Source organism: Bradysia coprophila, unplaced genomic scaffold (genome assembly GCF_014529535.1).
Source record: "Bradysia coprophila strain Holo2 unplaced genomic scaffold, BU_Bcop_v1 contig_333, whole genome shotgun sequence".
NCBI classification, from domain to species: domain Eukaryota; kingdom Metazoa; phylum Arthropoda; class Insecta; order Diptera; family Sciaridae; genus Bradysia; species Bradysia coprophila.
Window position 1 is genome coordinate 1,078,673 of NW_023503592.1, and position 72,089 is coordinate 1,150,761.

The 72,089-nt window shown below is 36.9% G+C and overlaps 1 protein-coding gene across 1 annotated transcript; it reads left to right on the top strand.

Moving 5' to 3' along the window:
- Positions 1-33,901: 33,901 nt before the first annotated feature.
- LOC119079765 lies at positions 33,902-35,095 on the top strand. The gene is made up of 2 exons (XM_037187848.1): positions 33,902-34,197; positions 34,603-35,095. The coding sequence occupies exons 1-2, from the start codon at positions 33,960-33,962 to the stop codon at positions 34,971-34,973; spliced, it is 609 nt and encodes a 202-aa protein (XP_037043743.1). The 5' UTR covers positions 33,902-33,959; the 3' UTR covers positions 34,974-35,095.
- Positions 35,096-72,089: the final 36,994 nt, after the last annotated feature.

Consider the following 72,089-nt stretch of genomic DNA (forward strand, 5'->3'; position numbering starts at 1 on the left):
TCGAAGGAGAACTGAATTCCTCAGGTCAAGTTTTTAAATGGGCGTTATCAGCTCAATGGTCTGGGAGTAGTTCTCGAAAAACCGATATGCTCATTGTTTCTTTTCCTATGGAACACGATAACTAACTCAGCTAATTCAGCTAATTTTCTAGACCTGGTTTTCATTCAAAGAAGCATTTCCTCAAAAAAAAATTTTTTCCTGTTTTTCTGATTATGGTACTCGGGGGCATAATGTTACAATTCTTCCTTCGAGTGAAAATCAATAAATCAATATTAAAATAATAATATAACGAGTGAGCACATCTTTGCTGACTCCAATATCTTTTTTAAGCATTTTTTCAGTAAAGTCGACATTAAAAAATTTCGAATAGAAGGGAGAATATGATCGAATTTTTGAAGTAATAGTAGGAAAAGTAGACAAAAATTCCAACAGGTTGAATGGAAACTAATTACAAGATTCGCCTGTGGCGCATCGAAATTCTGGAAAAAGAATCAAAACTTTAACCTTGCTTGTGATCATTATTTCTTCCATCCTTCGATGAAATACATGCAAATGATGTAGGTCGACGAAGGAAGTGTATTGACTAAAAACCACATATTTGAGGAAATTATTCTATGCGAGGAAAATGTATTTCTCAGCATTTGTCCAAAATTTGAGGAACGTATTCAACCTGGTTTTATTTAAACATACAGTCTCGCTAGGTTGAAATACGACATGTTTCTGATTAGGGAGTTGTGGTTTGTAATTGAATTCACAAGAATTTCGTTTGACAAATGAAGATCTGGATTTCTGTTTTCTGAATTTTTATACTTAAATACCAAATCTAGATTTTCGTTTGTTAGACGAAATTTATATGGGATCTATTACAAACCCTTACCTCAGAAACATGTCAGATCAGCGACTGTATTCAGCCTTTCACCTTTCCGGTGAGATGCATTAGTTAACCTACATCTTTAACACTATCTTTTCGTGAAGGTTTCAAGTCCTCTATTCAGGTGTATGATCAGTACAGCTACAGGTCATGTCAAAGTATACTTTAAAAAAAATCTCATCTCATATAAAGCCTTAGAATTTGTTGGTGGAATGGACTTAAATGACTTACAGACTTTTTCTAATGCGTAACTTTAGTGGAAATTAGAAAAAAAATGTCCGAAATTTTTGCAGAAAATGTCCGAAATTTTTATGAATTGTCCGAAATGTTCGAATTTCGGACAAGGCAAAATTTAGTGGGACGCCTGCTTTGGACATTTACAGTATGGTAAAACAAAGTCAATCTCGAGGTTGACACAGGTGCATTGACGGCAATGAAAGAGCCGACAATTTAACACGTGTAGGCAGCGAAACCACCTTTTGTGGCCCATCACCAGTCTTAGGACTCACCTAAACAAAGAGGCGCCATCAGAAAATTCTATAAAGAAAAACATGAAGAACAATGGGAAAATCTCACTAACTGTAAACATAGCATAACCATAATCGATGGCCCAAAGCTTAAAAACAATAAGTGGTCACTGTAAAATGAACAAACATCTGCACAGAATGGGACTCACAAAATCGGAGTTTTGCAGGAGATGCGGCGAAGAGGAAGAAACTCCATTATACGTCATTATTGACCAGCTACCACGAGCACAAGGATTGCTATTTTTGGATACCACACTCTCAGTTTTGAGGCGGATTAATTATTATGAGACTTATATCTTCTTATTATATAATTGTAATTAACCACAAAAGAGGCTCAACATGAGGCCAAATTGTAATATATGTAATTACTTAGTAATAAACGTAACTAACTAACTACAGTATGGTAAAGGAATGTATGAATGACAGGATTGTGTAGTGTATAGGCTTATAACTCGTTAAACAAACACACGTATAATTTTGCTTGCTGAGATCGACAATTATGCTGAGTATGCAACGCATGCAACAAATCTGATTAAAATGTAACCCACCAACCTAATAGGAACCAATATCTTAACACCTTAACATCCCCAAAATTACCGCAAAATCCTTTAAATTCCTGGAATTCTACATAGGTGTTTGTGTAATTTAGGAATTAACACAATGCCACCTCAACAATTAAAAAAGTCCAGAAAATGACCCAAGAAAAACCTTAAAAATCAATGAAATTCTAGAACTGGGAAGATTTTAGATCATGAGGAGTGCAAGTATTTTGGAAACCAACCAGCTACCAACTCAATAATAATAAAAACTCACAGATCCTTCAAATTGAATTTTAGAACTGGGAAAATGGAAGACCATGGAGTGGAACATGAGAGCCACGTGTACGCTCGATACTTCCATATAGAAAAACTTTGACCACTCCTCAAAAATAACACCACCATATGTCCGCCCCAATTTTTTTGTTTGTGAATTCGTCATCTATAACGATAGGCATAGACATATTCTTTCCCTTGACGGCTGATTTGAGTTACACAGTTACACATTTTGCAAACAGCACATTGGTCCTAATAGACCAGGTACTTCGTTATTTCGAAATTTATACATTTCCCATTGGTATTACAAAATGTTTAATTTGTGTCCACAAACAATATAACAGATTCCATATGAGACGAGATTTATTTCCCCACTTTCTTCTTCTTCTTCTTCTTTTTCAGCCTGTTTCTATCCACTGCTGGATGTAGGCCTCTCCAACTTCTTTCCATTTCGTACGATCCATTGCCATTTGCTGCCAGTTTGTACCTGCAATATTCTTAATTCCGTTTGTCCATCTCTCTGGTGGTCTACCTATAGCTCGTCTTTTATATGGTCGCCAGTTCATGATCTTTTTGGTCCAACGTTCGTCTGTCCTTCTTGCAATATGTCCCGCCCAGCTCCATTTCAGAGATGCTATTCTTTCCATGACATCAACGACCCTGGTTTGTTGTCGAATCCATTGATTCGTCATTCTGTCTCTGAGTGTTATTCCAAGCATACTCCGTTCCATGGCTCTTTGTGTCACTCTCAATTTATCTTCGGATGCTTTTGTTAAAGTTAACGTTTCCGCTCCATAAGTGAGCACTGGAAGGACACAAGTGTCGAAAACTTTGCGTTTCAGACTATTATTCATTTTGCTTTTGAAAATTAGTCTGAGTTTTCCGAACGCTGCCCATGCAAGACCAATCCTACGTCTTATTTCTGCAGTTTGGTTGTCCAGACCTAACTTCAGTTTATGTCCTAGATATACATAGCTGTCGACTCGTTCAATGACAGTGTCACCAATTTTGATTTCTCTATCGTCCCCGATGTTGGTCATGACTTTTGTTTTCTATAAGTTCATCTTGAGGCCAACTTTGCTCGCCTCTTCACTTAACTGTTGTAGCATAAGCTGAGCCTGACCTAGATTCGCTGCTATCGGTACAATGTCATCAGCGAAGCGGAGATTGCTCAGGTACTCTCCATTTATCTTTATTCCCATTTTACTCCAGTTTAACTTCCTAAAAATACTCTGCAGAATCGCCGTGAATAATTTCGGTGAAATGGTGTCACCCTGCCTTACACCTCGGCCAATTCTGAATTTCTCCGTGCTCTTATGAAGTTTTATACATGAAGTAGCATTTTTGTACACATATCGAATTGTGTTGGAGTACCTTGAGTCTACTCTACATTCGTCTAATGCGTCCAATATCGACCATGTTTCCACTGAATCGAAAGCTTTTTCGAAGTCTATGAATAGCAAGACTATGTCGATGTTGTATTCACGACACTTCTCAATAAGCGTTCTCATCACCTGCAAATGGTCGTTTGTGCTGAAACCAGATCTGAAAGCAGCTTGTTCAACAGGTTGGTAGAAGTCGAACTTGTTAGTGTTCCTCTTCGTAATGATTTTCATAAACAACTTGTAGAGTGTTGACAATAGGCTTATGGGTCGGTAATTTTCCAGCTTTGTTATGTCTCCTTTTTTATGCAGCAATGTAATTACCGCATTTTCCCAGGCTTCTGGTACTTCTTCCCATTGGAGACATTGATTAAACAAAGCCGTGATTGCCTTTAATAATGAGTCTCCACCTAGTTTAATGGCTTCCACTGGAACACCATCTTCTCCGGGAGACTTTTTGTTTTTCATCTCGGCTACTGCAGCTTTGACTTCATCAACAGTTATGTCGGGCATATCCTCCGATCCCACGTTTCTTATTATTGGTCTATCTTCGGTTTCTTCCGTTGGGCTCTGTCTTGCTGAAGAAAACAAATTCTCATAAAATTCTGTTGCAATGTTTAATATCGCATTTCGATCCGTTTGGATCGTTCCTGTTTTGTCTCGTAATTTGAAGATTTCTTTTTTGGCGTTTGTCATTTTTCTCCGTAGGACTTTCATATTGCAGTTAGCTTCAATTATGTTTTGAGCCAATTGGACATTATATTTTCTTTCATCTGATCTCCTTGCTTTGTTGATACTTTTAGACAGGTTCCGGTATTCCACCGAATCTCGTCCTCCGTTTTTTACCAACTCTGCTCTGCTTGCGATCAGGTCTAATGTTTCTCTGCTGAGTTTTGATTCTTTCCCTTGGACGGATTTGCATTTGGATTTCATGAATCCCATTATTGTATCGACGATTTTGGTATTCAATTCGTCCAATGTTTCACATTGATTGTTGACGTTATCTAATCCGGCAGTCATTTTCGTAGCAAATTCTTCATTTTGTGTGTAAAGCCGTTGTACGTCAATCCTTTCACTTTTCTGAACTAGTTGTGATCTTTGAAATCTGGTATTTAACGTGACTCTTGCACGAACCATTCGGTGATCACTACCGGTTGAAAAATTGTTTAGGACCGTAACGTTCTTAACGGTTGACTTACAGCCAGTTATGATGTAATCGATCTCATTTTTCGTTACACCATCTGCACTAGCCCAAGTCCATTTCCGTTGAGGCTTTCCTGCAAAAAATGAATTCATTGCGTACAAATTGTGTTGCTGTAAGAAGTTGAGTAAAGTATTTCCACGCTCATTTCTTTGGTCGTTGCTAAAACTACCAACAGAAACTTCGGAGTCTTCTTCTCGTTTTCCCAGCTTCGCATTGAAATCACCGATTAGATATTGGTAATGTGAAGGGTTTTCGTCCAGAGCTTTCTCGACATCTTCATAGAATCTTTCTACTTCTTCGTCATCATGGGTGGACGTGGGTGCGTAAACCTGAATTAATTTGACACTGTATCTGTTATTTATCTTCAGGCTTACGTATATCACTCGATCGGATATGCTTTTCGTGTGAATTATGCGATCCGACCACCGCTTGTTTATGAACAATCCGACACCGTGCATCAGCATCTGACTGTCACTTCCTCGGTAGAAGAATGTATGCCCTGATTGTAATTTCAGGCATTCCTCTCCAGGTTTTCTCACTTCGCTCACTCCCACAACATCCCATTTTATCTTTTCTAGCTCTTCTTCCATTTCTTGCATTTTTTGTCTTGACGACAATGTTCTGGCATTATATGTGGCAATGTATAATTCGTTATGGCTTCGTTTGAAGGTTTTTAGCATTAAAACACCACGCTTGCTACTGCGGGTTGGTGAGTATGAAAGCTTTACTTTGCTCGCCCCCGGTAATCCTCGAGCTCTGACCCGCACATTTCTGCACGTTCCGGGACCACCGTGCCTATCAAAGTGCACAGTGCCCGACGGGGTAGTGTTACTCTTTTTGAACATTCTTTTCCATAAAGCTTTGCCCATTCTTTTGAACCTATCTGAGCAAAAGGTTATTCGTCCTTTAAAAGCTTAACCTAGTAGCTAATAAGAATTCTGGGATCGTTCTATCCTTTGGCTTCCTGATCGTGTTGTTTCACCTCAACGTTGGTCCCTTAACCCCAATTCTTTCGGCTTCCAGCTCACGATTCATTCAACCTTAAGATTGATCTATCTAATCCTATCTTATCTACTGCTACGTCCTCGTTAAACTTCATTCCCTCCACTCTTTTTCAAACTGGCTTGGGACAGTCTTTGGCGGTGTTCCCACTTTCAGTATCTCGTAAAAATGTATGGAAAATGTATTGATGAAACACACCTAATTTTTTACATTATTTCGAAAAGCGCCCGCTGCGCCACTCTACCCTTCGAAAAAAGGAAATACGAAGAGAAATCAGAGGTGCAAAATTTTTTCAGACACACCGTGTACCTTACATGTTTACCTAGGCTGAAATGGTCTTGTAGAAAAGCCGAATGATTGGCTAATTCAATTATGCTATTTTTAAATCCGACTATTTGATTGCTATGAATAATGCAACATTATGGCAGTGTTCAAATTATGTTAACATAATAATAAAGTATTTCATTCCCGGGAACATAATATACGTGTTTTTTAATAACATGCTGTAAAATTGAGATAAATTAGCTTTTAATCGTTAGGTATGCGTTTCTTTTTATGTATAAAATAGTTTGATGTATTCATTAAAATTTTAGTAAAAGAAAAAGGAACTTTGCGCTTTGCGCGCTTAATCAAATTCAGATTGAACCTGAACAACAGTTCGATGCAACAGTCAGACTCAATGCACCTTAATTTGAGTACAACATTCCTTTGAATAAGGAGTGAAACGCACCAGATTTTAAAAATTCTTTTTTTCGTAAATTGACGGTTTTGAGATCCCTTCCAAATTCGTAAATTGAAACGCTGCACTTGCAAATGACTTACTGTACCACACTAATCCTCAAAAAGATTATAGAAATCGGATGACCAACTATTGAGTCAGAGCCATTAGCGTGAATCAGGTATATAAACGAGGGTAAAGAAGATCATGAGCCCTTGGAGTGAGTGCTGTTGAAGGTGGTGTTTGTTACATATAGTTTAGCTTGAGTAAATTTTATCAGATTTTAATCACTGTTCTTTTTCTTTTTTTATCGTGGATTTAAGTAAAAACGATGCAATTTGGTATACTTGTAAAGTTGATGTTGTGAGGGATTCGTAAACGCAAAGTTATGGCCAAATAGCAGTTTTGTTACCTAAACCCTTGCTCTGATATGAGTCGATATGAGGATTGCCCCGGATGACAGTACAAGAAGAATGGGGCCTCCAAGCTCACAACAACAATTAGGGCGCGGAAACCCTGTTGGCGATATCCACGCGTTTAACGCGACATCGGCTTATGTCAAACTTTATGACGTCCTGCAAAGCCTGTTGAGCATGTTATTATGTTTTGCTTTATAAAATATGAGTAGTCATGGAATTCAGCGCACTGTGGCATAAGTTGATGTCGCAATAGCGTGGAACACACTAAGACCATATAGGTATAGACTAGTCAATTACTATTTAGTCCACCCCCTAGCACCACCTAAACAGTTCGACAAAAAACATATGTGAATAGAGTGAATAACGTGATTTAGTCTAATGTGTAATGCTTGACCCTTGACCCAGGCAAAAGAAATCCATTCTGCTGAGTCGATAAGGTGTCATTCTCTGGGTCGATCATTTTTTTATTTTGAAGAATGTTTCAGGGCAGGGCCTATTATTTGCAAAATTTACCTACATTTGCAAAATTTGCGAAATTTTTTGCAAAATTTGTTGCATTTAATGAAATTGGTAAAAATTAACAAAATTTTGAAAATTAACGAAATGAGAAATTACTTTTTTTATTTACTCAATTTACATTAATAATAATTTGTTCGGGATTATAAATAAAAAAATTCATTTAACTTTTTCGATGGCGGTATCGTCCCCAATATAGATGCAACATTTCCCTTTTGTATCGCTATGCTAATGCGTTGAATCAGGTACGATGTAGACCGTTTTTCGTTTGTCACATCTGCGATTTTACTGCCTATCTTCTTGATTAAATCTAACCCATGTTTACCAATAACTCCCGAAGTTTCCGAGCCGATGGGCACAAAGCAGAATTGATTGGACAAATCAGAATAATGGCGAAATTTCTTATCTTCGGCCTGTTTTGCAGCATATCCTACATGTCTTGAAATTACTTGAATTTGGTGAAACTTGGCGAAATTGCGAATTTTAAGTAGATTTTCCGAAATCCTACTTCCATAAAGTGTACAAGTCAATTTTAGATATTTCCAAATGAGTCGAATGGACCATTTTTCGTTTCCGTAACAATAAGTGGCCCATTTGGCGTGACCATGAACAATTTACTTTGAAACTGCCAAATGGCCAGAAACAGTACCATGTATAGTACTACTCAATAGTAGTCCTTGTAAACCGTTCGCAGAAGATGATTGATATAATTCGACACACACTGAGGAAAAAGTAGCTACCTGCTACAGCTGCGATCTGTCTCCAGCTGTAGTTTTTGAGAAAATACAGCTGTCACAGAAAATATTTCGGCCCGTAGTTGTCACAGCTGTATTTTTCTACTTGCTATCAGAGCTGTAGTTGTGATTACCTACAATAGCTGTGTGATTGCCTACAATCAAAATATTGTGATCGATAGGCACGGGTTCGAATCATGTCGGATCCTGTTTTTTTTAAATAATATTATTAAAAATAATTTTGGCTTCATTTCTGATAAAAGTCAGTTCAAAATTAACTCAATAATTTAAAAAGAAAATATTTCTGGCCTTTCAGAGTTACATTTCACAGTACTGGGGAGTATTTTGATATTCTGCTGTATTACATCCGACGAGGTAATTTTGAACGAAATTTTAGCTAAAATGAAACGAAATTGATTTTTTATTAATGATTATTTGAAATAAAAAATTGCCTTGTTGGGTCGCAAACCCGGGACCTCTTGGTCTCCAGTCCAGAATAATCCACCTGAGCTACGGAACATGTATGATACAAAGGCCTTATGTTAATGTAAGCTACACAACGCATATTCCCGTTGATAGGTAATATACATCCCTGTAGTAGCTGTATTGTGGGTGTAACATTACGTACATGAGACACATATGAAAACTGTGTATACAACACGTAATGTGTCATTAATAATTGAAAGATATTATTGCGACAATATTGATTCACGTAAAAATGAAAATCACTTTGAAAATCAAAATATTAAGACTAAAGTCTGGAAAAATGGTTCAACGAGCACAGGCTAGAGACCCGCCGACACTTTTTCACCCAACCGAGTCGCCGGTTGTTCTTAGGGGTCATTCATAAATGACGTCCGGTACTGAGGGGGAAGGGGGGGGGGTCTACGATTTCGGACACTCCATACAAAATTGGGTCACATTTGACCACTTTTGCGTGACGAGGGGGGAGGGGGGGTCTAAAACTGACCAAAAGTAGTAGACGTCATTTATGAATGACCCCTTAGATTGCCTCAGCCGGAAGACAAAGTTTTTTTATCCCAAATATTCCCAAATAAAGTCGGAGCATTATAATTTGATCGATTCTACTCATTTAATTCATTTTTAAATAATTGTAGTTTTCGAAGAAATCATTTCGAAAACATTACAGTATAAAAGCTTAAACACATGCTTTTGAACGGATTACCCGCAGGTATACCGCGAGTAAACAGCTCTAATGCGCATGTGTAAGCTTTTATACTGGAATGTTTTCGAAATGATTTCTTCGAAAACTACAATTATTTAAAAATGAATAGAATCGATCAAATTATAATGCTTCGACTTTATTTGGGAATTTTGGAAATATTTGGGAATTTTGGAAATATTTGGGAATTTAGGTAATATTTGGGAATTTTGGGAATATTTGGGAATTTTGAAAATATTTGGGAATATTTGGGAATTTTGGAAATATTTAGGAATATTTGGGAATTTTTGGAATATTTGAGAATATTTGGGAATATTTGAGGATATTTGGGAATATTTGGGAATATTTGGAAATATTTGGGAATATTATGGATTTTTGGAAATATTTGGGAATTTTGGGATTATTTGGGAATTTTGGGAATATTTAGGAATTTTTTGGAAATATTTAGGAATATTTGGAAATCTTGGGAATATTTGAAAATTTTGGAAATAATTAGGAATATTTGGGGATTTGGAAATATTTGGGAATATTTGGGAATTTTGGGATTATTTGGGAATTTTGGGAATATTTAGGAATTTTTTGGTAATATTTAGGAATATTTGGCAATTTTGGGAATATTTAAAATTTTTTTGGAAATATTTAGGAATATTTGGGAATATTTGGGAATTTGAGGAATATTTGGGAATTTTTTGAAATATTTGGGAATATTTGGGAATTTAGGTAATATTTGGGAATTCTTGGAAATACTTGGATCTTTTTGAATCTTTTATTTCCCAAATATTCTCAAATATTTCTAAAATCGATAACCAAATTATAAGCCATGAACGACATCTATTCGTGAAGTAGCAAAGCGTATTTATATCGGAAGACTTGAAGAAGCGAATACGAAGAAAATAATTGCCGTTCTACGGACTCATCTCTACTGGATCATCTCTTTTCTAGAATCACGGCCGACTAAAACCAGATTAATTTATCAGAAATCAATTTAGGGACTTAGATGACAAGGTTTTTGAAGTCAAAGCAAAAATTTGGAACCTCGGACGTAATGTGCTTGACATGATTAGGCAATGTCAATGCATATTCCTTAGGGGTCATTCATAAATGACGTCCGGTACTGAGGGGGAAGGGGGGTCTACGATTTCGGACACTCCATACAAAATTGGGTCAAATTTGACCACTTTTGCGTGACGAGGGGGGAGGGGGGGGGGGTCTAAAACTGACCAAAAGTAGTGGACGTCATTTATGAATGACCCCTTATGAGCAAAGTGTTATTTTCATTGCACTGAACACTTAAATCTTTTGGGGTTCCTCCATCGGCTTAAAACAGGTCATTTTGTGTATTAAAAAGTTTATAAGGATAATATCCACTGATCGTTCAAATATTTAAAGGGTAGTTCCTGAGTGAAAAGACGTCTGCGTCTCTACAGACGACTTCTTCAATTCAGTTCAATATTTGGGAATTTTTGGGAATATTTGGGAATTTTTGGGAATATTTAGGAATTTTTGGGAATTTTTGGGAATTTTTGAGAATATTTGGGAATTTTTGGGAATATTTGGAAATTTTTGGTAATATTTGGAAATATTTGGGAATATTTGTGAATTTTAAGAATTAATTCCCAAATAATAGGCCATGCCAGGGCCTATTATTTGGGAATTACTTCCCAAAATTCCCAAATATTCTCAAATATTGAACTGAATTGAAGAAGTCGTCTGTAGAGACGCAGACGTCTTTTCACTCAGGAACTACCCTTTAAATATTTGAACGATCAGTGGATATTATCCTTATAAACTTTAAAATGACCAGTTTTAAGTCGATGGAGGAACCCCAAAAGATTTAAGTGTTAAGTGCAATGAAAATAACACTTTGTTCATAAGGAATATGCATTGACATTGCCTAATCACGTCAAGCACATTACGTCCGAGGTTCCAAATTTTTGCTTTGACTTCAAAAACCTTGTCATCTAAGTCCCTGATAAATTAATTTGGTTTTAGTCGGCCGTGATTCTAGAAAAGAGATGATCCAGTAGAGATGAGTCCGTAGAACGGCAATTATTTTCTATCGTATTCTCTTCTTCAAGTCTTCCGATATAAATACGCTTTGCTGCTTCGCGAATAGATGTCGTTCATGGCTTATAATTTGTTTATCGATTTTGGAAATATTTGAGAATATTTGGAAATATTTGGGAATTTTTGGGAATATTTGGGAATATTTGGGAATTTTTGGGAATATTTGGGAAGTAGAAGATTGAAGAAATGTATACGATAGAAAATACCTGCTGTAATGTCGCTGGATATTCCTAAGTCACTCGTGAACAGCTACTCTTAGCTTTCTTTTGAATTTCGACTGACAGAAATCAGCGCTATTTTTTCCGGGACTTTCTTATATACTTTCTTATATACCACCACTACATATAAGAAAGTTCCGAAAAAAATGGGGCTGATTTCGGTCAGTCGAAATTCAAAAGAATACCCTCTAAAACAAACTTCTGATGGATGTCAGTGGCATTTAGACACGATTCATAAAGCCTGGTTGATAACATAACAAAAAGAAGAAACCTAACATTTTGGCAGAATATATTCAAAAGAATCAATTTTTTGGAATTAATTCCTAAATATTCCCAAAAATACCCAAATATTTCCAAAAATTCCCAAAATTCCCAAATATTCTCAAATATTCCCAAAATTCCCAAATATGACTGAATTTTTTCTATACGTTATTTTAATGGTTGACCTTCCATTCCACATTACATCAACTGTTAAATTGGGATAATTGAAAATTATATCAAGAAAAAAATATTACCCTAAAAATTACAACCAAACATTTTGTGATACCTAACTATTATATTTGTAGAGAAAATTTCATTTACATTTACAACGTCAGATGTTGGTTTTTTTGTCAATTGAAAACTTGTTTCCTATTTGCCCCCTTTATGTGTTTTTTTAGTCATTATCAGAACTTCAATGAAATAAAACGAAGAACTAAGTGAAAAAAAAAATCGTTGTTTCCTATTCAATACCATAACATTATTGATAAAAATGTGAACCATCATGTCAATATAATATTGTAGGGTTGCAAACTACAATGAAATAACGAACTTTTTGAACTTTTATGTCGAACCTTTAACACATCTCAGATTTTACAAAAATTGGCGAAAACGGATAAATTTGGTTGACGGTAGCGTGAGCTAGGTCTCTTGGAGTGAGCTCATATCCAGCTACTCGGTCGTACAGTGAACGTGGTGTTTTTTGCCAATATCTTCAGTAAACTTTGACCGAATTTCATGATTTTTTTTTTGTTTGAATGGTATTGACGAATGCAAAGCGCTACTACTATTTCCAGTTACCTAACAAAATGGCTGCCGACGGCCATATTGGATTTTATTAAAAACAATATAAATCACGGTGCGCTTAAACGATGGCTAATTAAAAATGTAATGTAACTCAACTTTTATTGTAGATAAATGTTAGTCGATGTCCACTGATCATAAATCAGGGCAAGTGGTCTGAAAGTGGACGGTAACTTTTTGAAATATTTTGGAAAAACCATATTGTAACGGGTAAATCGTATCTCCTGCACAACAGTGTCACCATGCAGGTCGTCCCATACAGTTTATATTAAAGGCTGTTCAATTACCTTTCGAACGATACCACACTTTCTATATTTGTGTTTATAAGCATGATGTTAGAAGAATATTTTCATATGAGTAGCTACTTTAGTGCATTTATTCAATGTTGAGAGCTAAGATGGATATAAGTCGTGACTCTTTGATGTTAATTTCGTATTATAGGAACTATTCTTGACTTAAAATGGCCAAATATCACGAATTTAATTTAGTTTGGTTGATTGATTCAATGTTTGTCAATAATTTGCTTACCACAGCGAACACTTTTGAGCATCTAGGCAACCTCATGATGCTTAGAAGTGTCTTATTTTGTATCAGGTGAATTGTCCTGGATCTCAGCTTTACGACGACACCAGATTTGCTATGTGTTGTGCCACACCTGTGCTGTACAACTCGTTTTATATGCGAAAGTCGGTCTACTCGAAAGTACAGAGATCGTACACGTAGTTAAAGTAAAATTATTATGAAATGTGTGCATCTTAGAAATTGCGCAAAACTCGAAGTTTATGCAAAATACACTTAGGGCCGAGTAGCCTTTCACTTCTAGGGCCCTAACTCACGGCTCGATATTAATAAAAAACATAGCTAACGCCGACCCGTACGAAACACCTATTCGTATCAAAAGCCTTTAATGTGAAACTCTTCATTTCTCTTACTTCATTTTCTTCTCTGCTATATACAAATAAATTGCCGGAGGCAATATAGACAGCCCCGTACGAAGTCAACTTTCATAAATTCCTATTTTAACAGCTATATACCGCTATTTACCTCTATTTACCTATATTTCACTATAAATAAACATTTCACAGAGGAATATGCTATTGTATAGCTCTATATACCTGTATATAGCTCAATATAGTTATATATAGATGTCCACATATGTGATACCTGAAACCCCACACACATAACCAATTACCTCTCTGTTAACAAGAACTTTCTTAGTACCATTTTCCCCAATATATTTCACTTTTACTAAAATCCAATATGGCCGCCGGCAGCCATTTTGTTAGGAGACCGGAAATAGTACCGAGGCTTTACATTCGTTAATACCTTTCAAACAAAAAAAAATCATGAAATTCGGTCAAAATTTACTCGAGATATTGACAAAATACTCCACGTTCACTGTACGGCCGAGTAGCCAGATAAGAGCTCACTCCAAGAGACCTAGCTCACGCTCAGGAGAACATAATTTCATACCCTTTTTTTTCCCTGATTGGTACGGTCAATACCTATCTAATAAAGCTAAAACAGACGAAATATGTTCAAATGTGGCCGACCTACAAGCTAAAACTGCTTGCCGCCTGTGCCTGTTTCACACCAAGGGGTCTAACTCACGAGTCGGTCATCCGATTTCCATAAACTTTTGTCAATTGGTATTGTAAATACCTTTTATTTGACGTATCACTGACAAGTGTAGTGCTTAACACGTAGGGGATAATGCTCGAGCAGGCACTTTAGGCCCACCGGAAAGTGCTAACGGAGTCGAGGAATACCTCCAAATAAATTTCTAAAAATCAAAAGTCTCCGGTCTGGAGATATCGTCGAAAAACACTTAGGCACTTATTGGGCCCCAGCTCCGGAGAGATCGTTCCGAAATCACCCATCTTCGAACTTAGCCTGTCTTTTGACATTACCAAACGAGGAAAAAAATAATTTTAGAAATCGGATGTGTTTTACTCAAGTTAGAGAACGGACAGACAGACAGACAGACAGACAGACAGACGGACATTTTTTTTCACTGATTTGGCATCTGTAGACAACCACAATAGGTTTCCCCTTACTCAGGGTGTCCAATTCGACGTGTTACAAACGTATGCGTAAACCTATAAGACCCCAGTACTTCGTACGGGTCTAAAAATTCCTGGATCGGTATCGACGGTACCTTATCTTTTACCGTTTCATTTACATTTCCATCGTTTATTTTTTCCCCTTAAAACATCCCCTTAAAACACTTAGGCGGCCCTAACTCACGAAGGGCCGATCCGAATATGCCCATCGAAGATCCCGAAGCAATCAGAGAAGTTCTCCATTTCCCTTCTCAGTACTCACTTTATACAATCCAAGACAAAGTCCTATCTTCTTCTAAAATATTTACACAATAATATCACATTTCTATTAAATCACCAAACACTTGGTCTGGCAGTTGCATTACCTCCTGTTTAAAGCGTGGAAATGGTAAAATGGGATCGACATGTCAGTGCAGCTTGATTGAACGCTCGACAAGCATTGTTGAATTTCATCCATATTCGGTTAATGAATATTTTATTCTAATAAAATACGGATTCCTCAGCGTACTCAATCCCGTGTTAATGTTCAATTGATTGAATAAATATGACCAGTCGATCCGACCTGATATAAGCTGATGCATCCACAGCACCGCTGAATCCTGATGCATCCTTAGTTCAGCGCATCGTTCTTGATACGGGCGTAACACGTAATTGTTTTCCTGTCTGTTTATGTTGTCTTTATCTCCCCCCAAAGGTTTACAAATGCCCCATAGACTGTAAATTAAACCTAATAGCCTAACTTCGTACAGGGCTAACAACATTTCTTAAACAGGTAAAACTCTCACTGTTAATAGAGCGGGCACTTTCATTTAACCCTTATTATAATCTCTCCGGAAATAGGAAAGGAAATTTCTATTGACTTCAGGTTATATTTCTCTAGTATAACACCACGTAAAGAAATTGTAAAACAAAAATTTGCATAATCATTCATGGACACATTTTATAATTGAATTAATAAAAGACGAAGGAAACGAATAAATCACTCCTATGATGTGTACATAGAGTCAAAGGAATCACTTTTATTCCGAACAAGCCGTGTCGTCGTTTAAAGCCCACATACAGATTTATTCTCGTTCCCTTCATTCTAAACTCAATGTTTTTCGAAACGAAAATTAAAATAATTTTTAGCCCAGTACGAAGTTCGAGGCTCATAGAACGGCTATGTCGTTTGAAACATGTGGAGCTCGAAGCAGATGGTAAGGACAAAAGTAGTCTGTCTATCCATCCGTTGCACACGATACTTGAGAACTGATAGATGTTGACAGCCGTGAGATCCCAGTTGAAAATGAGAAAAATCGGTGGAGTATGTTCGGAGATATGGTGGAAACATTTTGGTCAAGGTTTTTCGCATTTGGAATCATTGAGGTGGTACGTTGATTCCCAATGTTGCACCACTCCTCAATGAGGAGTCCTCATAGTCCACCATCTTCCCAGTTCGAGATCTTTCGGATTTTGAAGGATTTCTGAGTGTTTCTGAGTGTTTCTGAGTGTCTCAAAATTCTACATGTTCCACCACTCACCCAGTTCTAGAATTCTTGGAATTTGAACGATTTGTGAGGGTTTTTTTTGGGTTCTCTTCTGAATTTTTGAGATTGTTGAGGTGATGGGATGTTGCATCCCAAAATTCCAGCACCCCACATGTTCCATCATTTACCAAGTTCAAAAACTCGACAGATTTAAATGATTTTGGGTTCCTTTATATAACTTTAGGATTATTGAAGTGGCACTGAATTAACTCTTAAAATACTACCACCACACAAGATCCACCAGTTCTAGAATTCGAGGAATTTGAAAGACATGTAAGACATGATAGGATGTTACTTCCCAAAATTCCAGCACCCCACATATTCCACCATTTAATCAGTTCTAGAATTCTCGGAATTTGAAAGATATGTGAGGTTTTTTTGGGTTACCTTCTAGACTTTCGAGATTGTTGACGTGGTATTATGTTGATTCTCAAAATGCAAGCAGTCATAATAACCCATTATCACAAATATGTGGTCGTGAGAAGTTTTCGCTAAATTTGGTTTTATACGAAACGTACTTCGTACGGGCGTTAGCGGCTCTAAGCATTTCTTTCGCACTTGGGCTACGAGGGCAGTAGAGTCAAGTACGCTACAGAGATACGGACGCACTACGTAAGCAATAGGTATACGGGGTCGTACGGGGGCTAACGTCACTGCATCTGCTGCGTTCTCTAATTATTACTTTTTTTCAATTTCTTTACCGTTCCAAATACCTATCCATTCACTTCGAAGCAAAGAAAAAAAAATTTTGGGTAACATGTAATTTCAACACCGCACGTTCGAATCCATCAGCCTCAGTGTGTACACAATTGTTGTACACATTATAAATAATAAATTGTATTCGCTTCTCAATACAAGGTGCGTGGCCAATAATCGATTGATATGCAAATTATTTTTTGGATATTTGCGAGAAACAAGCCCGGAAGAAATAAAAGAATTTATTAAGAGAATTGAATAACGAGCGCTCGCGCATAATATTCGAAGAAACGAAGAGAAAAAATAAAATAAAAAAAAACAAAAATTCAGCCGCGTTTATTAGTCAGTATGACATTACCTGCTGGTTTTCTGGGGACACATGTAAATATTAATTAATGTTTTCGTTCCATTCTCTGTGTGTATGTATGCAACAATTTCGATCTGACGATCGACAGCAGTTCAACAGAAATAAATTCACCGGAAATTTATTGGTAGATAATTAAATTCCATTCAATTCTTATTTTTTCTGTTCTAATTGGCAGGAAGACTGTGTCGGTTTGTGTAATTGGAAATACGTTTTTCATGAATCGTGCGTTTCACAACACTAATGTCAAAGTGGGAATGTGCAGTTTCATACTCTCTCGTGTGAAACATTTCAAAGGTTATCACATCTGAATGTAAATAGCAGTGTAAACGGTGATCAAATCGGACGACTGAGATTTAAACAATAATTTCATTCATTACATCCTTAGAGTAATCATACCACTCAGACTAGTGACCTCCGTTAGTTCTCGAGGTCGAAACAGCTTTTCTTTCTTCTTTTTTGTCACTTTACGTGATGTGCGGGCAATGGAAGAGCTATAGCTCTGTTTTTCGTTCCGAAGGATAGTTCTTTATGATTTAATAAATGTGAAAAGGAGTCCTGTTTTCGTTTGTATACAGATGTCCGGTTCTTGCAATTTGCGCCCCTGAGCTTTTCGTCTCAGGTTAAGGAAAATTGGTATACAAGAATACATAAAGGCGTTCGAAGTAAATATTATTTTGTCTGAACCCGTGGCTTTGGCGCTGGAGCTCTCGACTCATAATCGAGGGGTCCCGTGTCCAAATCCGTGGCTGGGAAAGATGATTTCTCCTTCATTCGCTTTCTATGTAATGCTTACTCGTAGATATCCTAATAGTCCATTGCCAATTCGCAACGTTAAAAATGTCGAAAGTCCTATACCACTGGTCAGAGTATGATTACTCTAAGATTACATCAAATAATGACCTGTCAATTTCGCATCGGCAAATTTTCAATTTTGCTAACGTGAAATTCCAATAAAGCACCAGACCAAAATTTGAAATTTGAAGTGAAAGCCTCGCATACTGGACCTTTAGTAAAGGTCCTTTGCATATATGCGAGATTTCAAGCATTGAATCGCAAGATTTGATAAATTTTTATTCATAAATTCTTACTGTCACACAAGCTACATCACAATATTTACACTACTTCGGAAGTGTTTACATCAAATTCTTGTTAGCTTATAACATTGTACAACACAACGCATCGTTCATTATCTATTAGTTTTTGTACACACATGGTGAAACAAGAATTTTCACAAAATTTCTGTCATTAGCTTTCGATTTCCGTTTCGATTTTTTTCCTCTTCCTAGAATCACTTCTTCTTCTTTTTCAGCCTGTTTCTATCCACTGCTGGATGTAGGCCTCTCCAACTTCTTTCCATTTCGTACGATCCATTGCCATTTGCTGCCAGTTTGTACCTGCAATATTCTTAATTCCGTTTGTCCATCTCTCTGGTGGTCTACCTATAGCTCGTCTTTTATATGGTCGCCAGTTCATGATCTTTTTGGTCCAACGTTCGTCTGTCCTTCTTGCAATATGTCCCGCCCAGCTCCATTTCAGAGATGCTATTCTTTCCATGACATCAACGACCCTGGTTTGTTGTCGAATTCATTGATTCGTCATTTTGTCTCTGAGTGTTATTCCAAGCATACTCCGTTCCATGGCTCTTTGTGTCACTCTCAATTTATCTTCGGATGCTTTCGTTAAAGTTAACGTTTCCGCTCCATAAGTGAGCACTGGAAGGACACAAATGTCGAAAACTTTGCGTTTCAGACTATTATTCATTTTGCTTTTGAAAATTAGTCTGAGTTTTCCGAACGCTGCCCATGCAAGACCAATCCTACGTCTTATTTCTGCAGTTTGGTTGTCCAGACCTAACTTCAGTTTATGTCCTAGATATACGTAGCTGCCGATTCGTTCAATGACAGTGTCACCAATTTTGATTTCTCTATCGCCCCCGATGTTGGTCATGACTTTTGTTTTCGATAAGTTCATCTTGAGGCCAACTTTGCTTGCCTCTTCACTTAACTGTTGTAGCATAAGCTGAGCCTGACCTAGATTCGCTGCTATCGGTACAATGTCATCAGCGAAGCGGAGATTGCTCAGGTACTCTCCATTTATCTTTATTCCCATTTTACTCCAGTTTAACTTCTTAAAAACACTCTGCAGAATCGCCGTGAATAATTTCGGTGAAATGGTGTCACCCTGCCTTACACGTCCGAATTTTTTCTATATTTATCCTACTCACAACACACCTATAACACTCAAGTTGCATTTTTGTACTTGTGCTTTGAAATGACGTCCACTTTTAGGGCGAAGGAAGATGTAATGTTCTATGCTAGTAAGAGAATATAATAGGACAGTAGTGAATAAGTGTAAAAGCCCTAAAATTTCGAAAAAAAAGTCGACGTCATTCATGGATGGCCCCAAACCATATTGTTATGGAAACCTATTGACTAACCCTTTCAATTACTCTTAATGTGCCACATTTAATCCGCAGGTATCCCGGTTATTCCGCTGAAAAACCCGACAAATCGTCCATATAATTCAGAAGCAAAAAAATTCTGTTCGCACTGAAAGACATGCAAATTTTCCGTAAATCGACTTGAAGGAAATATAATTTTGTTCTCTCATAAAATTACATTTTGTTGTAAATCCCTGAAAATTCAATTTTCATTTTTATAATTTCCACCACGATCAGAATACGATTATAAATTTTTTTTGTGAAATACAAATTTACATTTGCAATTTGAAAATGATTTCGCTGCCAAATCAAAATCAGTCCAGTGTTTGGAAAGCGCGAAGACGAAAATTGAAAAATAAGAAGGAAGAAGAAGGAAAAAAATATCCAGTAGGTGAAGGTGTATAATTTGGAATTCTTTATCCATATTTCTTTGTATGTTCGTTATAAAAAAAAAAAATTCTCAAATAAAAAAAGATATTAAGAAGAAGCTGGTAAAGACGTGTGACCCGTACATAAACGTTTAATTTTTATACGTCAACTAAGCTCATACGCACGCGTAGGGTCTTAGTGTCATAAGTATGCACAGCTGCTGTGGAGCGTTTACCTACTACGTAAATTCTTTACAACCTTTTTTTTGACTAATGGTTAGTTATAGTAACTAGAACTGGTACAATAATTATCAGAAACCGTAAACCGTATTGGAATTAAATTAAATTTGAAAATAAAAAATTGGTTCACGAGTGGGGACCGAACCCACAATCTTCAACTTGCCGGGCTGATGCTCTAACCATTGAGCTACCGTGGTCATCTTCTTCTTCAAACCTAATTTTGAACCGTTCTTTCAAATACTATGTCACAGCTCATATCGTGTGTTACATGAAAGCTGATCAATTGTCGAACTTTCTTCAACACAACACATACCAACATGTAACGCTGTCGTTTTCCGTGTAGGAGACAGTAAATACAGGGATATGAATTCATCGAAACGACACGACAAGAATAACGGAAAAACATAAAAAATTTGGACAATTTTGTGAAAATTTCACGTTCATGATAACCGGAAATCAGCAGACGTTACTTAAAACAGACAAGGTATTGAAAACGTTTTTGGTCGAAATTCTCTTTGTTATAGTTTCGTTAAGCTTCAAAGAACAATGAAAAATTTTGGTCGAAACACGTTTGCGAGCCTAGTGTGCTTCCAGCATAACATGTTTTTGAAAAGAGTTAACGTCGCTAAAAAAAGACATTTTCCAGTTGTAAACGGAACATTTCCTAGCTAATAGAACTCAGTACTTCGTACGGGGCAAAAATGGAGAAGGAAAAAACGACATAAAAACTTTTTTTTTCTATATATTTATACATACACGATGAACTTACACAAATTTTAAATCCACACACAAAAAAATTTAATGTGAGAGGGTGTTGAATCCGGGATTTCACTTCCACCCTCTCTTTGTATTATTTTTTTCACCCTCTGATTTATACACGAAAATGTATTTTTCGAGGTGGGATTCGAGAGAATATTCTTTTTTTTAAGTTATGTTCAATGGCAGATATACCGAAAAAAAAGTATAAAAAATGGCGTCGTCAAGTGTATTGGGAAATATACATCAAATCTACCACGCCACGATACATATAAAAGGAAGAAAGAAATAAGGTAGAGGATTTTACGGGTGAATAGCATCTCATCCACATTTTAGTCATCTCCTTACTCAGTCTTTGATATATATCTCTATAAATACCACGTTCATATATCTATGCTATATCGCGGCAAAGGAATGAACTGAATGACATAAATAATCTATAATTTAGAATTGAGTTATGTGATCAATGTCATTGATAATAAACTTCGTTAAAAGTTTTTAGTTCTTGTTTGCTACAAATATAATATTTGGAAAAAAAAAGATGTTAATCGCATATACACTTTCATCGTCAAGTTTTGATGTTTTACGCATTACTCAAAATTAGTTATATAAGTTTGCAAAGTCTTTGCGATAATAATGAAAGGCTCGCACGCATCCTGATATTAAGGCGAGTACACAGTTCCTTAAAAATGACTAAAAGAAACATACAGTCGACTGCTAGTGGATAGAAACAGGCTGAAAAAGAAGAAGAAGAGAAGACTGCTAGTGGTACTTGAAAAAGGTGTGGAATTACAGATTTTCAGTTTTGAGTCTTAAATCATGCTTCTCCATAGGTATTAGGGGAACCTCACCAACGAAAAAAAAACGTCGATTTTTAAGTATTTTTCTTTTTAAGAGATGGGCTGATGGTAGACTAAATACCCTAGCGTCCGCAGCGCTTTGCGGTGGAATGAAGAATGTCTAAGAAATCATCAGAGAGTCGTTTTTAACAATGTTATGTGAGAGAAGAGTAGGTTGTCTCATTCACGTAGTGCCTCTCTTCGTTCATGTAGACGTAACTGGGGGAGTCTTCTATTACCTTCAGTGTATTTCATTATACTACTTTACATGGTTATTACAAATAACCCATGGAACACTGAACGGCGAAAATTTCTCAAGCACCTCAAAGGTTTGTTAAAATTTCTAAGAAGGATTCTCAAAAATAGCAAAGTATATAAACACTGAAGGTACCGCAAACCCTCAGGGAATAGCAAGAAATACGGATCCCGACTTTCGGGTGAATAGAAGATTTATAATGTTGCATCTGTGATATTTGGTGTAATAATGTTGTCAGAACTGAGTTGATCAGTATAGAATTTTCTGTGTTGATTATTGAGATGCAGCCTAACAAAGTGAATTTTACTCCATTTTACTTGTGTCCAACGTTATGAAAATTATTTTCACCCGAAAGTAGGGATTCGCTTGTTTTTGCGGATCTGCGCTACATTCAGTGTTTATATACTTTGAAAAATAGTCCCTGTCGTTGATTCGTATTTAGTTCTCATAGTTGGCATACATCCAATAGACTCTCGCGTTTGCTTTGGTTCGTGCGAGTCGAATAAATAGATCGATTATTATCACAACCAGGGTAAATGTCTGTCTAAATATTCCTTTTTTTCATGTCTACTTTAAAATACAAACCTTGGTAGTACTCCATCATTATTAGATTATCTTGTTACAAGTAAAAAACTTTATCAAATTCATAAATTATTTCCGCTAATTGATCCCAAAAAAACCAACTACGAAACAACAACTTTCGTCAGTTATACAATAAAAAAAGTACAAATTCCATAAATTAAACCCGCAATTAACGCATTCATTTGTCATTTCAACAAGTTTTCCTGTTTATGTTATTTTCATCGACAATGGATAAAACAACGGAATTAACTTTATGTAAACGATACTTGAAAACCAGTTTTACAATAGATTTGTATCGCTGTTACCTTCTTTGAACGGACACGCAATGATTATTATACAATGATAGACATGTCTGTAGACAATTCTATTATTTTAATGTTTGTCCCACGCGAAAATTGATTCTTACATATCAATTAGGCCCCTGCGAAAATGGTCGACGGGCCTTGTGAAAAATGTCTTCAAACAGCGGCCGAAGGGCTTTTTTGAGCCAGTTCGGCACTGTAGGATATAGATGTCAGACGTTGGAATACACATATCCGAAGTAAGGCAGAAATGAAGCTGGTTCATACATACTGGACGTATGTCGACGAAATTTTTTTATCAGTGTTAAAAGAGCGAAGAAACAGGGGGAAACCAGTTAATTTAAATGATCGCGATGGGTGATGTCAAATGTACCACACGGTGGGGCTGAACGAACTTTAAATAAAAGTGTAAGTTAACACGTTGCCGGTTATTGTGACTTGTCAACTTTAGGCGCACCGGAAAGTGCTAAGGGAGTCGAGGAATACCTCCAAATAAATTTCTAAAAATTAAAAATTTGAGTTTTGATTTTTAGAAATTTATTTGGAGGTATTCCTCGACTCCCTTAGCACTTTCCGGAGTGCCTAAAGTGCCTGCTCGAGCATTTTCCCCTACGTGTTAACATCACGGGTTTTTTCATAAGTGAGTTGGGGGAGGGAAGTGCTATTCAAGTAAACAAGTTTTAGCAAAATCCCGTGAGTTGTTTCTGAGAACCACCATCGGCGCCAGCCAGGGCTTGTGAAACACTGAGGACTTAAGACTGACATTGGAATTGATAGAGGGACAAATTCTAAGACTTACAGTGTAAAAATTATTATTGCTCTCGACATTTTCTTCATAGAGCAACAGCAGCTGAAAGTCAAAATTTCATCATATTGAAAGACTGCTGTTGCTCTATGAAGAAAATGTCGAGAGCAATAATTTTTACAATATAAATCTTAGAATTTGTCCCTCTATCAATTCCAATGTCAGTCTTAATTCCTGAGTGTTTCACAAGCCCTGGCTGTCTCTGATGCTGGTTCTCAGAAACAGCTCAGGGGATTTTACTAAAACTTGTTTACTTGAATATCACTTCCCCGCCCCAACTCACTTATGAAAAAACCCGGGATGTTAACTTACATTTTTATTTAAAGTTAGTTCAGCCCCACCGTGCCACTCTCTTTTAACACTGTATAGCCAATATCAGTTGAATATAACTGGTGTCGGTGTTACTGTCGAAAATTCATGAATTAAAACCAAAATTCAATGACACTCAAAAAGGTCTCTCCGTTTTCATTCCTTTTACTTGATATATGCGAATAAATAATAGTGAGAGCCACCTTGTTATATAGTGTAAAAAGAGAGAAAAAACAGGGGAAAAATCTGTCATTTTAACTGAGCTCGATGGGTAATACGTCAATTTTTCAATTTTTCAATTTTCATTTATTTCTACTCTAATTTTGACGTGTGTCAGCTGTCTAAGATTCACGAATGAATAAAAAACATTGAGTGTTTTGTTGAGCAACATTGAGCACGCACTTGAAGCATGAGTGAAACTCTAAATACAAATAGAGTACTAAAACTGAACAGTGTATCATGCAAATGTAAAAAAAACGTGAAGACATTTTCGCATAAAATAGAGTACTTTCTGCAGCTGACCACTATGATCACTCATGATTGAAGTGCATTGGTGTAAGTGCAGTTTGAACTTTAGACACAAAATAGTTATTCATGGATTTGCTTTTGGCGGTAGATTTCAGGCAATTTCGCGGGTTGTAGGCCGAACGAAGCGAGAAAGTGCCTGCAATCAACCGTCCACAACAGATACGTATACAACTTTTCATGTAAGAAAATTTCTACAGAACCCCCGTTTTCGGTCCCGATACATGAAAAATCTATGTTTTCAGTTTTTGATCGCCTCCTTAGTAGCCATCCAAGCGACGAAAAATCTTTTTGAAAGTGGTCAACTGAAAGTGCGTTCGATTTCGGTAGGCTGTTTTTCAAAAGAGTCCTTCAGTAGTAGAAAATTCTATGCTTGGCACGGTTGGTGCTTTGGGGATGTGCATAAAAAAGCTTAAATTTTGTACACACAAAAGTTAATTAGATTAAAACAGTCGGTGCTTCATAATATGCAATGCTAATGAGGATTACGAATTTTTTAATTAATTTTTTTTTGTACAATTTAAAATTGCACATACCATCATTCAAATTTAACTTTTGTTTTCATATTTAATTAAAATGAGTAATGGCATGGCAGCAAAAACGTAAGTGGGATTTCATTTCGTGTTAAATAAAATTGCCATCGAAATATTTCTCTCTCTTTTTTTTTGTTAACTTTTATTAATTCAGGTGGATTATTAAAACAAACATGCATCGTTAACTACATAAGTGGACAAAAATAAAATAAATAAAATGAAACGAAAAGGCAAATTCGTTAGAGGGATAATTATATAATGTTGAAATTAAAAAGATGGAAAGAATGGAAATAAATGACAAGATTTCTTGCTGTAGCAAAATCCAATTTTTTAGCCCTAAAGGAAAAATGTCATTCCACAACACTTCGCAATTGTTTTGCATTTTCCCTTAGTACACACAGAAATTATCTTGTTTTGCATTGTACTTTTTCCATCCCAGCGAGAGAAAAAAAACGGGAATGGAAAGAAATTCTTCAACAAAAACATTCCTGATCTCAAAACAAGTTTTTGGCAGTGATGTACGCCGATTGCGCCACCTGATTTTCGGCAGAAATGTAGAGCTGTTATCTCACATACTCCGTTTAGGGGCCATTCAGATCTGAGTTTTGCAGATGACTTGGATCTCACCAGTCATACATATGTTGGCGTAGAAGCCACTTTCCCAAATCTGAGAATCCAAGCGGAAAGAATGGGTTTGATGATCAACAAATCAAAAACCAAGTACATGAAAGCCGAGCTCATTACGGTTGCCAATCAAAAAGGGGACGTGACAGGCATTGAAGAGTAAAACAATCGAGGTAGTTAATGAATTCATCTATCTTGGAGCGCTGATTCGTTCGGATGGCAATAATACACCTGAAGACGAATCATGGCAGGAAGTAGCTGCTTTTATGGTCAAATCAAACATCTACGCTCAAAGTTGATATCGAAGAAAACGAAGTGACAAGCTTTCAAAACGCTCAATCGTCCAGCTCCGAGGAGACGATACGACTTTGAATCGAAAATTGATTTTGGCGAACTGGATATAGTGGCAGTGGTGAAAGTCCAACTGTTGAGGGGGCAGGAGAGGTTGGCGAAGCTCAGCGAACGACCGGACATGCTGGAACCGGACGCTATGCCGCCGGTAAAATAAGTAAAGTGCATTTGTTTTCTGGCTCAACCGGCCCCAAAGACGTCAATATTCATGTCAATTTTTCGTTTTGTTGTTGGCGTATCAGTTTTCTTTGGATTGTCATTTACATTGACGAGAAGAATTCGTAACGATAGGTTTTTGCCTTATCGATTGGCAACTCGCCTCTCGTTTTTTTTAAGAAGAATAGGCGATGTGAGAACAAAATTCATTGGTTTCTTGCGTAGAATAGAGTTACGGGCTTAGTTTTCTGAGTTACGGGCTTCGTGCGAACTTTGCGTGGACACACTTAGCCGCCTAACGGTGTGCAACGGCATACAGTTCTCAGAAAAAAATTCGTGGCAACATTTCCACTTCATGCCAAAAGCACAGGAGATAAAAAAAACAGACGAAAAATTCTTAAAATATTTTCGTATTTTTTCAAGCGAAATGTAATAATATTGTTTGACGTCTTCGTTTCAGCTGTACATAATATGACTCTGAATATATCCTTTGGAGTTTTACCATTGTAATTTTTGATCAAAGGAGTCGCATTCTTTCTATTTTTTCTGTTTTTAATATTGTATGCAAAAAGGCAGATGATTTTTTTCCTTCTTTTATTTTTGAAAGGAATGGATTCATCTAACGCACTTTTGTCTTAGGAAAAATCATTTTCATTATTATACAATACAAATGTGTATACGAGTTTTGGGCACCAAAACGATGCGGACGCACAAACAATATATATAGAGAAATAAAATTAAAATTCGAGAGAGAAACGGAATCGTCAAAAGTTTAAACATCAAAGAAAAACACATATAGATAAACTTGTGCAGACGATATATTTGTCTGGATTTGATTATTTTTTTATTTAAATTAAATAAGGTACAATAAGACGAATAAGGCCTATAATGTGTTAGCTTTCCTTTTTCAATTGTTTTCATTGTAATTTTTAGTCCCGTATGAAATTAGTGCTATTAAGACCGTTACATTTGAATACTGATTTCTGATAAAAGTTATGAATAAGTGCCTTTCTTATATTCGAAATTTTTTTCGGAGATGCTCGATTCATAAACCAAATCTTTTGGTCTTATTTGGTGAATACCTCCTAGATAACTAACCATTCTCCACATCACAACATCATGGAATTTCTCATATAGGAAGGATGCATATAAAATACGTGAATACAATGTATCTCTACGAGAAAAGTGTGACGTAGTACAATTTCTAAAATGAATGATATCGCTAGAGTTGACGCTTTCAGCTTCGTTACTAGAGATGAGCGGGCCGACGTTTCGTTACGCAAAAATTAAATTTTACACCCAATTAGTTCAAACAAGCTGGCTTAGTTTTCCTCATCATCTGCCAAATGATTTTTACCAAAAACAAATTGACTGAAAAAAAAAAATACCAAAAAAATCTGCGTCGCAAAGTGGCAGATGTTCAGGAACAGATCTACAAGAAAATTTATCTGCCACATGCACTTTGCCAACCTCTTATTCCCAGCGCCCGAAGATCTGATTCGACGCCATCTATCCAGCACATTTTAGGGCGTCCTACTCCTCTTCGATCGGGTTATGGAAGCATTTTGGTAACAGACGCATTAGAGTGTTGTAGACGTATTAGGGTTGCGGGCGTATCAGGGCTACGGAATTATGAATTGTTCGTCATCAATATGTATCAACTTTGTATGTTAACATTAATCAGACCCCTGGCGCACGGTTTGTTCAATATTGATCGAAGTAAACATCTTGACAAGATTTGTCTTTCGCATTACATTTTTGCATTCGGCGCGGGCAGCAACTCCCGCACAGGGTTGAATTTCTTTACTTTCGTCCCTTGTGATCCAAATAACTATTGCAAATCAATTGAGATTTACTCAAGTTATCAAAAGCGACAAAAGCGTTACGTACATACATTTAACATTTTTTTATAACATTTCCATACATTTTCAATCATAGTACTTATAAAGAACTTATAGAAACGTGCCTTCCTAACAAGCATTAAAAACTACCTAGAAAAACCGTTCGCCAACGATATCAACTTTAATGTTTCTATCAGTCAGAGAGTATGGTTTCAATTTTACATGCGACCGGACGAAAATGAGGGTAATTTTTCTCGTTTTTCCTTACCACTAGAACTACGATAATGATAATTTTTGTTCGTGGTTGGTATAAAAAAATGAGCTCGCACACTCGCGATATTTTTCATAAAACAATAAAATTTTACAATTAGGGCTTGAACCCCTCCTGAAATAGGGGTCTGGCTACGGTCCTGAGCCAAGGATTTAGACTGTTAGCGAGGTCATGCAGATCACCCACAAAATTTAACACAGTGCCGTAGCCAGACTCTAAAGTCAGGAGTGGCGTTAAGGGGGGCGCTAGAACAAAAAATAACACAAAAATAAGTTTTGTTTACGAAAAATTAAAAAAATGAAGCCTCCAGGGGGGCGTCGCCCCTACTGCTCCCCAACTGGATACGGCCCTGATTTAACATTTACATAATAAGGATTCTCAAATTTCACAACTTCATAGTAGGTAAATTCTGTTTTGTGTGTTCCCGCGTATTTGCGTGACCTCCTTAAGAGTCTATAGCCTTGACATTAGCTAGCAATTCTCTGATGATCACTCGTAAATTGAACTAATAAATTTAAAGGTGACTAATTGTTCGAGTTTACATCGATTGGCCCACACCAACTCTTATAATGTCTACCAGATTCGAAAATGATAATTACCTCATCCGCTTTAAGAAGTTTTCCTATTCTCAATTTGCCGAAATTCCAAGAAAAGAAAACCCAAAACGATAGCAAATTTATTTTGATGACAGCCACCCCGCACAAATATTACTGGGTACTTAAAAAGGCATTCTTCTAATAAAAGATTTATATTTCTTCGGGGGTGGGTCGAAGATTATGTTGAGAGCGAGGTGTATCTCTGACTCTTATTATTATTATTTTTTATTTCTAATAATACGAATAAATGAAATGTGTTTGGTGTTATATAAAGACAACATTTTTCGGAGTCTGACGAATAAAGAAAAACCGCACAGCACAGACATAATATACAACCGATTTTTAGACCCGTACGAAGTACTGTGGTCTTTTATAAACTTACTCCTACATTTGTAACTCGGGGAACCTAAGTCTAATTTTTATGTTGTTCTTCAGTTACGTTTGACGCTTAAACGCTACAAAAGAAACATTTGAAGTGGGTAGCACGATACTATGTGTAAGACGAGTTCGAAATCGTGAGACAGTACATACAACTATTTTCAGATTTTGTACAGTTTTTCGTTACAGGTGGAGTAGGGTTGCTGAAAATCGTAAATTTTAACAGGACATACTTTATGAACAACTTCTTATGGTGGCTCAGAGATGCCAAATCAGTGAAAAAAATGTCTGTTTGTGGATCTGTGAACACTGTAACTTGAGTAACTAAACACATCTAAGTTAAAAAATGTGAGATTTTGGGTCTCGACACCTCTCTCTTTATGTTGGCCCCTAAGAGCCTCTTCCGAAGATATCTCCAGACATTTAAACGCTACACTTGTAAATGACACATCAAATAAAATTAATTCTATTAATGGAATTCTCTCTCTCAGTAACCAGGTGTCATTCATATGTTCATTCTATCTCGCCAACTTGTTATTTCTTTGGATACTTACGAAGTTGGTGTTAATAGGGAAGTGGAAGTGATGGGTATATTGAGGCGTTCCAGTAATGTAGCTTCAAAATTTATTACTTTTATGGTCTACTAGCATACACCGTTCGTACGGGTCTCTTTTAATGTTTGTTGTTGCTGTCGCTTCTTCTGTGTACTTATATTTTTCTACTACCATACTCAAGATTAATGACGTGTTCTCGTTCACCATTTATTCAGGATTTCTATAAATTTTTCACATTTATTTTTGTTTGTATACTTAGGCCTGTGAGCCGGCTATAGCCGCGCCGGAGTTACCAAGGTCTTTTTAGTCAAAGTCCTGACCAACACATGTTTCTAGTTTCTTGGATATGTATTGTGGACATCATACTGGACGAGTGTTTTGATCATTGTGATGTATTTATATCTTGTTATGATCAGAGCGAGAATACCAAAGACCGGTTCATTATAATTTGCGTACATGAGCTATGTACTTCTAACCAGGTTAGATAACCTCCTCATATAAAACTTTGATCTCGACAGCGTTTTGTCCGTGAACCTCAAGTCGCAGTGAACATACATAAAACTACCGAGAGAAGCCATTGGTGTATGGCGGATTTAAAGAAAAAAAAATCTTTGTCCGCCGCCTCCAAGAAAATTTTGAACGACATACACGTGTCCACAACTCCTCGTTCGCGTAAAATGACATTTTTCGTATAATTCATTCATTTTCAATAAAACTGACAAGCAGAAGAAGACGACATCATTAAGATTTCTCTTTTTCTTTTGTGAAAATTTTCTACAATTTTTTCCCTATTTCATCTTCTGCTATATATCACTGAAAAGACGAATTTATACCATACTCTTCCTTTCGACGTCCTTAAAATTCTTTGTTCGACTAAAATCCCAGCAAATGAATATAAATTTTAGTCCAATTAAAATTAGTGAATATTCCGCAAATTTAAACATCCGTTTTTGTGGATTTCGGTTTGTCATATTTCTATAATTTTATTTGAAAAGATGAAGAAAAGGTAAAAAAAAAGATTTTTCATTTTGGTCGGGCTGAGGGAGAAATGTTGAAGAGTTAGTAACGTTGTTTTTCTCTTTAAGAAACATTTAGTGGCATATCCGGGCATAAATAAGCGTACAATAAACTCGCAATTAAATTTAAGACAAGTGTTTTGAGAGCTGACTGGGCAATGAAGGTATACAATCTTTTTATTGTAATTACTAGGAAAGATAAAGATTGGGTAGCAGATGAAGTAGCCTGTCAAAATTCTTTGTTATCTCCTGACGTGGGCGCTGATAGGTGTAATATTATGTTGTTTGCAACCTTATAGAATTCATTTCTCTGGTTTATAGTCTTTAGTGATAAGAACTACTGTGACATCATCACCCTCTAAATTTTTTTTATGTTAATGCTTGTAGCAGGTGGCTTTTAACACTAGGGGCTGTTCATAAATGACTTCCATTGTCAGTGGTAGAGAGGGGGAGATAGTATGCTAAAAGTGGATGGTGTTGAGCGGGAGGGGGGATGGGATCGGACATCGTACAAAAAACAATTTGATTTCAACAAAAAATAAATTACTTACATATCTCTGTGTTATCGATAATGAGATATATTCAGATGGAAATGGATCATTGAACAAGAAAATATGAAACGCTATTTTTTTATTATTGCATTTATTTTATCATTCCTTGAATGTTACACTGTGTGGAATACAATTAAGGACAATGAAGGACAAAATCTAATTTGAAATTTATTTCCTTATACAGATCTAAGTAAATAAGTAGCTGAATGTTGTTTCAGGAAATTTGTGTTTTGTCGGTATCGGGGAATCGGTACACAACGCACTCTTCAACTGTGTAAAAGGTCAACTCGCACACGTAACTTTAATATTGTGCCCTGTGATCGACTTAATGACTCCTTTTACAAAATTTTGGAATTGAAAAATCGTGTGCGAGTTCACTTTTTCCGTAGTTGAAAAATGCGTTGTTTTAGTACCGTGTGCCTTTTTGTCTATGTCCAGGATGTGTTTGTCGTTGGTATGTTAGATCAGTGTCACGAATGCTTGTGGATCTGATGTTCTAAAGAACTTATGGATCATACTTGTTATGTTTTTTCAGAGTGGACATTATAGATCTGTACACTAAATTGATCAAGTCGTATTGCATTGCACATGTAGCAAAATTTGTGAATGTTCGTTTTTCTTGTACGAAAACGCTAGTCATATTATATGGTAGGGGTAACTGAAACAGATGGAATTGGACGGAAGGTTAGGGGTGTCTAAAATCGACCAAAAGTAGATGACGTCATTTATGAACGGCCCCCTAAAGTCTCACCAATTTGACAATTATTAATCCGGTGTTAATTTTAGAGCTGTGCTACTTTTTGAGTTCGAATCTTGTGTGCTTGAAGTGTGAATAAAAATTCCTCGAATTTCTTACTTATTCAATGAGCATGAGCAAAAATTAAAAAGAAGCGGCCATCAGCCAATTCAGACTTTTATCGGTGCAACATCTAGCGGGTTCTCTTATTTTCCATTGACGAAATGAATTTATTCCTTACAAATTAGCACAACAATCTTTACATTATTAACAATATAATGGACTCCCTATATGCTATGCATGCATGCATTTCCGTTGAGCAATGGCAGACACATTGTTTTGTTCCACATTATATAAGAATTAAGAGACGGCGCGGGGTTTTTATTTAGCATAATTAATGGTACGTAAGATTTTAATGTCAAGAAAATGATGGAAACCAAACGAACCATAACGCTAACAATATATTATTGTACATTCAATATCAATGTGTGCAGAATGAGCGGATAATTCATTTTAATACGGTGCATCAAAGTCAATTACATGTTGCAATAAATTTAATATCTCTTTAACGAAGAAATTAACATGAAATTGGTTTCAATTAAAAATGGACAAGTAATTTTTAACTTCAAGTCATAATGGATGTTGTATCATGTCCGACCAACGACAGTTTTTTTACTGTCTTTTCAAAAGACTCTTTTGTGTTGTAACGAATAACGTTTTACACTGACCGGAAGGTAGCGATGATTGAATTAAATATAAAACACGGATCACGATGTAATAAAGTAAGCAAAGACATGTGTGGCCGGATTTATGACCGGAGAAATACAATGAAAGCGTGATGGCGTTGCAAGTCTGTAAGTTCTCACTTTCAACAATACGCTTCTTTGGATAAATTATTTATCAAATTCGAATTCGAATTCCAAACAGCATTACGGTTCTCTAAGCCTCCAGTGGCAATGTTGTCATTCAGCGAGTACTTTATTAATTCTGAAGTCAAACATTTCGATACAATCCAATGCTAATATTTGAGAACGGATTCACAAAGATTGCTTTAAATTCTCGAAGATTCGGTTTTCGGTCATGTTAGGGATTCTTTTGAGAATCATTTAAGTACTTTACATATACGGGTTCGTACATGGCTAACTTCGCAGCGTCTGCTACATTCTCAACTAATGTAATTTATCTTCCAAATGAACGAAAGCCGTTAGTGTTTCATTTTATTGCTATGTCCCTCCATGCTGGATTTATAGACTGAAATAATGAGCAATATGAACCGTGAAAAAAAGCAGATTAAAATCGATTATTTATTGAAGTCTAAACATTTTCGAGGTGGTTTTGATACTTTTCATAGTTATCACAAGTACAAAGTGAAATTTAATAAGCCAACGTTTATAGGCTAATAAAAGAACAAAGTTGCTTTTGCAATTAAATTTCCATGAATAATTTCAATGCGAAATCCCGTTCAGTGCTAGGTATAAAAGACAAATGTTCGTTTTTCGAAAATTGATTTGTTTCATAGAATTTCTACAAGTTAAAGCTAAATCTTCATTTGAAGTGACCAAAATGCACAATTTTAAACTGATATTCGCTGTTGTGTTGTTTGTTGGTGGAGTATTCGCCGAACGATGTCAAGTGAATGTTATACCTGCTCGAGCATGTGGAGAATGTGATTCATCTTCATTTGCATATGAGGAAAGACCTTCTAAAACAACTGTTGCGACAACTAATGGCAGAGTGTTAACTCCAGTGGTTGCTATGCCTCCCGAATTAATTGTTGTTAAAGAGCCAGCAACACCAAAATGTAAATGTAGAACTGGCGCTGCTGTATATAGTGTTGACGGAGAGCGATTGCGGACCAGTTAATTTTGAACTAACCTGTGAATCCATGCAAATTTTAACTGATCTTAACCCTCAAATCACTTCTTTCATTAGTTTTTGACAGCTGATTAGCTACATTTGATTGGCTATCGCTCTCTATGAAAATAAGTCAATAGATAATTAATAGAGAGCGAAAAGCCGTTAAACTTAACTGAGCTCTGCCAAAAAATATCGAAACAAAAATAAATTGAAAGCTAGGTGTGACACCGAGATCAGTTAAAATAAACTAGTCTGAGATCAACCTCCTTTAGCACTCCACTGCTAATAAATCGTTTCCAGTTCGTGAACTGATCCAGCTATTTTTATAATCCTCTTTTCCACATTTTAGTCACCTGTGACGGAAAAACCAACTACGAAATAACAAAACCAACACCGAACGAACAGCTCCAAATCGACGAACTCATTTACCAGGCCAACTTTGGATCGACCATCTTGAATTTCTTCTCGAATGCAATCGGTGCTGTTACAGGCATCGTACGCGGAATATTTGCTAAGCCAGTGGCGAAAACATTGCTTACTTTCCACCGTTACTTGCTGAATGTTGAGGTGAATGGCAGTGATGCAAACTTTCGCATCCAAAGTGCCACTAAGACGTACAGTCATGTGGTCGTCGGGGTTGGCAAAGTTGTTACTACAACGGAAATACGTGAAGCGTTCATCAAAAGTTGTAACTGTGGTCAAACGGTTTATTTGAATTGAACTGATTTCGGGATAAATGATATGGGTGTTTTAATAGATGTACAACCTTTTCAAACTGTCTAACATTATGGGTTACGAGATAAAATCTAAATAAATCTTCCAAATATCGCAAAACGTTGACATGAAAATTGATTTTTTTTCTTCGTTCAAACTGGCTCACCCAAACGTTGTGGCTGTTCTCTTAGATGTCCAGAAATGGATTTGAAGAACATACCCTAGGGACTGTTCATAAATGAAATGACGTCCGCAGTTTGGGGGGAGGGGGACTCAAGAAAACGTGACGGCCATTTTTGCGTGACGATGGGGTAGGGGGAGTCTAAAACCAGCCAAAAGTAGTGGACGTCATTTATGAATGGCCCCCTAATCCAGAAGACAGTAAAAAACATAGCTAACGCCGACCCGTACGAAACACCTATTTGTATAAAAAGCCTTTACTGTGAAACTCTTCATTTCTTTTAGGGGTCATTCATAAATGACGTCCACTACTTTTGGTCAGTTTTAGACCCCCCCCTCCCCCATCGTCACGCAAAAGTGGTCAAATTTGACAAAATTTTGTATGTAGTGTCCGAAATCGTAGACCCCCCCTCCCCCCTCAGTACCGGACGTCATTTATGAATGACCCCTTACTTCATTCTCTACTGAAAAACTATTCTCCCTTTAAAATCACTTACATTATCCACTCTTTGCCTTGTTATGATATACAAATAAATTGCCGGAGGCAATATAGACAGCCCCGTACGAAGTCAAATTTCATAAATTCTTATTTAAACAGCTATATACATATATATCAATATTTCACTATAAATAAACATTTCACAGAGGAATATGCTACACTGAACGACATCTCAAATGTCTCACTGTCATTTTTTTCAGAGACTGTCATTGTGAATTTGCAATGACACAATAAAATTCTCAGAAAAATTTGACAGTGAGACATTTGAGATGTCGTTCACTGTATTATATAGCTCTATATGTATATAGCTCAACATAGCTGTATATAGGTATATATAGATGTCCATATATGTAATCCCTGAAACCCCACACATATAACCAATTACTTCTCTGTTAACAGAAACTCTTTTAGTACCATTTTCCCCAAGATATTTTAATTTTACTAAAATCCAATATGGCCGCTGGCAGCCATTTTATTAGGAGACCGGAAATAGTACCGACGCTTTACATTCGTTAATACCTTTCAAACAAAAAAAAATTCATGAAATTCGGTCAAAATTTACTCGAGATATTGACAAAATACTCCACGTTCACTGTACGGCCGAGTAGCCAGATAAGAGCTCGCTCCAAGAGACCTAGCTCACGCTCCGGAGAACATAATTTCTTTTTTTTTTTTTCTTTGATTGGTACGGTCAATACCTATCTAATAAAGCTAAAACAAACGAAATATATTCAAATGTGGCCGACCTACAAGCAAAAACTGCTTGCCGTCCTGTGCCTGTTTCACACCAAGGGGTCTAACTCACGAGTCGAACTTAGCCTGTCTTTTGACATTACCAAACGAGGAAAAAAAAGAATTTTCAAAATCGGATGCGTTTTACTCAAGTTAGAGAACCCACAGACGGACAGACAGACAGACGGACTTTTTTTACGCGGATTTGGCATCTCTAGACAACCACAATAGGTTTCCCCTTACTCAGGGAGTCCAATTCGACGTGTTACAAACGTATGCGTAAACCTATAAGACCCCAGTACTTCGTACGGGTCTAAAAACTATAGTAATCGCTTGGAATTCACGAGTTCTGGCAATGGGAAAAAGGTGAACCTTCACGACGGATGGCATTTGAGGAACTGTCGACCATAGACAACTATCCTCAAATCCATGTTTTTTTTTAAATCCGATTAATTCCTTGTCATCCTTGATTTCTCGATTCGGAACGCATGTTGGAGGATTTCAGAGTCCTAATTTGATGAGGTAAAATGATGGAAATAAATCAAATTTTCATTAATTCTCACGTGTTTTCAAAAAAAGTGTGATGAATGTATTGTTGTTCAGAACTCGGTCAGATAGCGTGCAATGTAGATGACTTCAGATTTCCAAAAAACCCGATTTGTCAAAACTTAATAAGAAATGGCTAGGGAAAAAATTATCAGAGTTAGCGGTTATTTTGGGACAACTTTTCGAGAATATTCCAATATCTAATCGAATCCGGTACAAAAAAAATTCTTCCTTCGATTTCGAATCAATCTTTCAGAATCTGGTCTAATCATCAAAAAATATTTTTTACAGGTTCGACTTTACTATAATTTGGACATTGCTATATTATAGTAGAAACGAATTCTTTTATTTTCATTTTTTTAACTGTGAAAATTTTGTAAATAATCACATACGATAAATAAATAAATAATCAAAAAATATTCATTTGGCTTTGAAGTTTTACATATGAACTGGTATTTTCAAGTTTGAGAATTTCGTGGAAAATTTTCGGGTTACAAAAAACGTGAACATCCCTCATTCATAAGCAATAGATGGTAGGCTCCTTCAAAATACTTACAACTCACCGTTACTTTTTCGATGCCATTATTTTGGTCACAATATTTCGAATATAAAAATAAATTGTTGGGCATCTACAAGAACCCCAGAAAAAAAAGAGAAAATGAGCATAACTTATGTGTAAAATCTTCCACCCTCAATATTTTTCACTTTCTTTTTTTTCCTGTGTGCTCCTGATGTGTTTAGTTTTTCCGTCATATTCTTAACGATGCGATGCTGTTATTTTATTATGTATAATGGCTATGTCGTACATAATGTATTTGAAACGAAAAAAAAAATGAACATAAGGAACACCAGATGTATAAAGGATATGTAATATAGATTAAAGTCGTTGGTGAACAATTTTTCCCCCGTGATATTTATTTTTTATGCCTCTGAGCATTGTGTAATGACTCCGTGTATAGAGAATGGAACAGTATATCGATTGAATTTTTGTGTTTTTCGTTTTTTGTTTTAAAACGAAGAAAACAAAATAAAACAATGAACGGGGGGGGGGTTGAGGGATTGGAAATGTGGGAGGCTCAGACAAACAAAAACACACATCGGTGCACGAAGCAATCGGAGAGAAGGATATAAATAATCTGTTCAAGAATTAAGCTGCTTCAAAACTTTATTGAACATAAAGCTAGACACTTTTGATGAGCGTAAATGTACGTTAACTAGAAGAGTCTATTGGCACATGAGTTGCACTGTAGAGGGCACCACTTTTTTTTGGAAAAATTAGTATGAGTAAAGATCACTAGTTGTCATATATTTTTGACGTATCGTGATCTTTGCTAAATGGTGTTAACAGCTTGCACCTCAAGTGCCAATAGATTGTTCACGGAGCGAGCCAGCCTGTGGGCCAATCGTCAAAATCTGAGGAATTAACATACAAGCTTAATAGATTTTGTCATTAAAGGGTCAGGCAAGAATGATGTCCGCCTGATTTTCGGATTTTTTGATCCCCTTGCCAGCTGAAAGCTCTTATTGCAAGTCACAGATGTTCGCAACGTGTTTTGATGTCCGTATTTTCTCTGATAAACATTGAAGGTAATGCAAACCCTCAGCTGATCAGAGAAATTAGGGATTCTGACTTTCAGGTGAATTCATTTTTGTAATTTTACCATTGTCAATTTTTCTTGTTTTTAATGTTGTTGCACCTGCTAAATTTGTGTGTAACTGATTACACCACACTACAAGCCACAACTTGACTTTTTTTTGCCGCAGTGATCTGCGTAACCTTTTTATATAGATCCTTAGTTTGTACTGTGTTCAATAGGTTGTTCCAAGTAACTGTAAACACGAATTTTGACAACCCGAACAATGACAATTTCATCCACAGCAACGTCGCTTAAGTGATATTACATACAAATCGAGCAACGTCGCCTACGCGATTTACACAGAAATATTATTGAGGTTATGGTTCTGTGTATGAAATTTGACAATTCCTATGGCCTTGGAACAAACCTATAACGCTCAAACTAAAAGACGTCAAAATGTTACTTTCGGTAAAAGTGAACGCATGAAACCTGAGGACACGAGTACGGGTTTAAATTATAACGACAAAAAATTCGTTAACAAACTGAAATCATTGTAAAACCACACCGTAAAACATCTTTTTTTGTTATATGCATTCCAGCGATTTCCTTAACCGTCTGGATGAAATTCAATCAGTGAAAATAACAGAAAATGTTATGTGTGACAAACGGGAAATCGGATTATTGTACATGGAAACCAGGAAATTAAATTTTCTAATTCTCAAAAGACATACAGGAAACTTTATGCTGTCATTTCGATCCAGAGATATTTTTTGTAAGTCAACAAACAGTTTTTTAATTTTATGTGAGCATAGTGGAATCCGATTTTAGCTCTTTTTTGCAGTGTATGTAATTTTGTGGATTAAACGGTGTTTGGGTTTGAGATTGAGCCTGGAACGGAGTACTGTGGCTGAATATTAAGGTTAATATGACGTTTCGTAAAGTCTAGTATCTTGCAGCAAAGTGAAGAAGTGACTGAGCTTTCTGTCATTTTCTCGGTTCAACGTACTAGATCAGCGAAAAACTGCTCTCACTTGAAGTGAGTCACTTCCATATCGCAAAAATCGATTGAACTTTCCTGTAATTTTTACACTGAAATGAAGGTATAGCTATACAACCTCGGTATCAGCGTTGCACTTATTCTTCCAGGATTGAAGCTATGGATTAAACCAAAATTTGCATTCAATTTTTCTAGTACAGTGACGCGAAAATATGACAGAAGACTCATACACTTTCTGTCACTTCTAGACTTAAAGAATGTGCAATAATCACAGTATCAAGCCTCCGTAGTCATTGCTAAAGCTTGGTTTATGCAACGAGCGGTCAATGCCTGAAAAATAAGCGTTTGCATCAGATCATACATCTTATGATTTTATGCCAATATTTTTCAGTCATTTAAGGGGCCATTCACAATTTACGCACGCTCTTAAGGAGGGAGGGGGGGGGGGGGGGGGGGGGGGGTTGACAAAAGCGTACGCTTCATACATTTTTGAAATTTTCTCCATACATTTTCGCGTGCAAGAAGGGAGGGGGGTTCGAAATTTAGAATTTGGTGCGTGCGTAATTTGTGAATGGCCCCTTACATGGGTCAATTTTTCAAACATCTTAAAGAACAAATAAAACGAACGTCTCACTTTCTTCACGACCAAAATAAATCGTTAAGAAAAGTCCGACAAAGTTAAATTAGATAAACAATTCCAGTGAAAGAATTTTGGATTCCGAACGAGCTCTCACAGTGGCTTCACAGTCATGCGTTTTGTTTCCGCAGTTGACACTTGACATTTCAAATAATTGCTTTACCCACGTGCTTAATTGTTTCAAATGTCAACTATCACAAAGGCATAACGTAGTGACAACGAAGACAAAGCGGATGACTATGAATTCAGACTTAGAAACATAGATATGAGCAGTTGACTCCATGAAATAAAAAGTAAGAGGCAATTCGTCTCATACATGTTAATTGTACGCTGCAAGTATAGTAGGTAAATTGTAGGGTATGTACTGTTGTGATGTATAGACAATGTACACTCCACTTGTAAAGAAACTATTTTTGTTTCGGTACAACCGTGTAATCTGTGTCTGATTGGGGGCCCTTCACAAATGACGTTTGACGTCACTTTATTTTACGGATGTGTCGACACCATCATCACACCCGTGTCATGCAAATTTTGGAAGACCCTGTCAATTTCACGAACACCCTCAACCTCAACAAATTGTAATTGATGAACAGTCACTTAATTCCATACGTAAAAATGAATGATAATTGCATCACATACAGTAAGTTATGTCATTGAAGCATATCCTAAATTTAAAGAAGATCTTAGAACTAAACGCGATTCATTTCCACCTGTCTAAAAAAAGGTCAAGAAAACGATTCATCTAACAAATATTTTACAAGTCTGTAACACCACAAAACAACCACTTCTATTCGATTACCATAATTTATCCGCATAATTATCCCATGAAAATCAAATGTACGGCAAAAAAAACAATAAATTAAAAATCTCTCTCTTCCGTTCGAGAATAATTAGAAATGTCGTTGTTAACATCGAATAAATTGTAAGCTAAAAAGTTGACTGTTCTCCGAGTCGAACGATAAAATCGCTTCCCGTAATCCTCCAGAATTAATTAGGGATTACGGTCTCTGAGAAAAATAATAATAATAAAAAAAATCCGAAGAAAATTTTTATTTAAATGAGACGAGGAAAAGTTTAAGCCTACGAAAATTTATTAATTCCTTTGTGGAATGGGATTTAAAACGTCTATACACCCATCGCGGATACACACCCACACACACACACTCGCCTATATTCATGTCGAAAACAATGTCAGTGCGGCATTTCCTTCATAGAGAAAAATATAATGCGAAACCAAAGGAAATATGTAGTCAAGCAACAAAAAATTAAATTCGTAAAGAAAGTACGTAACTCGCAATTTGCACGTAATGTTGGTGACACTAGTTTCTAAGTCGAAAAATTTTAATTCCAGTTCTTCGATAGAGTAACGGGCCTGGAAAGAAAAATCAGTTTGTGTCCGCAGCCGAGAATTGCTGATATTATATATTATACTTGCTGTATATATATTACAGTACTGCAGTATTATATTATATAGTTTGTGTGTCCGCACCCCAGCCCTGGTCCAGGAGAGTTTGTGTGTCCGCACCCACAGCCCTGGCACCGACGAGTTTGTGTGTCCGCATAGAATTGCTGATGCTATATATTTACTTGATGTGTACATATTGCAGTACTACAGTATTGTATACTCTTTATGTTATAATATATAGTTTGTGTGTCCGCACCCCCCAGCCCTGGGCCCGGCGAGTTTGTGCGTCAGCAGCATAAAATGTCTGTTTCTGATAATATACTTGCAGATTTGTGGCACGATTTTAATAGCACATTACTAATAGTCGGGAATTTTCGATGGCTGATGCGTGAAATATGGAATGCCTGAAATACCCCACACACATAACCAATTACTTCTAGGTTAACAGAACCTCTCTATGTATCATTTTTCCCAAGATACATAACTTTTACTAAAATCCAATTTGGCCGCCGGCAGCCATTTTGTTAAAAATTAGGAAATAGTACTGACGCTTTACATCAATAATACCTTTCAAACAAAAAAAAAATCATGAAATTCGGTCAAAATTAACTCGAGATATTGACAAAATACTCCACGTTCACTGTACTGCCGAATAGCCAGATATGAGCTCACTCCAAGAACCTAACTTACGCTCCGGTAAACCAAATTTCAAAAACGTTTTTCCCTGATTGATATGGTCAATACTTAACTTATCTAATAAAGCACAATAAGTCGAAATCCGTTCAAATTTGGCCGACTTATGGAGTCTCACCATTGTCATTACCTATCAGGGATTTTTTTTTTTAAATCGGTTGCGTTATCGTGTACTCAAGTTATCGTGTACACGGACATACATGCGGACAGACAGACAGACAGACATTTTTTCATTGTTTGTTCGTCATCTATAATCATAGGCAAATGCTTTGCCTTTACCGTCTGCCAACCACGATTTAGGGCCGTCATGTTGCACAAGTCTAAGTTAGGCAACATACGAAAATGAACTCACCTAAAAGTTTGGATCTGTAATTTCTCTGATCCGCTGAGGGTCTGCATTACCTTCAGTGTTTACATACTATGGAGGAATCAAAGTCCAATTTTATGGTTTTGTCAATGAGATTTTTCAACCGATTTTTCATTTTTTTGACCTTGCGTGTAAGCTTCATTAAATGAGTCCATAGCCACCTTATTTGACATAATTTGTAACTTTATTTCGGTTAAAATTGGAAATAAAAAACTGACTCAAAAATCTTTCGAGTAGGTCGACTTGACTCGATATGTGGGTAATTTGACATCGTAAAGAATACAAGCCAGATAGCGAATAGGGCAAGTTTGGTATTTTTGGAAAGGTGCGGTCTCAGGCTATGAGATGTAGTAGCGACTGAAGCTATACCTAGCAGTGGATGAGCTAGACATGACCAGAAAGCTTCCCGATGGTGAAAAAATCAGTGAAACTTGTTCACATTCACAAAGAAAAAATGTTAAATTTCTTGTTAGGGCATATAATTGTTTGGTAGACCAGAGAGAACCAGTACACAGCAATTAATTTCATTTTTAGTCGAACTTTCCATACATTTTCATTAAAAAATCTCAGGAATGTGGGCACCAATAGAAAAGTTTTTTTAGATTTTTTGAAAAAATTGAAAAACCTTCTCCCAATTTTTTGATATGTTAAATGGGATGTGCTAGCTGTCATTTTAAGTCAATAAAATGAAAAATCGGTTAGGGTGCTCGCTCATTGACAAAATCATAAAATTGGACTTTGATGCCTCACCCTGACTCACAGCTACAACCTTTCAACCCGACGACACTTTTATTAGAATCGTCTGTCAATTCTCTACAAACTATTATTAGATCAAAACCGGCCGGGTCGTTTCATTTCGGGGAAAATTTTTCTGAAAAAGTCATGATTTTGAAATTTTCAAATTTTGTTAGAGTCGCCCCGAGCCGGAGAGGTCGTTAAAAAAAAAAACTTCTACGAAGTAATCACCTTGAAATTCCCTATCGATAACACCATAAACGTTCGGAAACAAAAATGGTGTGTCCGATTCAAAAAAAATTTCACATAATTGTTAACCTTTGCCACTTTCAACAAAAAAAGATGCGACACGTAGCGGAAAAATATGTCTTCAATAATAAGTGCAAATTGAACATAGAAAGTGGTAACAAAAACGAGTAGCGGAAACAATTTCGTTATTAAGAAGTAAGCACAGACATCTGGGCGCGAAAATCGCTAATAACACTTACAAAACTTACAACCGGGTTTTTCTATTGGTGATTTGCAACGAAGGGTGCGACGAGTACAATATAATTTAAACATACTTATGTCCGATATTCAAATCTTATCAACATAGAAAGTGGTGTCATCTGTAGTGAAAATCGTGAATAATCAAAGCCAGTCTTAAAGATTTTTATACACTGCATGGCAGCAAAGAAAATGATGATATCTGGGTTCTAATGTAAGAGAATTTCCACATATTTCGCAATGTTCGACAGACAATGTCTCGTAGACCCGAGCGACCCTAACGATTACTCCTGTATCGTCCAAGTCTATAACATTTTGCAAGCCTTGATGACAAGATACGAGAAAAATTCGTTTCATTTCGAATGTTGTTTCGAGCATCCATGTGAATCAAACATAAAACACAAAACGAACGTTTTCATGTCACCGTTGAAAATAACCTCAGACATTTTGTACATTGAGCATAAATTTGACACAGACACACACACACAGCCGAGCGATTGTATTTTTTTGTGATAATAAAATCGAAAAAGGTGGGCCACTGACGGTGGGTGAACACATAAAGAACGTCAATGTGAGATGGCATCACATCGGAAAAGGTGGATTTATTTAAAATATAAATTTGCCGTATATTGAATTGAATTTACTTTGGAGAGTTTAGCACACACACAGATCTCAACCCTCGTTCGATTCTTCTATTTCTCGTTGTTACAGATGTGTACTCAAAGATTTTACCAAGATGTTGAAAAAGGTCTTGTGCATTTGATGGAACGTTTGACGATTTTTTTTAACTCCATCAAATAGTTTCATCTACCTATATCTAATATGGAGAAAAAAAAACAAATGAGAACAGTGTACCACTGACTGAGTCAATAATTACTTCGTTTCACTAATTATGTCCGCTAAGTCTAGCTCAGTGGCTGAAAGGTAGGGCTTTCTGAGTCCTACGTCCACTTGACACTTTAAACAATGAAAACTGTCCCTTTTTATTGTTTTAACCAACTGTCACGTAAACGGAGTTTTCAAAGGTTTTAGTGCACATATGTCTTAAGTAATTTTTTCTTGTAAGACTGTGAAGATTACGTGCTCGTGACAGTTCTTACAAACAACAGAAAAGAAGTGTTGAACTCTTATTGTTTGAGTCAACTCTCACGTAAACGGAGAGCTGAACAGAGCAACTGAGATTGCTACGTAAAGGGCGTAAAGGCCTTCACGTAGTGACGCCGTTTAGCTCTCCGCTTGCTTCACAGTTTATTCAAACAATAGAAAAGGGATAGGGTTTTCGTTGTTTGAACAAACTGTCGAGTAAATCAAGAGCTATGCGGTGCCTTAATAATAAAAAGTTGGTGGTTTTCGGGTGGGAGGTTTAATTTTTGTTTTGACTCGCTCACATATAGCTAACACACATGCTTTGACAAATTCAAGGTTAAACATATTGAGTTTGAGCGGATACTTATCCTTATACAAGGAGTTAACCGAGTAAACTTAAAAGCGGTCTTGGTACTGATGAGCGGCATAGAGTAACTAACCCACTTCAATGTCAGTGCGTCCACCACACGTACACAATCTGTGATGATTTAACCTCACTGACATTTGCGTCATTGAAATGTCAAAATAAGACCAAACTCTCAATTCCCTAGAATCGCCCAATACCTTCCTGTTGTTGAAATTATTATTGTGTGCATACTCATTCCATGAGACATAATGGCTGTAAGCATTTGAAGGAAAGAGAACGTAATATCGATTCGACGTTTATTTAAATCTCGTTTTCAAATAACTTTTTCTTCTTCTTTGCTTTTTGTATATTATATGTCGAATTCGAATATTATTATGCATTCCATTTCCAATATTGATAAAATAGAAGTTGTCGGTACTCAGTGAATATGTTTTAAAAGTGGAAAAATATATATTTAGATATCTTGGATAAGCAAATTCTTGCCCTACTCATCCTACATAAACTTTATGGCTCGTTCTCGCTGAAACTTCGGTTGCCTTTGTTGTGAAAAATGTTGTGCTTACCTCTGGAGAAAAATTGGAAATGTAATGTCCAGCTTTTTTTCCTCCGGTAACGAATAACACACAACCTCACTTTGCAGTTTTAAGAAAGAATTTGTTTAAGTTGCCTCTGCCCCACTGAAAATAAAATCTACCAATTTTACCGTTGATTTGGAATCAACGGAAGAAATTGGTACCATGTACCAATTAATTTGTGCAGCACACCAACGATTGGTACGACTCACCACATAAATTGGTACGTTGTACCATTTTGGAATGTTCATTCTAAATCAACGGTAAAATTGGGTAAAATTGATACGTGGTTAGAGGTGTGCGCCGCCAATTTTCAGCCGGCTAGCCGCCGATTTTTAGGCTATTTTCCAGCTAGTCGCCGCCGAAAAAAGTTGTCTTCCACCGCCGCCGTGAAATTGTCTTCAGCCGAAAAATTTATGAAATTGCTCACACATTTGGTCAATCAGATTACTTAATTTCGTAAAACACTAATTTCGTCAATTTTACTTAATTTTTTAGCTTTCGATTTAGTAAATATTGCGAACAGTCGCCTGATAACGTAAAAAATTTAAACTATATATGACGAATGAGTACTAGTTTTTAAAGTAAGGGTCAATGAAACTTTTTTCGAAAATGAAATTTAATTTATTTAAATCTCATTTTCACAAGAAATGACTTGCTATACGATTTGTAAGGTGATTTATTGTATCGTCACAATGTTGAACAATTATTTTCAATTTTTCAATCCTTTCAGTTATTCTTTCGGTTGAGCAGATTATAAGAATTTATAAATGTTTATGCAATTCAGTGAGCGAATTCGATACTTACGCAGCCTGTGTGCAGTGTCATATGAACCAGTTTTATTTCATCCAAAAATCAGTGCGATAAAAAAATTATCGCACGCTAAATGAGTGCGAAAAAATTTATCGCACCCAAAATACATCGACACAATCATAATCATATATTCATCAAATGTAATAACAACTGTTATGAATACTGTTAGAACAACTGTTTTTGCAACAGTTGTAACACGTTTTTCAGTAGATGTCAATTTCAGTTTCAGTTTTTTTAGTGAAAATTTTGTTTTTGTGGTTTGTTTTGTAGTCTTGGGGAATTCGCTCACTGAATTGCATAATAGTTATTTATCTACCAAGATAGGTATGAAGGTATTTTGTCGCACTACATTTTGTCCTACATTTTGTTCCAAAATTCTTTTGTATACAGAAATTCATTTGAACGATCAAGAAGGCTGCATTATAATACACATTGCAATGTCATGTAAAGAGACGCGTTGAATGAAAGCGAGTAGTCAATGCTTAGTATATACGCTTCAACGACACGTTCGGCATAATTGTGTGACTCTATAGCCGAATGGCTATAGTCGCTGCTTTGTGTTCAAAAACCTTCGGGGTTCGGGGGTTCGATTTCTGGTCAATGCAAGATTTTTATTTAATAGGTTCTTTAGTGTGCGAAAGTGATATCGCACTGTGTCCAGGAATACAGTGAAATAAATACCTTCAAATGACATTGAATGGATGCATGGAAAGGTGATGATTATGGACCGGAATTGCGAAAAACGTTTTATGAAACACGAATCGTATGCTGGTATTTTATCGCACACGATGTCTTGTCAACCTCGGCTTCGCCTCGGGTTGACAATCGACATCTAGTGCGATAAAATACCTTCATACGATTCTTGTTTCATAAATAACCATTATCGATGTTGTTCAGTGATCTTTTATTTGACAGAAATTTTTCGACACTCAATTCGAGGTCATCATCAGTGGCTGAATTTACAATTTTTCGCAACTTTAAACATTCGTTTATTGTTGTAAATTAACGTAAGCAAATGTGTAAAGTTGCGAAAAATTGTAAATTCAGCCACTGATGATGACCTCGAATTGAGTGTCGAAAAATTTCTGTCAAATAAAAGATAACTGAATTTTCAGTTATTTTTAATGACAATAGTATTTTTCGAACACCGCCAAAGACTGTCCCAAGCCAGTTTGAAAAAGAGTGGAGGGAATGAAGTTTAACGAGGACGTAGCAGTAGATAAGATAGGATTAGATAGATCAATCTTAAGGCTGAATGAATCGTGAGTTGGAAGCCAAAAGAATTGGGGTTAAGGGACCAACGTTAAGGCGAAACAACACGATCAGGAAGCCCAAGGATAGAACGATCCCAGAATTCTTATTAGCTACTAGGTTAAGCTTTTCAACGACGTCCTTTAAAAGACGTCAATAACCTTTTGCTCAGATAGGTTCAAAAGAATGGGCAAAGCTTTATGGAAAAGAATGTTCAAAAAGAGTAACACTACCCCGTCGGGCACTGTGCACTTTGATAGGCACTGTGGTCCCGGTACGTGCAGAAATGCGCGGGTCAGAGCTCGGGGATTACCGGGGGCGAGCAAAGTAAAGCTTTCATACTCACCAACCCGCAGTAGCAAGCGTGGTGTTTTAATGCTAAAAACCTTCAAACGAAGCCACAACGAATTATACATTGCCACATATAATGCCAGAACATTGTCGTCAAGACAAAAAATGCAAGAAATGGAAGAAGAGCTAGAAAAGATAAAATGGGATGTTGTGGGAGTGAGCGAAGTGAGAAAACCTGGAGAGGAATGCCTGAAATTACAATCAGGGCATACATTCTTCTACCGAGGAAGTGATAGTCAGATGCTGATGCACGGTGTCGGATTGTTCATAAACAAGCGGTGGTCGGATCGCATAACTCACACGAAAAGCATATCCGATCGAGTGATATACGTAAACCTGAAGATAAATAACAGATACAGTGTCAAATTAATTCAGGTTTACGCACCCACGTCCACCCATGATGACGAAGAAGTAGAAAGATTCTATGAAGATGTCGAGAAAGCTCTGGACGAAAACCCATCACATTACCAATATCTCATCGGTGATTTCAATGCGAAGCTGGGAAAACGAGAAGAAGACTCCGAAGTTTCTATTGGCAGTTTTAGCAACGACCAAAGAAATGAGCGTGGAAATGTTTTACTCAACTTCCTACAGCAACACAATTTGTACGCAATGAATTCATTTTTTGCAGGAAAGCCTCAACGGAAATGGACTTGGGCTAGTGCAGATGGTGTAACGAAAAATGAGATCGATTACATCATAACTGGCTGTAAGTCAACCGTTAAGAACGTTACGGTCCTAAACAATTTTTCAACCGGTAGTGATCACCGAATGGTTCGTGCAAGAGTCACGTTAAATACCAGATTTCAAAGATCACAACTAGTTCAAAAAAGTGAAAGGATTGACGTACAACGGCTTTACACACAAAATGAAGAATTTGCTACGAAAATGACTGCCGAATTAGATAACGTCAACAATCAATGTGAAACATTGGACGAATTGAATACCAAAATCGTCGATACAATAATGGGTTTCATGAAATCCAAATGCAAATCCGTCCAAGGGAAAGAATCAAAACTCAGCAGAGAAACATTAGACCTGATCGCAAGCAGAGCAGAGTTGGTAAAAAACGGAGGACGAGATTCGGTGGAATACCGGAACTTGTCTAAAAGTATCAACAAAGCAAGGAGATCAGATGAAAGAAAATATAATGTCCAATTGGCTCAAAACATAATTGAAGCTAACTGCAATATGAAAGTCCTACGGAGAAAAATGACAAACGCCAAAAAAGAAATCTTCAAATTACGAGACAAAACAGGAACGATCCAAACGGATCGAAATGAGATATTAAATATTGCAACAGAATTTTATGAGAATTTGTTTTCTTCAGCAAGACAGAGTCCAACGGAAGAAACCGAAGATAGACCAATAATAAGAAACGTGGGATCGGAGGATATGCCCGACATAACTGTTGATGAAGTCAAGGCCGCAGTAGCCGAGATGAAAAACAAAAAGTCTCCAGGAGAAGATGGTGTTCCAGTGGAAGCCATTAAACTAGGTGGAGACTCCTTATTAAAGGCAATCACGGCTTTGTTTAATCAATGTCTCCAATGGGAAGAAGTACCAGAAGCTTGGGAAAATGCGGTAATTACATTGCTGCATAAAAAAGGAGACATAACAAAGCTGGAAAATTACCGACCCATAAGCCTATTGTCAACACTCTACAAGTTGTTTATGAAAATCATTACGAAGAGGAACACTAACAAGTTCGACTTCTACCAACCTGTTGAACAAGCTGCTTTCAGATCTGGTTTCAGCACAAACGACCATTTGCAAGTGATGAGAACGCTTATTGAGAAGTGTCGTGAATACAACATCGACATAGTCTTGCTATTCATAGACTTCGAAAAAGCTTTCGATTCAGTGGAAACATGGTCGATATTGGACGCATTAGACGAATGTAGAGTAGACTCAAGGTACTCCAACACAATTCGATATGTGTACAAAAATGCTACTTCATGTATAAAACTTCATAAGAGCACGGAGAAATTCAGAATTGGCCGAGGTGTAAGGCAGGGTGACACCATTTCACCGAAATTATTCACGGCGATTCTGCAGAGTGTTTTTAGGAAGTTAAACTGGAGTAAAATGGGAATAAATATAAATGGAGAGTACCTGAGCAATCTCCGCTTCGCTGATGACATAGTACCGATAGCAGCGAATCTAGGTCAGGCTCAGCTTATGCTACAACAGTTAAGTGAAGAGGCAAACAAAGTTGGCCTCAAGATGAACTTATCGAAAACAAAAGTCATGACCAACATCGGGGACGATAGAGAAATCAAAATTGGTGACACTGTCATTGAACGAGTCGACAGCTACGTATATCTAGGACATAAGCTGAAGTTAGGTCTGGACAACCAAACTGCAGAAATAAGACGTAGGATTGGTCTTGCATGGGCAGCGTTCGGAAAACTCAGACTAATTTTCAAAAGCAAAATGAATAATAGTCTGAAACGCAACGTTTTCGACACTTGTGTCCTTCCAGTGCTCACTTATGGAGCGGAAACGTTAACTTTAACGAAAGCATCCGAAGAAAAATTGAGAGTGACACAAAGAGCCATGGAACGGAGTATGCTTGGAATAACACTCAGAGACAGAATGACGAATCAATGGATTCGACAACAAACCAGGGTCGTTGATGTCATGGAAAGAATAGCATCTCTGAAATGGAGCTGGGCGGGACATATTGCAAGAAGGACAGACGAACGTTGGACCAAAAAGATCATGAACTGGCGACCATATAAAAGACGAGCTATAGGTAGACCACCAGAGAGATGGACAAACGGAATTAAGAATATTGCAGGTACAAACTGGCAGCAAATGGCAATGGATCGTACGAAATGGAAAGAAGTTGGAGAGGCCTACATCCAGCAGTGGATAGAAACAGGCTGAAAAAGAAGAAAGAAGAAGTATTTTTCGTACCAAGACAGGAAATGACGAAAAATCATGGCAAAATATGGCGTATTTCAGTTATCGGATGCACAAACACTTTTATCTCCTGTAATGTCATAATATTCACAATTTGAGTGTCACTTTTAGAATCAAAATGGGCTAGATTTAAACCGTCATTCACAGAATGTACGTTTATTAACTGAAAATTTCGATAATTTCTCATTTGCGCACGGCTAACTTCGATAATTTCACATTTATTCACGGAAAACTTCGATAATTTCTCATTTATTCACTGAAAATTGACAAATTCTTGACAGTATACTAGATGTGTGTTTTATTTGTGGGGAATATGAATGAGTGTAGGCGTCATGGCGTGTTTATGTTTCAGTTTGATTTTTGAAATTTGTTTTTTATGGTGATTATGACATTACAGGAGATAAAACCATGTTCCTAACACGGTAGTAAATGGGGGTTTTGCGCACACGATGTGTTGCCGAACTCGCTTCGCTCGTATAGGCAATCTCACATCTAGTGCGCAAAACAATCCCATTTACTACCGTATTATGAAAATAGGTATTAGCTTACACTGAGAAACATACTTTTACTTTTCATATTTTTCATTATATTTCATTTATAATTTCTTTCTCAAAAAAAAAATCGGCTAGCCGACTCACTCGGCTCAGTCGAGGTAAATTTTGCTTCGGCCAGTCGTCGCCGCCGGTTCGGCGCAAACCTTTATACGTGGAACGAAAAAAGTTTTCAGTATCCTTGAACGCGATTTATCGATTAAAAACTATAATATTATCTTTGATAAATACTCAGGCGCGAACTGCCTTAATGATGTCACACTTAACTTTGAGAGCGAGTACAAGAATTCTATTTCTTTCACTATAACGCTAACGTTTGTCAAAATTCGATGTCTTTAACTCAGCGCATTCACTGGTAGACAAATACCACAGAATTTCTAAACATGTCAGGATTAACTGAACGAATAGAACTCTTGTACGGTCTCTCAGCCTGGCTTGTGTCAGAAATTTTGCGATGCAGCAAAACGACCATCGTTCCAAATGGTTGGCCATCTAATGCATCATCAACAATAGCAATACACATTCAGGCATTAATCCCATTCAACAAATATTATCTCACGTAAAATTGTATCATCCTTTAACTAAACAATATGCAGATAGGCCCGCTGGTATTATTCCAGGTATGGGAATAACATATCACAAGTTCTCTTGAATTTCAAATTTAAAAATGTTTTCAATTAGCCGTCTCATCTCTTAACGAACCATTTGAAAAACGTATCAATTACTCTGCTGCTAAAAACTAAATTTCTGTTCTCATCATTGTGGTTCTATCTTTAATGCATTGTATGTTACCTAACCTACGATACGATATATGTTTCTGCCTGAAGTAGACCTTTTCACCAACATATTTGCATATCTATCAAACTCTCGACTGTTATAACAAAAAACGAAAACAATGATCGCACAGAATAGACGACGAGGACGACGACGAGAAAAAAAAGACTAAAACTATACAAAAAAATTATCCTTTCAATTCCGTGTAGGGACGAACGATATTTTAGTTTTAAATATAATTTGTTGCCCCTTACGAAGTACTGGAGGCTTATCGACCGCTATGCCGTTTGTAACATGTTGAATTCAAATCAAACAGTAAGACGAAGTATTTGCCTTTGGTTATAATTGGACTTAAATTCATCAAATTTTCAAAATCGGTTTACATTTTCAAGCTATCTTTACGGAAGTATTGGGCGCATAACGTTTATGATTACTAACGGTAGACCAGAAGTGTTGCATTGTTGCATTTTTGTTGCATTTCAGTACAAAAATTTTTTGAAATTGTTGTATTAAAACAACACGTCTCCTAAGGGTTAACGAAAAAAATGAGAGGTTTTGATTACTCTAAAATCGAGGAAAAATAGTTTATGAAAATCGATTCAATTAATAAAAATCAGCCTTTGGATATGTTGGTTCTCCGAGTTGCGCCACTTCTCATGGTCCATCGTGTTCCTCAATTCAAGGAATTTGAAGGATTTTTGAGGTTTTTTTTGGTTCACTTCTGTTAGGAGTTTCCTTTGAGTTTTATATATTGCAGCATATTGGTTCTCAAAATTCCATCACTCTACCAGTTCTACAATTCAAGGAAATTAAAGGATTTTTAGATTCCCTTCAAAACATTTGAGATTATTGAGATGGTAGTTCTTAAGATTCCATCATAAATTTTTAACCCTAAGTGGTTTTTCCTTAATTTCTTTTGGCAGGCTTTCGTAATTGCGCGATGCATAATTTCTAAGATATATACTTAAGCATAAGGTATACGGGTTCTTACGGGGCTACCGTTGCAGCGTCTGCTACGTTCTCCAATTGTTTTTTTTTTCGTCAAACGCCTCTGAGGTCTATGTTCCTCGTTTCTTTTTTTATAATTTTTTTTTGTTTAGTTCCGTGTGTGTGCACATAAAAAAATTCATTATACGAAGGATTCTGGATTCGGATTTTTTTTTTCATTATTATTATTATTTCTCATTTCAATTCAATATGCAAATTAACATCCGTTTCGTTCTTGATGTATTTATATGAGAAGAAAAAAAAACGTCGTCTTTTTGTTACCGTTTCTTTTCTCTCTCTATGACCTCTTCCATACCTACCTAAAAGCAGTCATAATAATATATCAGAGGAGCTTTGTTTTGATATATTGTGTGTGAGGAAAATATTGCATCAATTCATATTCATATAAAGTATGATTCCTGCTGCATGAAATAATGAAGCCAGGTTGAGATCGTAGCGAATTGCTGCGAAAAGCCCCGTACGAACACACGTATACATAGTATGTGTGACTAATAATGAAGTCTAGACTAAACAAATTCTCACAATGGCATGTCATACATCCATATCTATACCGCCCCGACTCACGTTGGTAGTCTACGGAAGGTAATTATCGATTTTTAGGAAGCAACTGTTTTCTCGTTCACTGAACAGCAAAAACACACGGAGCGTAAGATTCTGGCGAATTCACCACATTCTATCAATTCTATCGAAATCGTTAGCGCTACACAAACGAACTATGGCACTTAAATTCACATGAAACTTGGATTCCACGGATTCCACGTTTTTAGCCCCGTACGAAGTACAAAGGGGCTTATAGGATTACGATGCCGTGTGTAATTGATGGAATTCGAAGCAGACGGTAAGGGCAAAGTGTTTGCCTATGTTCATAGATGACGAATCTGCAATAAAAATTTTGTCTGTCCGTCTGTCCGTCTGTCACGTCGATATCTTGAGTAAATCAAATCCGATTTCAAAAAATTTTTTTTTCCTGAAAGATAGTCGAAATAGTGAGGCTAAGTTCGAAGATGGGCATATTCGGGTCGGCCCTTCGTGAGTTAGGGCCACCTAAGTGATTTAAGGTCTTTTGGTGATATTTATGGCAAAATAAACGATGGAAATGTAAATGACACGGCAAATGATAGGTATTGTCAATACCAATCCAGGAAAAAAAAGTTTTTTTTAAATCGGGTGAGTGGACCGTGAGTTAGGGCCTTAGAAGTGAAATGCTACTAGGGCCCTATGTGTATTTTACATAGAACTCGAGTAAATTTCATTCGTTTTTCGTAATTTTTGTTTGATTTGGAAGGTAATCGAATGCCGAATAGAATGTTTTTGTAAAAAAATTAAATTTGGGTCCTTGGCCTAAGGCCGCTACTAGGGCCCTATGTGTATTTCACATATAACTCGAGTAAATTTCATCCGTTTTTCGTAATTTTTGTTTCATTTGGAAGGTAATCAAAGGCCGAATAGAATGTCGTTGAAAAAAAATTAAATTTGGGTCCTTGGACTAAGGCCACTACTAGGGCCCTATGTGTATTTTACATATAACTCGAGCAAATTTCATCCGTTTTTCGTAATTTTTGTTTCATTTGGGAGGTAATCAAAGGCCGAATAGAATGTAGTTGAAAAAAATTTTAAATTTGGGTCCTCGGACTGAGGCCGATACTAGGCCCTTCAAAAAAATAAAATTTTAGGGCGATTTGAAATTTTTGTTTCATTTGAAAGGAACGTCGTACGGGGCTTCGTAATTGCGCTATGCGCAATTTGTTAGATGTACATATTACATAATAATTTTACTTTAACTACATTAACCGGCGCAATAGTCTTACGGTCAAAGTAGGGTGACAGACGCACTAGGGTCACGTACGCAATAGATATACGGGTTTGTACGGGGCTCAGTCGCAGCAAACGCTCCGACTGTTCTGATGGCTCGTTTTTTTTGGTCCGCTGAAGATTTACTTTATCTTCGGTGTTTTTATACTTTGCTCGACACAACATCTTTCGATCTATAATTTCACTTTTAAAACATCTTTGCAATACATTCGATAATTAGAAGTGAACGTACTCACACATTCTGTATTGCAGCGGTGATTGTTCAAGCTATTTTCACACAAATTTTTCTCACGAAATGTGTGCTACTCATAGTTATGTAAAAATGTGGCCCAACATTAAACATGTAGCCAAATAGCGACAACAAATTGAATTTGACTTTTTACTTAACAAACAGGTAACAGTTCGGGTGAGAAGAGTTCTATTTTCTTCCCTGTTACAACAATAGCGAAGGAAACTGTCATCAAACAAAGCGTCAACAAAACGTCACTTAAGCAATATTTTTCTTTCAATATTTCTGACGTTAGAATTTTTGACAAAATTGTTTCTCTCAAGTACATGTAACTTAAGTTATAACTTTCATGCTCCGTAAAAATAACGAGATGGAGAAAATGTGATGCTTCTATTCCTAATTTTGATTCATTTCCATTCGAAAACGAGGGAGGCAAAACGAAGGAGGCAAAATCGTCAAATTATAATAAGATCAAGCTGCTTTGTATTTTGTATATTCTTAAATCATTATGCAGCAAAATTTCCCATGAATAAGACAGAGTCTCACCCATCGGATGATCAAAATGTTTTTTAATATTTTCAAACCCACATGTGTGCGACCCTTTTCTCTTACGCTTCTCAAATAAAAGAAAATCTAATTTATACTTTTTGTTAGAACGCAGAACCTCTTTTACATAATATTGCCGATACACCGTGAGACACAATAATTCATAAAAGAATTTGAAAAATAGAAACTAAGGAGAGAGATCTTTGTTATAAGTAAATTCAATGAAATTAATGTTCGGAAGTCGGAAGGATAAATTATGCGCATAATTATGCACCTTAAGTATAGGAAATTGACTATGACTCGTCATCGGGATATTATACCTCGTCTATATAGTGGTAGCTGAAAACAAACGAAATATTGTTATGATTGTGCCTTGGATTGTGCTTTGAAAAATTGTTTCGTTCACTCTGTGTGACCCTAAGACTAATTATACTGAGACAGGAAATTTGGAATAAAATTACGTAAATCATGTATTCCTAACATAAAGTACGTCATGTTTAGTAGCAGGGTGCGTTTGTCCCAAGGTCGTAGGTTGCGATGATCGCTAGTAATGTTATCGCAAAAAATCCACTGTGCTTTTAATATCATACAAAATTGTAGCGCCATTTCAGTTCAGTTGAAATTTTGTGTTGGGGATTTTTTTTTTGAAAGTGGACCGCAGTCGTTTAATTTGAATTTTCTTTAATTTTCTTTAATTTTTCGTGATTTACCGCCGCAGGCAATGGACATACGTCTGTGGGAGTTCATTGTATATTTGTATTGTCCAGGAGATACGGGACAAGCACAGATATCTTACATGTCATGTATGTACCATAATTCGATATATTGTCAAAGGCCGGAAATTTTGATGAACTTCAAAAGGTGATATCTCGTACCTGGCGAATGTTTATCTTTAGATCAGCACGGTCCATGCAAAGGATTACAGAAGAAGATTCACCTCAAGATTTAGGTTGAAAACCTGATATTCACCACAGGCTAAACAATGGAAATCGCAGAATAATTGTTGTTCCCATTAAGTATGACGGAAATGCATACTCTGATGGTTTTTCGGAGTTTTCATCATAATTTGCATTCCGTGACACACAATTCTCAATTACTGAAAAAATGGTTTTTCCGTTTCAACTAACGTCGTCAATTAGCATATGAAGAAAAAAGAATCTCGTTTCATCCGATCACATTTGTAAAGATTTACCTTCTTTTCATCTATTGTAATAAGTTTTATTTAACATCCAAGGTAATGTAAACATCACAACCCTAAAAATTGCATAATGTTACCGGTTCCCCTTGCCGAATCCATCAATAAATAGATCTCTTGATTCTTCCACTACTTCACCGAGAAAAAAAATAATTGCTTTGCTGACATTGCCAATTCATACAAAACATTTTTCTCCCATTCTTCCTTTCTTTTCGCTTTTGTGCATTAATTGCTTGATTGACAATTTTAATGGGTGTGTATAACAATCGAACTATTTTGCCAATTGATCTGTTTAGTATAGATAAAATATGTATTGAGAGGTGCCTTTGTGTGGTTTATTGCAAGCTCTGGAATATAACATTATAAACGTGCTCTATACGGATCAGTATAATGCGACAATAGGAATTAGAGGTGTAATAATGCGAAAATGAAATGGGGACTATTGAGAATTTATTTATTATGTTTTTTTGTGTGTGTGTGGGTCGGAATTCGCGTCGCACGTTCAATTGAAAATCGCATTTGCATTTTGGGACGATAAATCAATTGGATAAAGTTTGCACTATTGAAAATGGTGTCTATTGTTGATTGTTGAAGAATGAAGAGCAACATGTTGCATGGATAATGATGTTGCGACTGTAAATTGAGAGGTTAATAGGTTTCTCTATTAGAGGCATATCAGGTGTGCGTAATCGAATTCGTTATTTAAAAGAGCTTTTGGTTTACCATTACCACGATCTTAATTGAGTGAGTGATACAGCACTTAATCCACACTCTCCATTTACGCTACACTGAGGAAAGAGATTTGAAAACCACAGCTGCAGTAGGTAATAGATCAGCTGTAATTGGTAATGTTTGGAAAAATTACCCACAGCAAGTAACGTATTACCTGTGGTGAGTAATTTTGGAAAAAGTTACTCAATGACGGTAATTTTTAAAGAAATTACCTATAACTGCCGCTCTCAATGATTACCTGCTACGGCTAATGTTGGGTTTTTCCAGCAGCTCTGCATATTCAGGAAACGTTTTAAAATTAAAAAACGAAATCTTTCGAGAAAATGGGACAACTAGTTATTGTAATAGAGTACACGCTGCAGAAATATGGAAGTCATTCGATCTGCTTCTTCAGTTCAATTTTATTTCGAGGGATTCTTTTGATTTTGACTGACCGAAATCGGTGGTATTTTTTCCTCTACTTTTTTATATGTGGATAGTTAGTTGATTTTCCATAACTGGCTGGTGGTAAGCGGCTAAAAGTCGAAAAATGAGGTTTCGTAGTCCGGATTTCTTTTCCGTGAGGTCGATTTCTCTCGAAGCAAATATTAACTTCAAAACATTTGATGATAAACGGCCGAAAAATTTCTCAGAATCGATGGAACCTCGGTGAACTTTGACTAGGGCTGTGACCTCACTAATGCAACTATTTGATTAAATTATAAGTTATTATGAATCTGGAGGATGTCAGCCTTATAGCAATACCAATATGCAGTAGTTTGGCACGTGACTACTTTCAGATAAAAACTGTGTGTTCCACTCCGCCAAACTACTACATATTAGTCTTTCTTTAAAGCTGAAGTCCTCCACATTCATAATATAAAATAACAAAAGAACAAAGAATTGCATTAGTTAGGTCACAGCCCTCGTCAAAGTTCACCGAGGTTCCATCGATTCTGAGAAATTTTTCGGACGTCATATTTTCAGCCGTTTATAATCAAACTTTATGAAGGTAATATTTGCTTCGAGAGTACTCGACCTCAGATTTCCAACGAGCCCATACACGTCCGTGTTCTCATCATCTCACGGAAATGAAATCCGGACCTCATTTTTCGACTTTTGGCCGCTTACCACCAGCCAGTTAAGGAAGATCAAAAATATATGAGACTGGTTTTGGGGCCTAAGCACCAAAGCCTAACTAGGCATATATAAAAAAGTCCCGGAAAAAATAGAGCCGATTTCGGTCAGTTGAAATTTATTTTATTTTATTGAAAAAAAAAAACTTTGTCTTCCAGCCGGCTGAGGCAATCTAAGAACAACCGGCGACTCGGTTGGGTAAAAAAGTGTCGGCGGATCTCTAGCCTGTGCTCGTTGAACCATTTTTCCAGACTTTATCCTTAATATTTTGATTTTCAAAATGATTTTCATTTTTACGTGAATCAATATTGTCGCAATAATATCTTTCAATTATTAATGACACATTACGTGTTATACACACAGTTTTCATATGTGTATCTCATGTAGGTAATGTTACACCCACAATACAGCTCCTACAGGGATGTATATTACCTATCAACGGGAATATGTGTTGTGTAGCTTACATTAACATAAGGCATTTGTAGCATGGTGGATCAGGTGGATTATTCTGGACTGGAGATCGAGAGGTCCCGGGTTCGCGCCCCAACAAGGCAAGTTTTTATTTCAAATAATTATTAATAAAAAATCAATTTCGTTTCATTTCAGCTAAAATTCAGTTCAAAATTAACTCGTCGGATGTGTAATACAACAGAATATCAAAATACTCCCCAGTACTGTGAAATATAACTCCGAAAGGCCAGAAATATTTTCTTTTTTAATTATTGAGTTAATTTTGAACTGACTTTTATCAGAAATGAAACCAAAATTATTTTTATTAATATTATTTAAAAAAAAACAGGATCCGACATGATTCGAACCCGTGCCTATCGATCACAACATTTTGATTGTAGGCAATCACACAGCTATTGTAGGTAATCACAACTACAGCTCTGATAGCAAGTAGAAAAATACAGCTGTGACAGCTACGGGCCGAAATATTTTCTGTGACAGCTGAATTTTCTCAAAAACTACAGCTGGAGACAGATCGCAGCTGTAGCAGGTAACTACTTTTTCCTCAGTGTACAACAATGAAAAATGTTCTTTCCTTGCATTAGCGTAAACTCGTCGTTTAACGGAGTGAGGGGCGTTTTGGGATTTGTCACTGTTAAAAAAGATGATTGAGTCATAGACTCCAGGGCATCGGTAGTCTGAGTATTAAGCTTAAGTTGAGATTTAGCGCTATGTAAGGTATAAGGTATTGGATTCGCATCACCGAATTAACACCAGTTGTATTCAATTTCGGTAGGCTGTTCCTCAAAACCTGGGACAGTACTTTTGACGACGAATCTGTGACTCTAGTGACACATTTTGCATCCGTTGAAGGTCTTCGTAATCTACTCTGTCTGCCGTGGTTACCATTTGCTTTTGACATTAGAAGTCCGTCGATTGTGTCCACATATCGGATGACAGATTGTGTTCAAAAATGTCGTAAAAAGAACCAAAATGAATGGCATTTGGCATAGTCTGTATGATATTTCAAAGCTGAGGGGATACATAAAGTCAGGTTATTTAGGGGCCATTCACAAATTACGCACGCGGTGGACGGTTAATTTTTGACCCCCCCCCCGTTTCGCACGCGTTTTTCATATAAAAATGTCTGATTTCTGACCCCCCTCCCCCTTAGGTGAGTGCGTAATTTGTGAATGGCCCCTTACGTGTACGAAAAGGGAGGAACGAATTTAGTAGTTATTCCGGATGGCGCAATGCCGATACTCTAAAGCTGCTGTTAGTTGCCATGTTATTATATTGTGGCATGTAAATGAAAGCATTTCGTGTGGCGCCACTTGTTTCGACGGAAGTGACCATTCTTACTCTTTTCATCGAAAAGACAACTTTTATAGCTACGCTTCAAACTTGTGTGGAACCTCGAAGGTCAACAGGCCTGATCTGCACCATAGCACAAGTTTCTTAAAAAGGATCTGTGCTGGATCTGAGGTTCGCCGAGAAGTGAAGTATGAGTCGGTTTTTCAAAAGAATCCCTCGTAGGTATAGGTATCAGACAACATATCCATATATACGTTGAATCTAGCGTAACGGACTAATTTCATTGATATAAAACGAAACAAAAAATTTATTCAGCCCAACGAAAAGAAAACTTATTGATTTCGTATACGTAAAAGAAATTTTCTCACCCTCATCAATTCATCGTTAACCATCAACAACTTTTAAAAAAATTCTATTTATCATGATTATTCCGAGAAACCATCACATCAAGCTGAAAAATGTAATTGATTCACTCAATTTATCATTTAAAAAGTCAACCGAGAGAGAGAGAGAGAATGGGAAAGAAAAGTAAATTTCTTAAAACAAATTTACGCCTAACTGAAAAATTAAATAAGAAAAAGGCTGTGTGCGCGTTGAGTAACTACATTATGACGACAAGGTAGAAAAATAGCTGATTCGGTTTGTCCCCATCTGTATACCTAACGCCTGTCGTATACTATCTCCAATTTGGACTGTATTAAGCCCCGCACGAAGTACTCGGGTTTTATAGGAACACTATGCCGTTTTGGAATCACAAGCATACGCTAAGGGCAAACCGTTCGCCTGGGGTTATAGATGACGAATCCGCAAAAAATAATTGTCCGTGTACTTAAACCAGGATCCCAGATGAAAATGTTAAAGAGTACGGTTGAAAAAGGTGTCATTTTGGATAGAGTAGCGAACGGTTTCGATCTGTGAGATTATAAAAGTATCTCTAGATGCTTTGCATTTAATAATGGTGTTCAAGACCATTGCGACATTGGCAAAGAAATTATAAAAAAATGAAAGCAAATTATCATCTCGCATGCGGGTGTCCGCGGTCAAGCTACCACAAAGCTGGATTTTAGACAACAAAGAAACAATATCGGATATTATTATCAAAAACGATTGGTCACACCAATCGATGAACAAAAACATTTATGAACGTCAATTCATTCATGAGCTTCAGCCCTCACAGTTAGCGTAAATAGTGCTACTCAGACCTAGATAGATAGTTGATGGTTTTTGGATGTTATTGAAGGAAAAATAGATTTTTATAATTCTACTTTTCAGCTTCTGGAATTATTAAGGTGGTATGATGGCCAGAGAGATGCTAATATGACGGCTGGGACGCCCCTTCGACGGATAGAGTGAATTTGTCCATCATTTCTGAAAAAAATTGAGCCGTATGCGACCAGCTGTCAAATTGAAAAAGGCATAACCACAGATTTTTTTAATACTTCCAGCATCACCAATTTTTATGAAATAAATTGCTAACATGATCCTTGTGGGATCAGAATGAACGTAAGTCCATTTATTTATAAATCAGATTCAGTATTCGTACACAATTTCCGAATTGAAAAAAACGATTTTGGAGACCAATTTTTGAACGCGTATATCTCAGATAATACGAAAGTACCTTGCAAATAAAACCCTTTACGTTAATTTTGACACCGATGCAAACGTATTTCCATATTCTGCTTCTCGAATAATTGTAGTCAAAAATTAATTATTTTGTAAACAACCGACCAATTTTGGAAAAAGTCAGCCATTTTTGACATTTCATTCGTTATATGAAAAAGGCTGACAAATTCCCTCTATCCGTCGAAACGGCGTCCCAGCCGTTATCTTAGCATCTCTCTGATGATGGCTTACGAAGTTGCACTACTCTTCCCAGTTCTTGAACTTCAGGATTTTGAAATATGAAGGATTAGCGAGTTTTTTTATTCTCTCGTGGACTTTTGGGATGGTTTAGTGTTTCTGTACTTTAAGGTGGCAGCATGGTTGGTTGGCCAAAGTTGCAGTTTATCAGATACCAAGTTAATTTTATGGCCGCAAGTGGCTTTTTCGGGTATACGGATGTACGTACGGGGCTAACGTTCCAGCGTCTGCTATGTTCTTCACTTGTTTCTTTTTCTTCGCTTGTTTAAAAAAAAAACTTTCTTCTATTTTTTTAAGTGAATTACTTACGTTGTTCAGCACCTGATGTCAGATTTTTACATAATAAACTACACATTTTATCGATTTTCTATTAGCAGAGAGAAGGGAAGAAAAAGTGAATTTCCCGTTTGGTTCCCCGGCTGAATATTTTTTTTATCTTTAAATAAAAAAGAGGCGAAAGAGACACACGGTGGTTGATGTTAGCTAATGCTCTATATATAGACAACGGCCATATATATATGAGGAGGCAATAGTAAAAAAAAATATTAACGACTTTTCCCTGTTCTCCGTAACGATGTGGTGTGGTTTTTTCTTCTTTTATATTTTTTTTTCTTCCGTCCTGCCATTAACGTACATACACACAGTGTGGAGTATGTAGTATACCTCATACCTCAAAATAAATGGGGAGATGAAAAAAGGTGAAATTTTCTTTCCTCCGCGCGCTAATTTTTTTTTGTTTACTCATATCTCTAAGCGTAAATCTAAATCGAAAAGGAATTTCAAAACAAATAATTCATAATGGCTGCGCTGTGTAACAGCAGCGGCGCCCCCGAAAAAGTACACACAATTTTAGCATTCATTTTTTTCCAGTACTCGCAATGGGGTGCGTAATTCGTGGGTACGCATTTTGATTTTTCCCGATAATCACATACACAGGGTGAAGGTGGAGCTAGAATGGAAAAAATCAACACAACAGGACAGGATAAAAAAAATCTCTCCCCTCTTGCTTATTTTCTATAGGCAAAATTTTTTTCTCTTCATTCTTTACTCTACCCTCCGAAAATGCGTTAGTACAAATTCGAGTACGAATACATGTGTGTGCAGTGCATATATAGATACAGCGATGTATTGAACGTGTCTCTATATAATATATACCGAAGAAGGGAAGATGAAAAAAACCATTTCACGTATATAACCGTAATTGTCATCCCTTTGCATTACGTTTCGTTATTTTTTTATTTGTAGTATTTTTGGGGTGTTGCTTTATTACCATAAAAAAATGTGATAAGTTTATCTACTCATATACAGATGGCTTTGTGGTTTATTTCATATTCTTTTTTTAGACAGATTCCAATTGGGTAAATTAGGCTCGTACACTGAATGGATGCTGGTCTAATAGATTTGATATAAAACTTATTTCAATCATTGTACATCTCGTGCCTCCTTTTCCATACGGGCAAAAAGATCAATTATGACCTTGGTGCCCGCTAAAGTGTTTAACGCCCAAACAGTACTCTCTTTATCAAGCAAACTCTCCTAGAAAATCTAATTGGGGTGTAAAATAAGTTTGAGAAACTCCGCTTCTTCAAAAGACTTAAAGTGAACAGACTCACGAATCTAAAACAAGTAGCATAGTTTCACGTCTTTACCGTCATTTATAAATTTAGTTTGTTTGCTAGAAAGAGTTTTGGCCCGTGACTACAAAAAAGTTTTTTGCGTCACCTTTATCTTGGAATGTGCCGAATTCTGAAACACAAAATGTCATCCCTTCCTAAAGAGTACAGAGGGCTGCCAACGTTTACATTTTGCGCCAAACGTTTACAGTTGGTGGTCAACATTTAAATTTGGTGCCGAACATTTTTGGCGCATAATAAAAAATTACCCGTAGCGCAAAAAAGCTAAAGACAGCATTTGACACGAATGATGGCTACAATAATACAAATACAGAAATATATTTCACTGTCAGGGGTCATGTACAAATGCCGTCACAATTGAAAGGGGAGAGGGAGATATCTGGCAAGTATTTTCTGAAAACATTTCTGTTTTTTTTTGCAGAAGCTGTGAAAGGAACGATGAAAAATCTGGCTGCGCTGTGACTAGAGCATTGCAAACTTCCAGTTCTTTATTTTTTGACCACGGCAACCTGAGACATTGAAATTCCTTGATCTTGTATTGCTTGTGTGGACAACCAATGAAACGATTTGTTTACGAAATTTTGTTGTTTCCTTTTGCATTCGGTCGGAAATTGAAATATTGATACAAAAATTAAAGGAGCGGGAAATGTCCGGTAGTCCAGCATGACCAGTCCGGGCAAAGGTGCGGTAATGAATTCTTATTGAAAGCCGGAAATTTCCCTTATAGAGGAAGAAATGATAGGGTGTAGGTAACAACAAAGGTTCTTTGATCTGGGTGTCTGTTTCTCAAGAAGAAGTGTTCCGCAACTCAAATCAATTTAGATCATTTCTCGCACTTAACAAGCAAGCAAGTTACAAAAACCACATATCGTTTGTAATTTTCTATGCAACCCCATACGTTCCATTCTTCGTTTCCCATTTTAACCACCCTAATGAACCGTACGAGCATACACTAGATTTGGTATTTACCAAAGAAAAATTATTTTTTCTTCTGTTTTTAAATGGATCATTTTTAGCGTCGAGGAAATTTTAATTTTGTTAAATTTCCTGTGCATAAAGCACCCCCTGTGTAAATTACATTTTACAACCTAAACGTAAGACATGAAAAAAGAATTCTAATTGGATTAATTAGTGAAAGTCGGTCGGGCGCTTGGTGACATTAATTCATTTTTTTTTTCTGAAGAGAAAAAAGCTTCCTTTCATTTCATTTTTACTCTGACGTGATAATTAGATAAATGATTGTGTTTTGGGTATATTAAGAGCCGAGAAAAGAAAGAAAAGAAAGCAGAAAAACAACATCGAGAAAATTGGGTAATTAGGCTTGGTAATTTTTAATCATTAAAATTGAGAGAGTGAAACCCATAAACAAGATGCTTTTCGTGTAATTTTTATTGAATGCGGAAAATGTGGCGGAAGTAAATTAATTTTTGAAGGTTTTTTTTGTTGGGTTTTGTCTCGGGCGTTTGTTTTGGTTCGGTGTTACTTTTCCATGGATTTTGGGGTGGCATGGTATAATGACTGGGGAGATTATTATAAACAATAATTAACTTGTAGAATTTAGCTTTCATAAGAAATATGACGGTAAATGAAAAGTGTTCTCATGGCATATTGTGGCGGTGGTGTGTGTGGTAGGTATGTATACTGTGTTGACACCATTATAATACAGTTATTTTATGGAAATTTATGTGTTCCGAGTTAATTTAGACATTTAAAATGTTATTATCTCTCAATATTAATCAAAGAGGATATTGCGAAGTAGGGTGACGGGTAAATTACATGTTGCTTTTGTTCGGGAATATGGTATATGTGGAGAAATTATGATAAATGTTTCGTTTCTCGCTGATGGAGTAAGTGAATGTTAACATGAAAGCAGCTAGCAGCACTATTATATGATTCAGTTGAACTTAAGTGGTAGGGGAAGCTCTATAATTTGTGCCATGTCTGTTTGTAGTTACGTTTTTCCTGGAGAAATATTGGATTTCTCTGTTCACGGGGAAAGGATGAAGAAGAGAGGGAGGAAGTCACATTTAAAAAAATTAAGAATAGACATATATTGAGTCACAAAACACCGCCAAAGACTGTCCCAAGCCAGTTTGAAAAAGAGTGGAGGGAATGAAGTTTAACGAGGACGTAGCAGTAAATAAGATAGGATTAGATAGATCAATCTTAAGGTTGAATGAATCGTGAGCTGGAAGCCGAAAGAATTGGGGTTAAGGGACCAACGTTGAGGTGGAACAACACGATCAGGAAGCCAAAGGATAGAACGATCCCAGAATTCTTATTAGCTACTAGGTTAAGCTTTTAAATGACGAATAACCTTTTGCTCAGATAGGTTCAAAAGAATGGGCAAAGCTTTATGGAAAAGAATGTTCAAAAAGAGTAACACTACCCCGTCGGGCACTGTGCACTTTGATAGGCACGGTGGTCCCGGAACGTGCAGAAATGTGCGGGTCAGAGCTCGAGGATTACCGGGGGCGAGCAAAGTAAAGCTTTCATACTCACCAACCCGCAGTAGCAAGCGTGGTGTTTTAATGCTAAAAACCTTCAAACGAAGCCACAACGAATTATACATTGCCACATATAATGCCAGAACATTGTCGTCAAGACAAAAAATGCAAGAAATGGAAGAAGAGCTAGAAAAGATAAAATGGGATGTTGTGGGAGTGAGCGAAGTGAGAAAACCTGGAGAGGAATGCCTGAAATTACAATCAGGGCATACATTCTTCTACCGAGGAAGTGACAGTCAGATGCTGATGCACGGTGTCGGATTGTTCATAAACAAGCGGTGGTCGGATCGCATAATTCACACGAAAAGCATATCCGATCGAGTGATATACGTAAGCCTGAAGATAAATAACAGATACAGTGTCAAATTAATTCAGGTTTACGCACCCACGTCCACTCATGATGACGAAGAAGTAGAAAGATTCTATGAAGATGTCGAGAAAGCTCTGGACGAAAACCCTTCACATTACCAATATCTAATCGGTGATTTCAATGCGAAGCTGGGAAAACGAGAAGAAGACTCCGAAGTTTCTGTTGGTAGTTTTAGCAACGACCAAAGAAATGAGCGTGGAAATACTTTACTCAACTTCTTACAGCAACACAATTTGTACGCAATGAATTCATTTTTTGCCGGAAAGCCTCAAAGGAAATGGACTTGGGCTAGTGCAGATGGTGTAACGAAAAATGAGATCGATTACATCATAACTGGCTGTAAGTCAACCGTTAAGAACGTTACGGTCCTAAACAATTTTTCAACCGGTAGTGATCACCGAATGGTTCGTGCAAGAGTCACGTTAAATACCAGATTTCAAAGATCACAACTAGTTCAGAAAAGTGAAAGGATTGACGTACAACGGCTTTACACACAAAATGAAGAATTTGCCATGAAAATGACTGCCGAATTAGATAACGTCAACAATCAATGTGAAACATTGGACGAATTGAATACCAAAATCGTCGATACAATAATGGGATTCATGAAATCCAAATGCAAATCCGTCCAAGGGAAAGAATCGAAACTCAGCAGAGAAACATTAGACCTGATCGCAAGCAGAGCAGAGTTGGTAAAAAACGGAGGGCGAGATTCGGTGGAATACCGGAACTTGTCTAAAAGTATCAACAAAGCAAGGAGATCAGATGAAAGAAAATATAATGTCCAATTGGCTCAAAACATAATTGAAGCTAACTGCAATATGAAAGTCCTACGGAGAAAAATGACAAACGCCAAAAAAGAAATCTTCAAATTACGAGACAAAACAGGAACGATCCAAACGGATCGAAATGCGATATTAAACATTGCAACAGAATTTTATGAGAATTTGTTTTCTTCAGCAAGACAGAGTCCAACGGAAGAAACCGAAGATAGACCAATAATAAGAAACGTGGGATCGGAGGATATGCCCGACATAACTGTTGATGAAGTCAAGGCCGCAGTAGCCGAGATGAAAAACAAAAAGTCTCCCGGAGAAGATGGTGTTCCAGTGGAAGCCATTAAACTGGGTGGAGACTCCTTATTAAAGGCAATCACGGCTTTGTTTAATAAATGTCTCCAATGGGAAGAAGTACCAGAAGCCTGGGAAAATGCGGTAATTACATTGCTGCATAAAAAAGGAGACATAACAAAGCTGGAAAATTACCGGCCCATAAGCCTATTGTCAACACTCTACAAGTTGTTTATGAAAATCATTACGAAGAGGAACACTAACAAGTTCGACTTCTACCAACCTGTTGAACAAGCTGCTTTCAGATCTGGTTTCAGCACAAACGACCATTTGCAGGTGATGAGAACGCTTATTGAGAAGTGTCGTGAATACAACATAGACATAGTCTTGCTATTCATAGACTTCGAAAAAGCTTTCGATTCAGTGGAAACATGGTCGATATTGGACGCATTAGACGAATGTAGAGTAGACTCAAGGTACTCCAACACAATTCGATATGTGTACAAAAATGCTACTTCATGTATAAAACTTCATAAGAGCACGGAGAAATTCAGAATCGGCCGAGGTGTAAGGCAGGGTGACACTATTTCACCGAAAGTATTCACGGCGATTCTGCAGAGTGTTTTTAGGAAGTTAAACTGGAGTAAAATGGGAATAAAGATAAATGGAGAGTACCTGAGCAATCTCCGCTTCGCTGATGACATTGTACCGATAGCAGCGAATATAGGTCAGGCTCAGCTTATGCTACAACAGTTAAGTGAAGAGGCAATCAAAGTTGGCCTCAAGATGAACTTATCGAAAACAAAAGTCATGACCAACATCAGGGACGATAGAGAAATCAAAATTGGTGACACTGTCATTGAACGAGTCGACAGCTATGTATATCTAGGACATAAACTGAAGTTAGGTCTGGACAACCAGACTGCCGAAATAAGACGTAGGATTGGTCTTGCATGGGCAGCGTTCGGAAAACTCAGACTAATTTTCAAAAGCAAAATGAATAATAGTCTGAAACGCAAAGTTTTCGACACTTGTGTCCTTCCAGTGCTCACTTATGGAGCGGAAACGTTAACTTTAACGAAAGCATCCGAAGATAAATTGAGAGTGACACAAAGAGCCATGGAACGGAGTATGCTTGGAATAACACTCAGAGACAGAATGACGAATCAATGGATTCGACAACAAACCAGGGTCGTTGATGTCATGGAAAGAATAGCATCTCTGAAATGGAGCTGGGCGGGACATATTGCAAGAAGGACAGACGAACGTTGGACCAAAAAGATCATGAACTGGCGACCATATAAAAGACGAGCTATAGGTAGACCACCAGAGAGATGGACAAACGGAATTAAGAATATTGCAGGTACAAACTGGCAGCAAATGGCAATGGATCGTACGAAATGGAAAGAAGTTGGAGAGGCCTACATCCAGCAGTGGATAGAAACAGGCTGAAAAAGAAGAAGAAGAAGAAGATATATTGAGTTTAATCTCTGCAGAAATTAAACGCAGGAAATTATTATAGACCCGTCGGCGATGGTCGCATGTAAACCGTTGAAAAATTTGGTAGTATTTGTTGTAGTTTAAAACGATTATAACACATTTTATATGCAACTTCAAATTTATTAGGAGATGGGGGGGGGTAACACGAATGTGACACAGCGTGACAAGAGGGGAAGGGGTGTCGAAAATTCGATAAAATAGCGTGACGTGATATGTGAACCACTTTTTTGTAAACTAACTTCACTGTTATGACATATACTGAATATTTACCAAGAGTGAAGTACTGAAAAAAAATTTGGTGTCTGACCGGAACCCGAACCTAAACTAAGATTTTAGGATCGACCACGAAGTTCAAATCTACCTGAAATTTTCGACATGAATATGAACGTTTACTTCCGAGTTTGACTTAAATCTAACCTGAACCTGAAATTTTCAGGTTAGATCAGGTCAATTTCGGGTAACCCGAAATTTTTCGTGACAGTTTGCGATTTGATGTTCAGTTCAAACCCGAATGTAAGAGTTCAGTTTTTCCTAACTAGAGGCGATATAGTACTTTTCTCCACCAAACTGTCATCAGATGAAGCGTCAACAAACTGGCATTTTTGCATGGTCTTTTGAGTGGATAAAATAAGGTTTATTACGCCGCATATATGAAAAATTAAACTCGCAATGCAGGCGCAGAAATGACCATTCCCTTCTCTCAGCTGAAACTTCAAACGCATTTGTTGTGGGAACCTCGAAAAAAAAGTTGGAAATTGCGTTGTTGCGGTTGAACAAAACCATCCAAATTCGCTGCATTGATCCCCTCTCCAATTTATAGTGTTTATTATCTTACCGATTTGGATTTTTGTTACCTATTTGGATTTTGTCGAATCGAGAGTGTTTTGTCAATATACTGAATAACAAAACGTCCCATAAACGTGTTACCTGCAAATACCTGGATTGTTGTTCCACTTTAACAACGAAAAAAGGGTGAGAACAATGTGCAAAATTCTTTTTTGCATGTGAATGCTAAAGAACTTGTCACCTCGCATATTACCCATATAATTATATGCATTTTGGAAAAGGTGCGTGTATATATTATAAGTGAACGCTTATCCGATTAACAAAACTGTTGCATAACGGAATTGAGTATTATATGCTTACAACACCACCAAGAAAAGTGGAAAGTGGACACCTAACGTTGTTGGCATTTTGTAGAAGGGCTAATGGAATGAAGCTAATATGTCTCGGGACGAAAGTGATAGATCTTAGATTTTGTACCGTTGCGTGTAAAATGCCGAGAGCCTTTTCCCAAAGTATGTAAACATCGAAAGTAATAAAAACCCTCAGCGGATCAGAGAAATTACGAAACTAGACAACCTAACAACCTAACGAAACTAAATTCACCTGAAAGTAGGTGTTTTTTTGTATTGTGCTCGCAGGCACAATTAATTCCCAATACTTTCCAACGTGGGGTGGAACTAGGCTACTGTAACCTGGACTGGAATTAAGAGGCATCCACGGATCAAAGGTCTGTTCCAGAAACTTCATGTGAGTCTAATCCTTGGAGTAATTATACCTAGAGAGGAAATTTGAACGACGAAATGTGGTCCCAACATCAGTTTCTATAATATATAGGCCTGCTCTGACTCCGGGGAGTGTGGGATATTGGGCTCAATGAGGTGTTTTTCTGGTCCGGAAGGCTTAAATATAGGACCCATATCTTTTTTTAGAATTTTAAAAAATATTTTAGGCATGGGGAGCGAGGCGTTTGTACAAATGTACGAAAGCGTTGGTTAGAAGAGAGGAGAACGCCTCGCTCCCCATGCCTAAACTATTTTTTAAAATTCTAAAAAAAGATATGGGTCCAATATTTAAGCCTTCCGGACCAGAAAAACACGTCATTGAGCCCAATATCCCACACTCCCCGGAGTCAGAGCAGCCCTAATAATATACACATTTGGTATAATTTTACACCAATACATGTATGCGTTGACGCCTATTTCGCTTTTGCTCGTTCAATTTGCTCTCTTAATTAAGAGGGCAAACACACATACCAAAAAACATTTAGTATTTCATGTTGGGACCACATATTTTACGTAACTCTGTTCGAAATTTCCTCTCTTAGGTCTAATCTAAGAAAGTTTAGGTGTCATCGGCAGCCAGGTCTCAAGTTGGATTCACACCGAAAACACATTTTTGACAAGAAGCTGCCCTCTTTGTTCAAAATTTTAGCATAAATTACTTGAA

Coding starts and splice junctions, on each gene's coding strand:
- LOC119079765 (XM_037187848.1), top strand. CDS start 33,960: ATGCACAATTTTAAACTGATATTCGCTGTTGTGTTGTTTGTTGGTGGA. Junction 34,198..34,602: donor AGAGCCAGCAACACCAAAAT/GTAAATGTAGAA, acceptor TCCACATTTTAG/TCACCTGTGACGGAAAAACC.